Consider the following 69,115-nt stretch of genomic DNA (forward strand, 5'->3'; position numbering starts at 1 on the left):
AGGCAGGGGCATGAGTTAAATGGGTAATGGGTTAAGGAGGACTCATGTAGTGATGAATCACTAAATTCTAAAATTGAAACTAATATTACTGTATGTTAACTACTGTAACTTAAATAAGAACTTGAAGAAAAATAAATAAAACCCTAAAGAATATGTATCACACTAGAGGGGTTAACATGAGGACTATAAGGAAAATAATAGCCAAGAACTGAATAGTTCTCCAGAGTGGAGATTCCCTGGAGTCAAGATTTAACCAATTAAATAAGTCAAATACACCATAATCAGATTCAGGTTTTCCCTTATGTCAACCAAGAAAAGGAGGGGGACATGAAAAGTACAAAGGCCTTTATTTGGGGTTTCAGAGTTGCGGTTCAGCGAGTACAGATTTTGGCAGCAACCAGAAAAGTGTTCTGCTTGTGGGGTGAAAGGAAGGGGTTTTTATGAGAAAGAAAGACAATTACATGACTTGGATAAAAGAGGAAAAGAAATTGTGGATTGGTACTACCAGGTGACCTACTTCTAGTTACAAATTGATCAACTGTTCTATTGATATTAACAAAGGAAACTATTCATGGTATGCATTAGTTAACTTCTGTCTTCAGAAAGTCCATACCATCTTATGGTCTGGATGCCAGTTGTCTTGTTGATTTTAAAAACAATAACTTTAAAAACAATTGTAAAATAACTGCCTCTTCTGACCTAGTCCAAGGATCTTTTTGCCCAGTTTCAGAGTTCATTAGCCATTTTGTTTAGAGAGCAAAATGGCGCTTTTTTCAAAATGGAGTCTCTCAAGTGCAGAGGTTTTATACAATCCTACACTCTCTAAATCAATCTGCATTTTTTTTTGGTAATATGTAGTTGGGTTTTAATTTTTTCTGACTTATTTACATAGACACAACATGATGTATTAGCAAACACACATCCTTATGATTATTTAGCACAGGATGAATATGAGGATGTTTTATTTCAGAAGGCAGTATTGCACGTAAGCTTCTACCTAAATTAGGCCTCTATATAATGTGAACAATCAGGTAATTTAATGAGAGGCATTTCTGTGGAAACAAAAGAAAAACAAAGGTTAATAGTTCAAGGAAATTATAAATTCAGTTTCTGAGTTTGGAGAGCACCCAGTTGAAAAAATTTCTAGGTATCAGGTTCTAAGTATCTTCAGACAGAGTAAGGGCAGGCAGTGACAATCTGACAGATGTTCTTGGTTTTCAGTCTGAATGTTTCTTGTGATCCTTCTGGTCACATAGTGACATAGAGTGGTCACATAGCAACAGGCATGAAGATATCCACATGTGAGCTGTGATGATTTCTCAGAAGTTTATATCAAGTTGTCCAGCTTCAGCTTGCAAGTCTTGGGAAAAAGGTAGTTTTAGTTTCATAGTGACTCCAGCTCAATATAGTGGGAGAAATTTAGAAATATTAGTTTGGAGAGTTCTAGCCAATTGTAGGAGGAAACTAAAGGAATTCAAGATCCAGCTCAGTTTACACGGAGAAAACGGAACCTAAAAGACAATTAATAGCACTAAATTCTGATGTCCACAAAGGTATATCCTGAAACATAAGTTTTCCGTCTATAATCATCCCCATTTCTATCAAAGATAACCACAATAAGACTAATTTGTTTGCAAATTAAGATTAGTTTCAATAAACTTGCCCTGATTATTTACAGAACTGCAAGAATGGAGATTGACCATATGGGCTCTTTTAAATCTGCTTTGCCAAACTTCTCATAGGGAATCTCATATTGGACTTTCAAAAGTTTCTGGAGGCTAGGAAGGACATGTTCAGTTGTGCCTTGTTACAAGGAGAATAGATTCTTAATGAACTTATGCAAATACAAAAATTGTCATGAAAAACGATACTATTTAATCAGAGTTTCTGAATTCTGGATGATCAGGTAGGAAGAAAGAAATAAAGGTTTCACCCTTTGTTGTAAAGAATTTACCAAATTTACCAAATTGCTATTACATTATAGATAGCTTCAAAGAGAGGAGAAAAGGGGGTCCTTTAAATCTGGAAAACAAAACATTAAAAAACCAGCAATGTTTTAAATAAAATATTAAAATTATAATCATCTTCATTGGTTCATTCAGTGTTATAGAATTAATTCTTATATAACTTGATCTTGGGTTAACAGCTTTATGAATCAGTTTTCCGTTAGTTTTATTAATTTTACCTCGTTCAGTGTTATGATCTTAAAGTTATCAGAAACCTCCTTTTTAGAGTATTATTTGTCAGGGTCTTTTCCATGAATCTCTTTGAAGATGAAGCGTGGCAGGAACACTTTTGTAAAAGACTCGAAGTAAAACAATAACTGTTTGCAAACGACAAAAGACTTGAAAATCCCGAGGAAAGATATGAGTTCATTATAATGCAGTTGACAAGGGAATTTAGTTATTTCTGTCATATAAAATTTAAAATTATAACTGATATCATTACACTAGGATATACTACATTTTAAGGAATTTCTTATAAACAAACTCTATAGAAAGCTTTCTTATTTGACATCCTTTATTTTCTTATTTGAAATCCTTTTATTCTTTATTTTTTTAAATTTTATTTTATTATTTTGACATCTTTTCTTTTTTGACAGTGCTGCCAATGAAATTTAACATACATAAAATAGTTCTTTTAATAGGGAAGACAAGATTTTCTTAAGTAATCAAAACCTGATAAAGACAAAACACATAGTCTTTGTTTTCTAGATGGGTTACATTAAAGAACCTTTGTTGGGGCGCCTGGGTGGCTCAGTTGGTTAAGCGGCCGACTTCAGCTCAGGTCATGATCTTGCGGTCCGTGAGTTCGAGCCCCGCATTGGGCCCTGTGCTGACAGCTCAGAGCCTGGAGGCTGTTTCAGATTCTGTGTCTCCCTCTCTCTGACCCTCCCCCGTTCATGCTTTGTCTCTCTCTGTCTCAAAAATAAAAAAAAAAACGTTAAAAAATAAAAAATAAAAAGGTAACACTTAAAAAAAAAAAAAAAAAGAACCTTTGTTTACAGTGTCCTATTAAGAGCAGACCAATAATTTAAGAAATCTGCCCTTTTAACATAGAGGAGATCAAATTGTAATTCTGCATCAGTATACTTTAGATACTAAAATTCTCTCTTTTTTTGTAACTTACTTAAATCCATTCCAATCTTAGCTTGGCCACTCATAAAAGCCCTTTCTTAAGATTTCTTTTCCACAAACCTAGAACTTTCTATATCCATTCAGCTTATTTTTTTTCTTTCTTATTTTTGAACAATCATTTTACTTTAGAACAAAATTACTTTTTTATTTCCCTCTTGCAAAAAAAAAAAACAAAAAAAAAACCTGAAACAAAAAACAAACAAAAAACATATCCTTCATACCTTTCCTTATCTAAAAAAAACATGTTACACCAAATACTCAGCACACAGGAAGAGACAAGTGACATGCACTAGGAGAATCAGGAAAGACTGTTTGTTCTGCACCCGTGCTGGCCCAGTGGAGTCATCCCCAGAGGCCGAGCCCCCAGCCCTGGCGCTGGCCTACTTTTCTGCCTGGCCAGCTTCTGGGTACTTGGAAACTTTCTATCAGCTGCACAGGTGGGCGGAATTGCCGAAGCTCAAGGAAAAAAAAAGTGGGGGAGAGCGCTTATTGGTTGTGCTATGTGAGCAGTCAGCTGATCAAGAGGCAAGCAAGATTATAGAAGCCAAAAGCATGCAAGGGGAGTATCCAGCCTTGGACATCTGGCTGGCTCCTTTTGTTATCTGCTTTCGCTGGCTTTCCTTCTCAAACATGTTCTATTTTCTTTACCCTAATTTTAATATACAGTAATTTTCTTTTACCCTTATTTCTAGTTTTATTTTTACATAAAATGTTGTAAATGTTAACTATTAGTAATCTTTGCTTATAGTGAAAATTAGGAAGCAGGCAATTGTGAACTGTCATATACTAACATCCTGTAGTAGGTGAGCAACTGTATAAATATATTTCATAATTTCTAGAAGTATATTCTTTCTCATAGTTAATTTTCAGTGTGGCGCAAAACATATTTATTAACACACCCAAATATTTTTTGTCTCTTTGTAAAAAAATTAAAAAGCCAAAAATAGATGAACTTAGTTTTATGTTTAACAGTTAATATTTATCTTACTTGGAAATGATTTAGATATTTAATGAATATCCCTCATATAGTTTAATGTAACATAAACTTTTATTTACATTTATTTCAATTACTTGCTTTTAACAGTTATGCTTATATTAGACATCAAACATCTGTACATCTTCTTATTTTTCTTGGCAATTTTGAAGATATGCCTGCTTTTATTAAACCAACAAACTTGACTAGCTTTTATTTATCAAAGATTATCCCTGATTTTGTGAATTTGAAAACCATTTTGGTTAGCTTCTGTATTACTGAGACTAAACTTGATTTACATAAGTGCTTGATTTTCTTTAAGCAATTAAATAGAGCTCTTTATAAAATAATTATGGCAGTGCCACCAGGAGGTAGAAAAATGTTACATATCTATGATATACATACATAAACTCACATAAATATACAGACAGAGGTAAACAGATCTGATAGCTGTTGTTTTAAACATTTTAGCCATGTCTCAGTTATAAAACTGAAAAGAATGGTTGGATCTAAATTGTGTTTCTGGCAGATGTACTAAATTAAGATTACCTGCTCAGATGGCCGGAGAGTTTTACTCAAGACTTTTTTGTTTGTTTTTATCTGCGTGCTGTAAAGATCCTTTTAGAGCTATTTTTGGAGTCATTTTGTCTTTTTGAAGCTTCGTCATAACAATCAAAGAATGCATTCCATTGTTTCTGAGTTGTTTAGAATCCTCTTTTTTAAGGGTGCCCCTTAAGGTGTATTTATTTAAGCTAATGGGTTCTCCAGAGTGGCTAGTATAATTCCAAAAGTTCATTTTACAAAAAGGCACAAGATCTTAATCAGAAGCAGGAGTTTTTGAGAGAAGTGGAGAGAGTTTTGACCAGGTCCAATATATCTTTGCCTTTAGATTCCTTAAGATGTCTTAACTATGAGGGAACATGTTTTTCAACAGGTGTTCCACAATACAGGGAATTACATGTTTCCTCCTTCTCTTTTGCACTGAGTAGAGTGACTTACTGGGAAGCCTTAACAAACGAATACGGATATGCACAATAAAGTCACAGAGTTCAAACTGAAAAGAGCTGAGCTGGGATCGAAGAGTCTTGCTCTCAAACTCCATGTTTGATGAGATGAGAAAGAAGTGAGCTCAGTGGGTGCTTGTGGGTACCAGCTCATGGAGATCTTTGGATCCCACCTCTTTTTTTTTTCAAGTTTATTTATTTATTTTGAGAGAGAGCAAGAAAGTGAGAGAGAGAGACTGTATGAGGAGAAGGGACAGAGAGAGGGAGAGAGACAATCCTAATGTCAATGCAGAGCCTAATACAGGGCCCGAACTCATGAACCTTGAGATCATGACCTGGGCCAAAACCAAGGGTCATTCATTTGCTTAACCAACTGAGCCACCCAGGCATCCCTGAATCCCACTTCTGATGCCAGTAAATGTCAAAAGTTCAGCAATAACAGAAGTAAAACCAGTTAATCACTGAAGTAGTAATTCATACAGGCTGATTGTGCACATGCCAAAAGGACTGTAAATCAGGAGCACTAAAAACATGGAATGGCTTTGTCTTCTCAGGGAAGTTTCAAATCTGGTCCCTGTATGTTTTTTTATTTTAATAATATAATTCTGGTTGAAGAGGCATTTTGGTGCTTTTTTATTTTTGCATAGCACTTGATAATGATATTTAACTTTATTTTGAATGTTTACATGTCTTATTTTCTCATGACTGAAATTTTAAAAACCAGATTCTGGCATGTCTTCTGTTTCTCCATCATAGTAACAAAATAATGATGCAAAGTAGATTCTAAAAGAAATGTATTTAATTGAGTTGAAAATACTAGTAATAAATAATGCTTTAAAATACATGATTTTTGTAAAGAACAGTGCTTGGTAAATTAATGTATTTCTGTGATCTCCTAAAGGCATAAATTTAATGAGATAGAAGGGTCCAAGAAAGTATAATGGGACCAGGGATGCTTTATACAAGGGTCAATGAAGTAAAAAAAAAAAAAAAATCTCTGGCTCAGGATTCATTTTCTGCTTTTTGTATCTTAAATGAAAAAGCTCAGTACCAAAATAAGCAACCGAGTTATATTACTGCTTTAGAGATCCAAATAGCAATGTATAATGCTTGCCTTCATTGTTCACTCATAAAACTGTTATTTAACAGTCATCCTAGCCAGAACTGAACATCAGTTAATATTAAGATCTTATTGTGCATATGGCACTGTGCTAGGCATTTAGAAGGAGGCTGGAGGTACTTATTTTTACTTAATCTCTGCTCTTACTAAGCTTATAGTTAAGATAAATGCATGAAAGGGGGCCTACATATCCATACATGTATTAATGAGAGGTCTAAATGATAGGATACAGAATATGGGGGAAGAGAAGTACAAAACATTTGAAAGTGTTCCCTTGGTATTCTGTGTTTTGATGCCACTTTGAATAGATTTGTAGAGGGGAGAGAAGATGAGTGGGACTGGAAGTGCTGAAAAGAGAATAAAATGTAAATGTCCTTAGTGGGAGGGCTCAGATCTTGAACTGTTCTTGTATTTTCTTGCATTACTGGCATATAACTGGAAAGATCAGTAGGTGCTTCATAATCCTCTTGTAACTTTCCTTACAGTAAACCCATGACTCCCCAAAAACTACTTACCTTATTTCACTGACCCTATCACCTCTTCAGACTTGGCTATCTTTTCATTTTTCTCTCCCTCTTCTGTAGAGACTTAATCTTCTGCAAGTTTCCTCATTTCTCTTTCTAGGAACACTCTGATGACCTCACTAAACTGTTGAGATTTCATGCTCTTCCTGACTCTTTTTGGCCTCTGAAAACCTAGTTGCATTTTCTCAGCCTATAAAGAGGCACATAAAATCCAGCCAAGAGTCAACAAGCCAAGATTCCCAATCTGTCTTCCTGGCTGACCTGGGCTGACTTCCCCAGAATGCTAGGGCCCTGCTCAATGATCTATGGGATTTGGCACAGGCAGTGAAGATTTCCAAACCAACACAAAGGAAAATCAATTCTGTTGGGAATTCCGTATCAAGACTCAAAGGTTTTATTTCTTCAACATATAAAATACTGTTGCATTTGTTTAGACTTGAAGCAAGAAGGCTAATCAAAAGTCATGGAATTGGTGATTGAATTCAAATAGTAACTGTTAAGAAGTGGGGAATTAAATGCTGTGGTGAAGTAACCTTAGAGAGTTCACCAAGAGGTGAGAAGGCAAAGTTCAGGGACAAACTTCACATGTATATTTTTGATATCAGTCCGTGTCTTCAGTTAAATCCTCTTACATTTAAATTATTGCTCTTTCTCACTCTTTGTATCAGATGAATAACAAAACCTGTTACTTTTATCTTAGAAATTACTATGATATTAATATCCTTCTCATCCGTGTTGACTTGGTTCACTTTGCTTAATTATTCACTTAATAAATGCTCATTCAAACTGACTTTACCAGAGTCCATTTACCTCATTTTCTTCTGCGTTCCACATCCCTACAGGAGTTACTGTTAAGGACTTCATTGTGTTGTTTCCCCCCATCTACCCAATTCATTTGGACAAGCCCTGACTCCCCTTTCGAGATGGGGCCTTTGGGAGGTGATTTCATTATGAAGTCATGAGGGTAGGGCTTTTTATGATGGGATTATCATGCTTGGAGACATCAGAAAGCATGCTTGCTCTCTCTTTCTCTCCCTGTCTTTCTCTTTCTCTCATGTGAGGACACAGCAAGAAGGTGACACTGTGCAAGCCAGGAAGAAACCTCTCATCAGAACCCAACCAGGCTGGCACCATGACTGGGACTTCTAGCCTCCAGACGTGGGAGGACATAAATTTCTGTTGTTTAAGCCACTCAGTCTATGGTGTTTTGTTTTGGCAGCCTGAGCAGACTAAGAGTTACATTACTAAAAAATAAATATTAGGGGTATAAGTAATAAATCTCATGGTTTGTGAGTTTGAGCCCTGCATCGGGCTCTGTGTTGACAGCTCAGAGCCTGGAGCCTGCTTCAGATTCTGTGTCTCCCTCTCTCTGCCCCTCCCCTGCTTGCACTCTGTCATCTCTCTCTCTCTCTCTCTCTCTCTCTCTCTCTCTCTCTCTCTCTCCCCCCTCTCTCTCTCAAAAATAAATAAACATTAAAAAATAATAACAATTAAAAAAAATAAATTTTATTATGTTGCTTACTTGCTTATAAACCTTTGCTTGTTGGGGTATGGTTCATATTCCTAGACATTGAATATAAAGCTCATAACAATTCAGGTATTTACTCAGTGCTCCATTCACACTGAACTTTTTACTACTCCCCAAACAATTCTTGTCCTATTACTACTCTAGGCATTTGCACATACTATACTATTAACTCTGGATTTCCCTGTGTCTTAGTTAAAAACAAAAAAACAAAAAAAACAAAAAAAAAACTCCTTAAGATCAGATTTCATAACCTTAATGAAATATAATATGTGATCACTGTGTACCCACAGTGTTTTCTTCGCACCTCAATTGTAGCAGTCCTGGGTGCCTGGGTGGCTCATTTGGTTGAGCGTCTGACTTTGGGCCAGGTCATGATCTTGCAGTTCATGTGTTTGAGCCCCAAATCGAGCTTGCTGCTGTCAGTGTGGAGTCTGCTTGAGATCCTCTGTCTCTCTGTCTCTCTGCCCCTCTCCCATTCATGCTCTCTCTCAAAAATAAATAAACCTTAAAAAAATAATATCAATTGTAGCAGTCAGTCCTTAGACTGCTGGGGTACATCATTACTGTGTGTGGCCATAACTAATTGCTCTGTTGGACTCTGAGAGCTGGAAAGCAAAGTGCCCTTCCTTACTCATCTTCATGTTTATAATCCCCAGGAAAATTTCTGGTACATATTAGGTACTCAATAAATATTTACAGATGGCTGGATGGAAGGGAGAAAGGAAGAAAGGGGGAATGAGCAAAAGAAGGAAGGGAGGAAGGGGAAAGGAATGATTTGGGATTGGCAGGTCAAGTCAGTAAGCTACATTAATTGATTTTTTTCCTTTCTCTCTTAGGAAATTTCAGATTTCCCTTCCCTTCCCTTCCCTTCCCTTCCCTTCCCTTCCCTTCCCTTCCCTTCCCTTCCCTTCTCTCCCCTCCCCTCCCCTCCCCTCCCCTCCCCTTTAGAGAGAGAGCATGAGCAGGGGAGGGGCAGAGAGAGAGAGAGAGAGAGAGAGAGAGAGAGACTCCCAAGCAGGCTCTGTGCTGTTAGCACAGAGCCCAATGCAGGGATCAATCCCATAACCCTGGGATCATGACCTGAGCTGAAGTCAAAAGTTGGGTGCTCAACCGAGCCACCCGGGTGTGGCTTTTTCAGTTTCTAAATCAGCAATTTTACTTTCTAAATCAAAAGAGGAAAATAGTTTATTTCTTTAGTGGATAATTAAGATATATGTCTCCAAACCATTGTCATCCTCAGTCCCACCCTTCTAATTCCCTAATTTTGGATAGCTGTGGACAAGATGATTTTTCATTCCTACTGTTTTCTACATACCAAGAAAGTGCATAGGAAACACACATTTTTAGGTGGAAACAAGTCCAGTGAACAATTATCAGAGGAAAGATACAATAATGCATAGTAATCATTCGCTCACCTTGGCCTTTTGGGGCTCTTTAGTCAGAACAGATCTTGGATATTGTTGTGAACAAAAGAGCCAAATCTCTGTGTTGGGAAAAGATGAAGGAGGGATTGATTGGCATTTTTCTTTTAATGTATTTTGACAAACCTCTTCCCACATCATATATAATAAGGCTGTCTCTAAGATTTTCCATTTAGTATAAGATAAAATGTAAGAGGAAGGAAGTGATATTTAAAACTCAAACCACCTGTACCTGTGTCTGCCCTCTAATAGAGATGGTGTAACTTGTACCATTGGGGATGGAACACTTTCTCTCCTTAGCAGAAACTGGTGAGGGAGGTAGGCAATGTGAGAATGGTGTATAAGTCTCATTGAAATTTACAGGAGAATTCTGTCTTTAGAAATGCAAACAAAGGCCCAGGGCTCTGGATAGGGGCTAAACAAAGCACAATTTGTTGACACAGAAAAGAAAGATGCTGGCTGGCTTCCTTCTTTCCTTTTTCTTTCTTCTTTTCTTTTCTTTTTATTTTCGCTTTTCTGTTCTTTTCCTTTCCTTTTTTCTTTTTTATTTTTCTTTTCCCTCTCTTTTTAAAATCTTATTTCCTTTTTTTTTTTTTTTTTTGATGATAATCAGTGAATAGAAAAAGAGTTTAGGGGGAGAGGTCGAAGAACCCAATCTGTGGAAATATACAGAACATTTCAAGAACAGAAGGTCAGGTATGAAATGACAAATTGAACATTTGGGTCTACTATCTGTCCCCCAAGTTCCAACAGAATGAAAGAAATACACATACACATATGATTGATACCACAAAAGTGCTGGAAAAAGAGAAAACAGACAGTACTTGAGGATTTCAAGGAAATCTTCACAGACTAAAGGAGAATGATGAAGGAAAGTGAGAAGAGTCATTCATTGGCCCAAAATAGCAGAATAAGATCAATTCTAAAAGAAGGACATCCAGAGGGGCACCTGTGTGACTTAGTCGGTTAAGTGTCCGGCTTTGGCTCAGGTCATGATTTCGCAGTTCATGGGTTCGAGTCAGGCTCTGTGCTGACAGCTCGGAGCCTGGAGCCTGCTTTGGATTTTGTCTCCCTCTTTCTCTGCCCCTCCCCCACCCATGCTCTCTCTGTCTGTCTGTCTCTCTCTCTCTTGAAAATAATAAACATTTTTAAAGAAAATTTGTTTTAAAAATGACTCCCAGAGAAGCTTAAAGTTAAATCAGGAAGAGCCTGAGTAGGCTGGGGGTGGTTGGCAGTCAGAAAGGTTGGGCCCAGATGGCATCATCATCTCTGTCCTGGACATTCACAATCATCATAATCTTTTTGCAGAAAATTTCACCAAGTGGAAAGGATTCTGTGTAGTGTAAGAAAGGAAGAAGTCAAGTCAGGATGGAAGTAATATTGCATTCCCGAGTAAACACGGAGTAAAGTATGAAGGAAAGGCAGTTCTCCCTATATAGCAGAGAAATATACTAAAATTCTCCATTGCCAGAGAACCCTGAGCCTTCCTGTGGACTTTGTGCTCATGTACCTGCAAGTCTACACAGAGCTTCCCTTCTGCCATTTCATTTAAGTGAGAATGCTGTTAGGATAAAAGGCCTGAAACAACTGCAGAGGAAAACTGAATAAAATAAAATAAGAATATTAGCAGCTACACTAATCAACTCCGTAACCATCAACTAATAAGCAAGCATTCTAATTATGGAATAAAGCCAATAATAGGAAAGAGAAGACAACAATAAAAAATGGGATAACTGATACCCGAGGAAACAGATAATTGAAGACATAAAAGAGAATTCTGTGAATGCCAGTGGAAAAGTACTGGAGGACATTGGGGAGGAAGTTGGTCAATGTGATTAGGGCATCTGTGTTGCTAATTGGTGTTTATGGAAGTTAGGTTCCTACTCTTGCATAGAGACTGGTAGATAGGGGCACTATTTCCTTTGGTGTTGGTGATTGCAATTCAAAAGGGTAGCTGTTAGGTGTTTGAAAAAGACATTTTTGTGTTATAAACCTGGTAAGAGGCTGGGAGAAGATTTACATGTCAAAGCGGCAGAGAAAGTGTTTACAGTTGCAAATTGTCTAAAGTAAATGCTCTTAAAAAAGGGAGATCAAGAAGAAACATATCTAAAGAGCTGAGTGGAACAGTAAGTCCAGTTGGTCACCACTGTGTATAGAAAGTGGGCACTGGGTAAAGGTTTCTTGATAGAATATAAGCTGCCTCTCTTTAAATTGCCATAAAACATCTGTACAAATTTCCACAAATTTATCTATAATTCTGAAGATCAGATGATTCACTAGTGAGATGTCAGCATGACTGATTCTTTCTGAAGGCTCTTGTGACGAATCACTTCTTTGCCTTTTCCCAATTCTAGAGACAACATACACATTCCTTGGCTTGTGATTCCTTCTTCCATTTTCAGAGTTACTGGTATAACATCTTCTCTCTCTTGTTTCCACTTTCACATCTCCTCTGACTCTGACCCTCCGGCCCCCTTTTAGGGACCTATTTATTGGGCCCAGCCAGAGAATCCAGGATAATCTCTCCATCTTAATTATATTTGCAAAGTCCTTTTTGCCACTTAAGGTAACATATTCACAGTTTTTAGAAACTAGGACATGGATGTCTATAGAGTGCCATTATTCGGCCTCCTACAACTTTGTAGCATGCTCCTTGCTTGCTGCTGTCAATTCAGGACCATTGATCTCACACTCTGCATCTGTTTCTACCCAACCTGTAGGTCTAGGAAAAAGGCTTGGGAAAAAGGATCTACACATACATATGTAGACATGAGCACACACCACAGAATCACTAACATAGTCCCTTTGACCTGAACTGACAGTTCTCTTCATTATATATCCGAGTCCATGTCTGAAACCCCAGAAAGCGTGACTTCCCTAATGCTGGGGACTTCCTGGCCTCCCTAGTTGGAGTGTTATCTAATAGTCTTACCTATCCAGATGTGTTCCTGATGATGATGCTGGTTTCACTTGCAAATTCCCATGTAATGCTGAGCCCTCTGGTTTGGGATTTTAATTTCACTGGATAATGATCTTGGTGATTTTAAACATTTCCTGTTGCTTGTTAAACTGCCTGCCCGATTCAGCTCCAAATAACAGCTTTAAGTACACAAGTGAAAATTTAGCTCCTAGTATTTTACAACTACTATAATTTTAAAATCTGCTTTCAATTAAGTAACCTTGTAATTCTAAAAAGTGGTTGTGTTCCAAAGAAGTGCTGAAATGCCAACTGAATACAAGTCCACTTTATGTCTGGCAGAAACTGTATAGTTGTCATGTGGCTTAGCATTGAAAAGCTCATTCAGTAGTGGTTCTGACATGACTGGTATAGTGGGACATTTAATATTTGTCTTTATACATCTCCCCATGATGTCAGAACAATCTTCAGTAATCAAAAGAAATGAAAAGAGCTAGAATAAAGTATTTGTTAAATCTAAATATACAGAATTGACATTTTCAAGAAAATGTGCATAAGGAATGTATTGATTTAGGAAATGAAGATCATTTATGATTCTGGAAGCAGGGTAGCTTTGAGAATATGACAGTAATCTCTTTTATGTTGCCAAAACTCCATTTAAATGGAATCAGTTTTTCAATAATCTTGAAGGCAGTACCCCTTTTAGGGATATAGCCTAATAGGACTCAGTCATTAAAGAATCAAGTCCAAGCTTCATATAAAATTTCCTTCATATTAAAAAAAATTAAAGTTAAAATTAATGCAGATAGTTGACCTTAGAAGTGAGATGTAAACTTACACAGAGTACTTGGAGATGCTATTTACTGCAAAATATGCCTGAAATCTATCAGTTGATCACTTACTGGACTCCAGATGTGTGCAGTCATAAGAAAAAGCAGAATTGCTTTATAAAGAATAGAATCTGTCACAGTTTTATATATAAATTGTGAAGCCATATCTATGTTTTAAAATGAAATAAAGAGCAATTTATCATGAATGCTATAGCTTTTGTTCCCTTGGAATTGTTTATCCCATAATTGAGTCTTTCTTTTCTTTTTCTTTCTTTTTTTAAATAAACATCATTGAAACATTTTATCAGAGTTTCATATTTTTTGTTTATTTGTAAGACATTATATTTCAACAGATGTAGGTCAAAAATGTGCAAGCTTGGATTTTTTCTCTTTGTTATTTTATCTTAGTTTTTTTCCCCCCAGACCATCATTCAGCCTTGGAGAATTGTTTTGATTAGAGAGAGGTCTTTGAGAGGGTTTTCAGTGCTTCATGGCTTGTGAAGGCAGGCAGGCAGTTTTCTTTTTGTCTTTTTATCTGGCCAAGGACATCTACATATTATGTCAATAGGCATACAGAAATTTGTAGGCTGGGGTTGAGCATAAATTTCTTTTTCTCCGTAGACACAGAACTAAAAGTATCAAATTGAACACATTTATACATGAGAGGCCTCAGGATTTGTCCTTAGACTGCATTGGTGTATATTCTCCTTTTCAATATGTACTTTTTTAAACACCAGGAGAAGTTTGAACAACGTTAAAGCAAATGCATTGATGACATCCACAGGTTTTATTTCAGTCCCTGGAGTTCTAGCTGTGGTTTACATCTAGCCCATGAAGCCTGATTTACTCACTAACCTTTCTGTTAGATACCTGGTGATTTTATTTTTCAGCAGTGTAATGGTTCTATTGTCCCCACTAAAAGATACATGTTTAATTGAAACTTTTAAAGAGGATGTGAAAACATATATTTAAATATGTTTATCAGATATTGCAAAGAACTTTTGAGGTAGTCAAAAAATGTTTCAAGTGAAAAGAAAAAAGCCTTTATTTATTTATTATTTTTATTTTTTTCACTGTTTGTAGTGATACTGAATGGCATTGTTTTGATTGATGTAAAATAGTGTGATAAAGGCTGTTAGATGACTAGCTGGGATCTATCAACTTGAATTTATATGTGGAATAATTAACTTGATACTAAGCAAGAGCAATCCTCCAAATTCCAACATAAAGTTGTAACACCAAGCCTGGTATGAGGGCGTTCAATCAAACTCATTGTAGCAAATAGGTTTCTGAATGTGGCTTCTCCTTTCTTGCAGAGAATGGACTGATTATTTTCCCAAACAATAAACATGTTTGGTTTTTGAAACTGATTACTGTGTTGTCTCTATTACTCACAGATCAGCTGGCTCTATTCGGTAACAGAGGTAGGAGCTAAACTCATCTTAGTTGTTGCCCACAATTTATGAAGAGATAATCCAGTTCATAGGAAATGAGGTACTTCAAGTATTCGGCGAATAGAAAGTATTTCTCTGTCAGCATGGATTCAGGTTCAAATATGTCTCATACTGATCTCTGGACTGTTGCTGTATGCCACGTTGATCCATGCAGGAATAATTGTAAAGAGTTTCCAGGATTTCTTTTACTATCAGAAAAAAACACCCTCGAATCACTTTGCCCAAGGTATATAGTGAAAAACATGAGTCCGAGCATTTTGAGCTTATAGCCACGGATAAGGTGTGTAATTTGTTTGGTGCTGAGTTCTGTGACACGAAAAGTAAATTACTATTGGGAAGGATATGGCGGGGGAGATTCTATTATAAAAAAAAAGATTTTTTTTTTTTTAGCAGCAAGGGTTTTTAAGGTTTAAATTTTTATTTCAAATGTGCTAGCTTGAATTTACTGATCAGTCCATTGTCATCCCTTAAAAGCATGTGGTTTTTAAATTGATGAAATTGGTGAATACAGGTTATGCCTTTTTCTTCTGTCAATGTTACGAAAATATCCTGGTGGACTAGAAGAATTGCCAACAAATTAAAATAAATAGAATGTCGTAATTTTTATTCAAATTGAATAGCAAATGCGTATAAAACATCCCTAAGATTGTACATATCCTTTGACCCAAAGAAGTTAAGAATGTGGAAAATAATCATGTGTCTGAGCCAAGATTTTGCTGCATAACCTTGGTAGATTAAAATGGGTAAAGTTAGGTAAAACAACTTGACTGTCTGTCTGGTTATGGTCTGAGTATATATATTGAGACATATATATTCTAGCAAAGATTTAGGTAAGGTAGATACTTTACAGCAATGATAAACTGTTATATTCAGTAAAAATGTATCAAGCACCTACTATATGTCAGACACAACTCTGGGTACTGATGATAAAGCAATAAAGAAGACAAACAGGGTTGTGATCTTACTGAATTTCCATTATATATAGAAGGATTGACAATGATAGAAAAGCATATTTAACATATATCTTAAGGGGGAAATGAAGTGTCTTAACTTGGTTCCCTGGAAGCAAATCCAACAGCAGATGATTTATGTGCTATTATTTTATTAGGGAGTGCAATCCCAGAAAGCAGAAATGAGGCACAGAGAGAGTGAGGCCAGGGAAGAAGGGAGAGTCAATAGTTAGAGAAGGCATTACTGATATGGTCCCCACTAAGTGAAACCAATGATTGGACCAGTGAGACTGAATCCTTCTCAAGAAGCCATATAAACTATATACCCAGACTCTGGAGGATGAGGGTTGGAAATAGAAAAGGGGCTGAATGTATCTACTGGCATCTCGGTTGATCCATTTTCCCCTGTAGGAAGTTAACTCCTCCATACTTCCTGGTTACTCATTAGTGAGGGTGGACACTAAGTGGGTTCATCCGTAAGGATCCCCAAGGCATGTCAAGTGTGCCTATGTGAAGCAGGTCCGAAACCACCCAGGAGAGGCCTGAGCATCTAGGCATGTAGAACACTGGCTGAATACCTTACAGAGTAGTATGACTACTATGATCCTATCTTTGATATAGAAATTCTTATAGTATTAACAATGATTATGGTTGGGTTGAGAATATGGTTTGTATTTATTTTATTTTATCTGTTTTTTTCTATTTTTTCCTGTAGTATGATTGATTTTATAATAAGAAAAATTAAAAATTCATTTTCAAAGTGTGATTTTATTATTCTCCATATTTAACAAATTCTCATTTTCTCCAGTAGTTGGTTATTTACTTAGATTTGGCTTAATTTACCCAAATTTATTTTGGTAAATAAGATAAAAAAGGATTATCAGCTCCAGCAAGCTGCCAAATTAATTAATAATTCCCTGTAATCTGTATGTATAAAAAATGCTAATGATCCCACTGTCACAGGATATGATCCTGAACACTAGGAGCTTACAAGTGATAAGTAAGATAGGAAATACATGTCAACAAATATATAAAACATATAAAATATTTAGCATGTTAAATGGTAATGAAACATTTTCTATGGAGATAGATGAAGTACTGAGTGGAGAAGGGGAAAGTGCGTGCAATTTTAGACCAGCTGACCAAAGAATGTCTTACTGTGAAGTCGACATTGGAGAAAGTGAGGAAAGTGAGAGAATGATCCTAGAGATAATTTAGGATTGGAAGAACTTTCCCAGGGAGGAAACGAGTGCAAAGCTTTGAGATGGGAGGGTGCCTGGCATGTTCAAGGAACAGCAAGGAGGCTGGACTGGGGAAACTGAGTGAGAAGAAAAATAGAACTACAGTGTTTAATACAGTAAGTGCTCAATAAACTTTAGTTGAATTGCAATAAATCTAGTTTTGAAATTGTGTATATATAATATATAGTTCTAGGTCTTAGTATAATGTGTGTCAGAGAGTAAATTGACAGAATTAATGAATTCTCTTATTCTTGCATTTTCTAAGAATCTAATTTATATTTTGGAAATATTTCATAATTTCACAGTTTTATGTATTGATGCTTGCTGTACTTTGTTTGACTCCTTGTTAGATGATAAATTTTATGAGAGCAGGACTATGTGTGTTTTTATTCATTAGTGTAGTTCCAACCTGGCACACTTTTAAAAGAATAACTTGCTACCTTTTCAGTGGGAATTTCAGGGACAAGTAAGTTCAAGGTGTACATAATGTAATTAGTTGGATTTAAATTCACTGTAAGGACACCTGGTTGGCTCAGTCTGTTAAGTGACTGACTCTTGATTTTGGCTCAGGTCATGATCTCCCATTTTGTAAGATCAAGCCCCATGTCAGACTCTGTGCTGACAGCACGGAGCCTGCTTGGGATTCTCTTTCTCTCTCCCACTCTCTGCCCCTCCCCCACTTTTGAGTGTGTGTGTGTGTGTGTGTGTGTGTGTGTACCTACGTGTGCACATTCTGCCTCTCTCTCTCAAATAATAAATAAATTAAATAAATAATAATATTTATTAAATTATTTAATAAATAATTAAATAAATTCACTTTAAAAAATTTTTAAAAAGAGCCATCGTTGGTCTTCTAAGCAGAAATATTCTGAGATAAATTGTGGGGAGGATAGGGAAAACCATGTAAAAACGGGCAAAATGGCAGCATGATGAAGGCTCTCCAGATCAGATACATTGATCTGGCAACAGTGACCAATTTAGAGGAAGGTGAACAATGCTCCTTCTTCATAGCTTCCTTCACTCTGGTGTATTTTATTCAGATATGTAGACTGAAAATAAACCCATTTTTATTGATTTTTTATTTTTTTAATATGAAATTTATTGTCAAATTGGTTTCCATACAACACCCAGTGCTCATCCCAAAAGGTGCCCTCCTCAATACCCATCACCCACCCTTCCCTCCCTCCCACCCCCCATCAACCCTCAGTTTGTTCTCAGTTTAAACCCATTTTTAAAGGAACACAGAGTGCCAGCACGATCTTATTCCATATTCATACTTGGTGCCTCAAGGCTTTCAAGTAGAATTGTCCTTCTACTCTGAATGTTTTCCTCATTACCCCTCCTTTTGCCAGCTAGCCTACTCAGTTTTCAGGTTTCAGGACAAATACCATTTCCTCTGAGAAACCTTACCTGTCTCCAAGACTAGTTCAGATCTGCCTTTTTATATGCTCTCTTGGCACCAGGTTTTCTCCAGGATACCTTTCAACTGTGCTGCAATTAAATAACCACTAGGAAATTAAAGGTTCAGCTTGGTCTTCCCCATAGAGATATGTAAGGTCTGAAGCATAGGGACCATCTCTGTCTTGGTCATCTCTTTGTCTCCAATGCTTGGCACATCTTTGAAACATAGATATTCTACAGTTAAGAGAGGTAAAAAATTAATTGTTCAGATAAGCATAATTTTAACAAAGGTCACAGAAAAGATCCAGTCGCAGTTACTTTTCTAAAGAGTCTTAATTTAAGAATATAAACTGAATCAGGTTATACAGAAATAAAGTGCCTATAAATGGGAAGAAAACAAGTTAAAGCTCTGACTGCTGGAGGTACTTCCAGTTACACTAAAAATATCATCTAGTATCTTATAAATACTCTGTCATGCAGATATGATCGAGTTAACTTACCTCACAGAAATAATGAAAATCTGTCATATATCAGCTTCTGCTTCTAGTAATACTCTGATGCCAACTATGTGTCTCTTTTTAAAGATTGTAATGCTTTATTTTTGATATTGGTTCAGCATGAAGTTATAGCAAACTACAGAATTCTGTTACAATTACCAAACACTGCATAATTTCTGTCTAATTATACAGAACTAATGTGCAACCTCTCTGTATTAATAATAAAGCAATTAACCTAAAATACCAAATTGGTGTGAGTTCCTTGACTATTTTCTTATTACCACAGTCTGTTCCTGGTTTTGAACAATTGTACATTGTACTTTATAAATGTTAACTGCAGATAAAGTTTATCTTTATATCTATTACAATAGCCTTCACACTCATCACCTCCAATGTTCTCACCTTTCCCATTCCCTAAATTTGTGTGTATGAAAAAGCTGACGTCTGCAACAGGAGTTCATTATAAATCAGATGAATTTATGGACAATTAGAAATGTTAAGAGATATAATATTATACTACCATAATCTTTTGCATTTATTTTTCTCCTTTTTTTTAAATACCAATAGATCTTATAGGAGACACTTCCATTGTGTCTGACACTTCTGATGTTATGGTGTCAATGTAAGTATGTGTGAAAACCATTACCTTGTCAATTCTGTGATGTCAATGGCAACTAGATGTCAATGAAAATGTATAAGGTTCTTCCATTATCATCGTAACAGCTTCTGTAGTCTTTTAAATATATCAAAAGACACTAGTCTGTAAGAAAGACTAACTACCGAAAATTGCTGCCTGAATTTCTTAAATTTAAAGCTGGGGTATTGCATTATGATTTCTCTTTGCAGCCAGCAGTAGAAAAAATATGTAGAATCACAAATAAATAAAATAATAAGTAGGTTATTTTGTGGCTAAGGTTGTAAAATGACTTACTGTTTTGAATTTTTAGAATTCAAATGGCTGGTGCACATAACAGGGAAAATTCTTATTTATAAGTGGAAATAATGAAGAGAACTTCAGCTGTAGACAATGCTATGTTGAAAATATATTATGAAATACACAAAAAAGTAGGAAGGTCACTGGAAGCAATTACCTTACCTAAAATTATGCCCATCAAAATCAGCAATGTCCCTGTTGTGGTATTGAACTGTTCATGTAGTGATTTCCTAGGCAGAGAGTAATCACGGCATATCACTAATCTTAGGTAAATAACACTTAGGTCCTTGTGTAATAAAATAAGTATGGATTGCTTTGTACTTTCACACCATTTATGTTTCTTTCCCATATGTATCGTGTTGTTTAGCAAGGCTCACTCACTTTTTAAATGACTCTTTAAGCATAAATTTTGCCGCACTTTGCTTTGGCAGATGTTGAGTACTTCTAAAAGTACTTGAATGGGTACTTTTGCCATACAAAATGCACATGCACATGCACACAAATAGTGGCATCATTTGCTTTAGGTTCTAATCATTGGAGATGATAGGATTTGGGAACTTATAAAATATTAGGAATTTGTTTAATTATTTTTAGCAGTTTGCCTATTAGATCTTTGGCATATAAAATTCTTAGAATGAGAATAAATTTATAAAATTTTAGGAATATGTATTGTGTATATATACCCTGTCCTTCAAAAACCTGACATTGTGAAGGGGGACAGAAATTAAGTATATAGGTTGATTACAATTCCAAGAGGTACTTTTTTTTTTCTAGGTTTTTCATCCTGAAGTCTTGGAGACTTTGCAAAAGATAGCTATGTTAGTCGAGCTGTCTTAATGTAAGTGTAGGGTTTTCTAGGTAAAGAGTGTATGGAATGACATTATTAGAAGACGAAGTGAACTGATACATAACAAAAATTCTATCAAAATAGGTGTATAGGGGCGCCTGGGTGGCTCAGTCCATTAAGCATCCAGCTTTGCCTCAGGTCATGATCTCATGGTTCATGGGTTCGAGCCCTGTGTTGGGCTCTGTGCTGATACCTCAGAGCTTGGATCCTGCTTCACATTCTGTGTCTCACTCTCTCTTGGCCTCCCCCTCCCCTGGTCATGCTCTGTCTCTATCTCTCAAAAATAAATTAAAAAAAAAAAGTTAAAAAAAAAAGGTGTTAGTGTAAATGATGTGTGTTTGTGTATGTATATATATAATCATATAGCCATGTTATAAGTTGATTCATAACCATAAAAATACATTTTTAATTTAACTTTTGGAAATTTTATACCTTTATTTGATAATCAGCTGTTAGTTCTCATCTACATTAACTGTAGATTTTTGAAAATGGTGACAGGTACATAGGTAACCAGTGTATAGAGCTTCATCCTTGTTAGGTTTTCTGGACCACCACACATGGGTACGGTGTGGAACATCCCTTATTCCTCTGGCCCAGGCAGCTTTGTTGCGCTTGGTGTCAGTGCACATTTGGAGTTCCCATCTCCTTCATGGCAAATTTCCTCTGAGTGCCCATGGGGCATGCTTCTTGAAACCCACTCTGTGGATGCGATTGTGAATGTTGATGGTATTTTCTCTGGTCAGTACCTCATGGTTGGCAGAACAGCCCTTCTTCTCACTACCCTTCCTTGAAGAAGCCATTCTGCCAGGCCCTGATTGGAAAAGCACATCTCATTTTTAATTTGGGGTCAAAATCTGTTGTCTTTATTATCTGGGTCTAAATTTAGCATACCCCCTGCAAATCTTTACTGATTATTTGGGGGGGGGCATTTCAGAATTTGTAAAAAGGACAGAAAATAATCAAAGCTTTTAGATTTCAAATGAATTAATTTGCTATTTGTGAGCAACTTGATGAAAATTTGAGAGGAAAATTAAAGTGATTGAATTAGATAAGACTTTTAAAGATTATCTATGGATTTCAATGAATGTGTTGAAATATATAATGTGTATATTCCATGATTTCCCATTTGCAGAATAATCAGGAGTTGGCTACATCTTAAAGCAGGTGTGTGTGTGTGTGTGTGTGTGTGTGTGTGTGTGTGTTGCAGACTATGGAAACTTTTCTGAAAATGCCATTTTCTATCTTATGGCATGTACCAAAAGAAGATACCATTAAAAAGGAAACCATCAAGCTTAATAGTGTCTTTCAAAGATGAAAGCCCTGTAGATTAATTCTGGTGGATATATAATGTACTTCTTTATCTTCACCCATATACAGGATTGGGGTTGAGAGTGAGAGTGAGAGAAAGAGAGAGGATGAGAATGTGTGTGTATCATCTATCTATCTATCTATCTATCTATCTATCTATCTATCTATCTATATATCATCTATCATCTATCTAAAGACGAAGGAAGCAATAAAAAAACAATTAATGGAAAAGAGAACAAGAAACTGTTGCTACCTGGAAGAAATAATAAATATTCGGCTGAAAAGCTCTGCTCTCAACCATGGGATTTGGCATCTCTCCAACTGGAGAAGACCCTTTTAGAAAACATATTCTCCTCATCACGGTGCTCTGTTTTCCCATTTGTGAGAGTGAAAGAGAAGGCATCACTAAGAAATATGTTCTCCAAACTTTTTAAAAACAATTTTCCAATTCTGAATCAGATACATCCTTACACAGCTTGAATCACATGCCAGCAGCATAGTTCATATCCCAAATCTAAGACATTGTAGGAAATTCAAACTGAATTTTCATTCTAAAGACAATAGTGACACTGAAAAGAAACCAGAGCTGCTTACCTCAAAATGTGAATCAAACTGTGCAAGTGGGTGGTGGTTAAAAATATTCACTAAGCCTGACTTGATTTTCTTTAGGATGGGTGATTGTAATTCTTCCCTAGCATGAACACTTTAAGTAAATTTGGGTACCTTTGTTTGCATTAACTCATTGTATGCTTTCCTGAACTTTCTGTTTTATTGTTGTCAAAAGGCAAAGATGCTGAAAGACAACACACTCCAAACTAAAAGTTGGCTTCCTCAGCTAGGGCAAGTGTTATCCCTGAGGTCAAGGACTGTCTGAATCAATAACACACCATTCTATATAGTTGAATTTAAATGGTGAGTCAGTTCACATAATCTAAATTCTTGTCAGCTGCAGAAGAACTCTTTAAAAATACCTTGCTGTCATCTATTTCTTAAAACTGATTAGCAGCAAATTACTAGAGACCATTCTATCAATGCATCAATATATCTTGATGCACTAGCGATTTGGGCAAGGTGGTGTTTTTCTTCATATTTAGCTGCTTATCAAGTACTTTTTGATACATACATATTTATTTTCAAGCACCATTTAGAAAATATTAACTAAAGTTGCTGCATCCACAGAAATTTTAAGCCACTTATTTTGTTTCCAATTAACAAATGTATTTCAAAGGCGGTGAAAGCTGATTAAAAAACCTGCCACACATCCACTTTATAATACAAAATAATTTATCTCAAATGAAATTCAAAATTTAAAAATAGACTCCCTTTGCCAAGCATATAACAGTTAATAATGCCTTGATTTTTCTTTTTTTTTAAAAAGCATTTGCTTAAACTTTGACATATTTAGCACGCTAAATTCCAACTTAAAAATAATTTTGTATATAGTAAGTAATTCCATTGAGCTGAGTATATCTGGTCATTATTTCCCACCATTTATGAAGAACTTATAGTATCTCAGGGACTATTTTGTGTTATTTTATTCAGTTATTGTTTTATTTTTATTCACAAAAATCCTGTGAAGTGGGTATTATCTCCACTCTGTGGATGAGAAGACTGTTGTGAGGTTGAATAACTTGTCTTAAAATCTGCCTGGCTATTAAACTTTTAATTGGAATTCACACCCAGTTCTGTATAATTACACAGCCAGTGTATGTTTAACCATGCCATTCTTTCTTAGAAAAATTATAGAATCAAATACTTCTTGCGGTATTTTATAAGTGTGATTCATCCCATGTCAAATTATGTTTTTTTAAATTTTTAATGTAAACAGAGTAGTAAAAATGTGGAAATCTAGGAGAAGTGGGAAAGAGAATTAGAGAAGCAGGTCAGTTGATGGTGTAAGTAGGGTTGTATAGATGGTATTCCTGGTCCTTCTTTCTCAAATTATGGTCTAGGACTTCTAGTTAGAAATGCAGAATCCCATCACTCTGTCAGGCCCACCCAATGAGAATGTGTGCTTTAAACAGATCACCAGGTGATTCATCACATTACATTTTCAGCAGCACTGGTCTGGGTCACTGATTTGACAGAGTAGAAACTGAGTTGGTATTTTCACTCACTTTGGAGAGCTTGAGTTGACCTGCAGTACTGTCTGTAAACCTGGGTTCAGTACTCTAATGAAGAGGGAGAATGCTCAGGAGGGGTTACCATGGGATTTAGATTGGCTAAGCCACCAGCAGTCTTTCTAGCCAGGCTCAGGGGAAATCATATCAAAATAGTAGAGACTTGGCAAGCTGCCAGCCTTATCACACTAGCTTCTTTTTCTTTTTTTCTGTCCAGACCCATGTCTTATGTCCATATATGTTTTCACTTCAGCTCCTGTCTGAGCATGAAGAGAACACAGTTGGATGATGTCAAAAGAGTAAAAGTGAAAAGATAAATAACTGGTGAGGGAAATTTGCCCCCCTTGGTGAAGCAGTGAACAAGTGTTTCAGAGAGGAAGAAAGGGAATGAAAGTGCATGGGTGGGGACCCCTGGAAGGCTCAGTCAGTTAAGCGTCCGATTTAAGCTCAGGTCCTGATCTCATGGCTCGTGGGTTTGAGCCCCATGTCAGGCTCTGTGCTGATACCTCAGAGCCTGGATCCTGCTCAGGACTCTGGGTCTCCCTCTCTCTCTGCCCCTTCCCTGATCACACTCTCTGTGTCTGTCTGTCTCTCAAAAATAAATAAACATTAAAAAATTTAAAAAAAAAGAAAATGCATAGGTGAAAATGTAAAGGATTTACTCAAGACCTCTCAGAATTAATATCTGTTTGGAATCTAAATTTAATACCTAGTTTGTCACTCAAGCCATGGGGTTATTTTTTATCTGAGCGTATAATTTTCATATCATCAAGAGAAAGGGAATCTTGGCTAGATGTAAACCTTTACTAGCAAAAGATTTTTAAAGTATTAATAACTTTTATTGAATTAAAAGGGTGTAACATTAAATTATAACCTTAACTGTCATAATAATATGGCATAATAGCATAATTATGATTAAATTATTATCACTATTACATCTGTCACAGATGAATCTCCTAGATAGATGAAAAAAATCTCACTTGTTCATTATTTTATCTTCCCAGCAAGTGTCCTACTGTCATGTCACAAATTCACATAATGTCCTTGAGAGCTGGATTTTCTGTTAGAAATTCAGAGTTAACACTGAAGTATGTGAAAATCACAGATGGCAGAGTGAAATTCCTACTGAATATACATTTGATGAGATTATGTGTCTCATTTATTCCAGCCACAAAAGAAATATTTTGTCCTTATGAACTGTGCTGCAGTTAAACTTGTTTTGGTGATAGTATGTGAATAAGGATGAACTGGGTTGAAAACTTTAAAGCTTAGGGAAGTCTTGTCTTTTTTACTCTGGAAACATAGATATTCTACTGCCCCTTGAAGCACACTGCTCTTGATGAGGTGCTGTCTCATTTCCTTTTTACTTTTAAGTTTAGAGAATACATGTTGTGATCAAATATATACCAAGGTTATCATTAATGATTTAAAGAAACAAAAAAAAAAAGCTTACCTTTATATAGCATATACACAGAAAAACTTACTTCTATGTGTATTACTCTCTTTATAATCTTTATAGTAGATTTTTGAACTGTGTATTATTATGATTTGCAAATGAGGAAGTCAGAGTGGTTAAATGATTTGCTGAAGGTCACATAGCTAGTAAGTGGCAGACCTATGTAAGACTTACCTAGATGTTGGATGTTTAGACTATTTTTAATTTGTTCATTCATTCATAAAATATTTATGGAACACCTATTATATTCTAAGTATTGTACTGCATACTGGTGTACAATAACAAGGAAAGAGAAAACCTGTCATTTCTTGAAGTTTGCAGTCTAATGGCAGAGGAGAAAGGCATGTAGGGACAGACAATTAAGTATGGAAAACTGAGTAAGTTCTCTAAAGGAGAGATTAGGCAGAGGATCTCAATGTACTGAGAGTCATCAATATCTATCCCCAAACCAAGTCCTTGAGCTGGGGATTGAAAGAAGAAAAAGGAGATACTTTCATGAAGCAGAAGGTGTGTGTGTAAAAGGGATGTGGTAACTGGGATAGGGTAATATTTTGAAACAACAGGAGCAGCATATATTCAAAGCCCCAGTGTAGCTGGGAGTTTGGTATTTTCCAATTACTACATGGTCAGTGTGGCTGAAGCGTAGATGGCAAGGGAAAGAGTGGAGTGGTAAGTGATGAGAGGCAAGAACTTGACTATGCATGACCTTCCAACACCCTGTGAAAGATTTGAGTCTAAGGCAATGGGAACCCCCTGGAGAACTCTGTATGTTTTAGGAGTTGGGTAAAAATGGCAAGATGTACATTTTGAAAACTCACAAGAGCTGACATGAGTGGATTAAAAGGGAAATAAGCAGTGGTGAAAATCAAGAAGAGTGAAATTTGAGGCAGCTGGATTATGACTACTAGATACCTCAACTCTTTTTTTTTATTTTTTAATTTATTGCTATATTTATAAATAATATACATATCTCATTATTTCCTGATTTATCAATTTCAGGCATTGACTTCCTGCTAAGATTGGTGAGCCTTTTATACTTCCCATTTTATTTCCCAGTATTTGCACATTTATATTTTTACTTATTATTGTTACTATTATTTTAGTTTTGAATATAGTTGACACACAGTGTTATATTATTTTCAGGTGTACAGCATAGTGATTTGATAAGTTAATACATTGTGATACAGTCACCACAAGTGTAGCTACCATCTGTTACCATATAACATTATTATAGTATAATCGACTCTATTCGTTATGCTGTGCCTTTTATTCCCATGGTGTATTCCTTCCATAACTGGAAGCCTGAATCTCTCACTCTTCTTAACCCATTTTTCCCATTCTTCCACTCCCCTCCCTTCAGACAGCCATCAGTTTGTTCTGTATATTTATAGGTCTGATTTTGTTTTGTCTGTTTATTCATTTGGGTTTTTTTGTTTTTGTTTTTGATTAAATTCCACTTATGAATGAAATCATATGGTACTGTCTCAATCTGACTTATTTCACTTAGCACAATACCCTCTGGGTTCATCCATGTTGTCTGAAATGTCATGATATCATCTTTTTATGGCTATATATACATATATATACATATATATGAATTATTGCATCATATAGTATTTCTATTTTACATTTTTTGAGGAGTCTGCATATTGTTTTTCATGGTGGTTGCACCAGTTTACATTCCCAACAACAGTGTATGAGGGTTCCTTTTTCTCCACATCCTTACCAACACTTGTTATTTCTTGTGTTTTTGATTTTAGCCATTCTGACAGGTATAAGGTGATATTTCATTGGGGTTTTCATTTACATGTCCCTGATGATTAGTGATGCTGAGCAACTTTTCACATGTCTGTTAGCCATCTTTATGTCTTTTTTGGGAAGATGTCTATTTAAGTCCTCTGCCCATTTATTAACCAGATTGGTGTGTGTGTGTGTGTGTGTGTGTGTGTGTGTGTGTGTGTGTGTTGATTATGTACATTCTTTATATGTTTTGGATTTAACCTCTTATTAGATACATCATTTGAAAATATTTTCTTTCATTTAGTAGATTTCCTTTTTGTTTGTTTAATGGTTTCCATCGTGGTATGAAAACTTTTTATTTGATGTAGTCCCAATAGTTTATTTTTGCTTTTGTTTCCCTGACTATAGGAGATTTATCTAGGAAAATGTTGCTATGGCTGATATCAGGGAAATTACTGTGCTCTCTCCTAGGATTTTTATGGTTTCAAGTGTCACATTTAGGTCTTTAGTGCATTTTGAATTTATTTTGTGTACAGCATTAGAAAGTGGCCCAGTTTTATTCCTTTGCATGAAGCTGTCCAGTTTTCCCAACACCATTTATTAAAGAGAATGTATTTTCCTCATTGTGTATTCTTGCCTCCCCTTTGTCAGAGATTAATTGACCATATACTTGTGGGGTTTTTCTTTGGGTTCTCTATTGTGTTCCACTGATCTATGTGGCTGTTTTGTGCCAGTACCATACTGTTTTGATTACCTCAGCTTTGCAATATATCTTGAAATCTGGAATTGTGATACCTCAACTTTTGTTTTTTTGTTTTTCCTTCAATATTCCTTTGTTTCTTTGGGGTCTTTTGTGGTCCCATACAAATTTTAGTATTATCTGTTCTAGTTTTATGAAAAAATACTGTTGATATTTTGGTAGGGATTACACTGAATCTGTAGACTGCTTTGGGTAATAGGGATATTTTAACAATATTAATTCTTTCAGCTCATGAGCATGAAATTTCATTGTTTGTATCATCTTCAATACTTTCATCAACATTTTAAAGTTTTCACCTCTTTGGTTAAGTTTATTTCTAGGCATTTTATTCTTTTTAGTGCAATTATTTTCTGAATTTCTTTCTGTTACTTCATTATTAGTGTGTAGAAACACTACTAATTTCTGGGTAGTAATTTTGTGTCATACAATTTTACTGAATTTATTACTTCCAGTAGTTTCTTGGTGGAGTCTAGGATTTTCTATGTTTTCTATGTATAGTATCATGCCATCTGCAAATACTGATAGTTTAAATTCTACTTTACCAGTATGGGTGCCTCTTCCTTTTCTTGTGTGATTGCTGTGGTTAGGATTTCCATTAATATGCTGAGTAAAGTGATGAGAGTGGACATCATTGTCTTGTTCCTGATCATAGGGGAAAGCTCTCAGTTTTTGCACCAATGAGTATGATCTTAGTTGTCGATTTTTCATATATGGACTTTATTATGTTGAGGTATGTTCCCTCTAAACATACTTTTTTGAGTTTCATCATGAATAGATGTTGACTTTTGTCAAATGCTTTTTCTGCATCTGCTGAGATGATTTTATGATTTTTATCCTTTTTGTTAATGTGGTGTATCATGTTGATTGATTTGTGAATTGGACTATCCTTGCATCCCTGGAATAATTCTCACTTGATCATTGTAAATGACATTTTAATGTATGGTTGTATGCAGTTTGGTGACATTTTGTTGAAGATTTTTGCATCTATGTTCTTCAGGGACATTGGCTTGTAGTTTTTTTCTTTTTTGTGGTGTGTTTGGTTTTGGTATGAGGATAATGCTGGCCTGGTAGAAAATGTTTGGAAGCTTTTCTTCCTTTTCTATTTTTTGGAGTAGTTTGAGAAGGATAGGTACTAACTCTTCTTTAAATGTTCAGTAAAATTCACTTGTAAATACATCAGATCTTAGACTTTTATTTTTTGGTAGTTTTCTGATTACTGATTCATTGTTGTTACCAGTAATTGGTCTGTTCAGATTTTTTATTTATTTTTGCTGATTCAGTTTTGGAAGATTGTATGTTTCTAGAAATTTATCCATTTTTTTTAGGTTGTCTGATTTGTTGGCATATAATGTTCTGTCATATTCTCTTATAATCCTTTGTATTTCTGTGGTGTCACTTGTTACTTCTCTCTCATTTCTGATTTCATTACTTGGGTCCTTTCTCTATTTTTCTTGATGAGTCTGGCTGAGGGTTTATCAATTCTGTTTATCTTTTCAAAGAACCAGCTCTTGGTTTCATTGAGTTTTTTCTGTTGCCTTTTTTTGTTCTCCATGTCATTTATTTCTGTTCTTTTAAAAAAAAAAAAACTTTTTTAAGTTTATCTATTTTTGACAGAGACAGAGTGCAAGCATGAGCTGGGGAGGAGCAGAGAGAGAGGGAGACACAGAATCCGAAGCAGGCTCCAGGCTCCAAGCTGTCAGCACAGAGCCTGATGTGGGGCTTGAACTCGAACTGTGAGATCATGACCTGGGCCATAGTCAGAGGCTCAACTGACTGAGCCACCCAGGCGCCCCCATTTATTTCTGTTCTAATCTTTGTTATTACCTTCCTTATACTCACTTTGGGCTGTGTTCTTTTTTCCTTTAAGTATTGAATTTTATTTTTATTTGAGCTTTTTCTTATTTCTTGAGATAGGCCTATAACACTGTATATTTCCCTTTTTTGCTTTATTGACCTATTCGTTGTTTAGTATTATATTGTTTAGCCTCCATCTGTTTGTGTTTTTTCCAGTTTTTTCCTGTGATTTATTTCTAGTTTTATACTATTGTGATCAGAAAAAGATGCATGGTATGATTTTCAGTATTATTAAATTTATTGAGGTATGTTTTGTGGCCTGACATGTGATCTATCCCAGAGAATGTTCCCTGTGCACTTGAAAAGAATGTGTATTCAGTTGTTTGTGGATGGATCTTAAGTCCATCTGATCTAGTGTGTCATTCACAGATACTGTTTCCTTGTTGATTTTGTGCCTGGATTATCTATCCATTCATGAAAGTGGAGTGTTAAGGTCTTGTACTATTATTATATTACCATCAATTTCTCATTTTATGTCCATTAATATTTGCTTTATATATTTATGTGCTCCAGTGTTGGGTGCATAGATATTTATATACCTTTGTGGGATTAATCCCATTATCATTATGTGATGCCCATCTTTGTGTCTTGTTACACTGTTTGTTTTAAAGTCTATTTTGTCTTATATAAATAGTGCTATGCCTGCTATTTTTCCCTTCCATCTATATAGTAAATGCTTTTTTTTTTATCCCTTCACTTTCAGTTGGTATGTGTCTTTTCATTTTTATTAAGTAATCTCTGTGCCAACGTGGAGCTTGAACTCATGACCCCAAGATCAAGACATGCATGTTCCAGAGACTGAGTCAGCCAGTCACCTCATCAATTTGTATGTGTCTTTAGGTCTGAGGTGAGTCTCTTGTAGGCAGCATATAGATGGGCTTTGTTTGTTTCTATCCATTCCACCACCCTAGGTGTATTGATTGGAGCATTTAGGCCATTTACATTTAAAGTAATTATTGATAGGTATGTGCTTATTGCCATTTTGTTATTTGCTTGCTGGGTGTTTTTTTAGTTCTTGTGTACTAACTTTTTTTTTTTTTTTCCCCTTGCTGTCTTTTGTGTGTGTGTGTGTGTGACTGATGAGTTTTAGTGTTATGTTTGACTTTTTTACTCTTTATTTTTTTGTGTGTATCTAGTATAGATTTTTGGTTTGTACTTACTATGAGGTTTATATAAAATGTCCTAAATAAATAGCAGTTTATATTAATCTGATGCTCATTTAAGTTCAAACACATTCCCAAAAAAAAGAAGACGGGAAAAGAAAAGAAAAAAACACTTTGCTTTTCTTTTTCATTTTTTTACTTTTTATTCCCTCTTCCACATCTTATATGTATGCTGACATATTTGACATCTTTTTATTCATAATTTTCTTACATTAAATGTGCCCATTTCTTTTCCACTTAAAGAAGTCCCTGCAACATTTCTTGTAAGGCTGGTCTATTGGTGATAAATTCCTTCATCTTTTGTTTGAGAAACTCTTTATCTCTCCTTCAAGTCTGAATAATAATATTGCCAGGTACTCTTGCTTATAGTTTTTCTTTTTTTTTTCTTTCAGCACTTTGAATATATCATACCACTCCCTTCTGGCCTTCAAAGTTTCTGCTGAACAATCAGCTGATAGTCTTATAGGTTTTTTCTTGTAGGTAACTTCTTGCTTTTCTGTTGCTGCATTTACAATTCTTTATCTTTAACATCTGACATTTTTTAATGTTTATTTATTTATTTTGAGAGAGAGAGGATTAGCAGGAGAGGGGAAGAGAGAGAGGGAGAGAAAGAATCCCAAGAAGGCTCTGTACTGTCAGCACAGAGCCAACGCAGGGTCTGTCTCATGAACCCATGAGATCATGACCTGAGCCGAAATCAAGAGTTGACCACTTACTGACTGATCCACTCAGGCGCCCCAGTATTTGATATTTTAATTATTATGTGTCATGATATGGACTTCCTTGGGTTCATCTTGTTTGGAACTCTTTCTTCGACTTGGATTGGATGTCTGTTTCCTTCGCTGTGTCACAGAAGTTTGAACTACTGTTTCTTTAAATATGTTGTCTATGACTTCTCTCTTCTTCTGGGAACCCTATAATGTAAATGTTTGTTAACTGAATGTTATTCTAGAGATCCCTTAACCTGTCCTCATTTTATTTTTTTTCATTCTTTTCTCATTTTGTTGTTGAGCTTGGGTGCTTCCCAGTTTCCTGTCATCCAGATCACTGATATGTTCTTCTGCATCTGCTAGTCAACTGTTGATTCTCTTTAGTGTGTTTTTTATTTAAATTATTGTATTCTTCAACTCTGATAGATTCTTTTTAATATTTTCTATCTCTTTAGTGAAGGTCTTACTGAGTTCTTCATTCTTGTCTCCAGCCTGATGTATCTTTACAGATCATTGCTTTTAAAATCTTTATGAGGCATATTATTTATCTCCGTTTTATTTAGTTCTTTTCTGAGGTTTTTTGCTTGTGCTTTCTTTTGGACCACATTCCTCTGTCTCCCCATTTTACTTGACTTTCTGTGTTTATTTCTATGGATTAAGTGGAACAGGTACTTCTCCTGAGCTTGAAGGAATGGTCTTGTATATCATCTTCCTGTATGAAGACTGTGTGTGCTTAGTGACTTTTGCTGACTGGTTGGAGCTGTGCCTGGCATGGGCTTTTGGTCGTGGTGATTTCCACATAGTGGGTGTCCTGTTAGGACAGCTAAAGCTCAATTAGATGCAGGCCAGGTGTCCTGAGATTCTATGCACTGAGGCCACCCTGGAAAGACATGTGAAGCTGATATGGGAGCAAGCTGGAGCACTCTGTGCAGGGAGTGCCTTGGCAAGGTGGCTGGAGAAGATATGGCATGCAACCCTGGAGGTTCCTGAGCTCTCTGCACAGAGGGTGCCCTGGAAGTATAGCTGGAACTAAAGTGGGTACAAGCCAGGGGGACATTGGCTCTACACACAGAGGGCATTTGGGCAGGATAGCTGAAGTTGAAGTGTATGTAAATGCGGATGTTCCAGGACTCTCTGTACAGAAAGTGCTCTAAAGGAGCAGCTGTTGCTGAGGCAGGATACAAGCTGGGGGGATCATATGGTACTCTGTACAGAGGATGCCCTGGCAGCACAGCTAATGCTGAAACGGGCATGGGTCAGTATGGTCCCTGGGCTTTCTGCAAAAAATGTGCCCTGACAAGATAGCTAAAGCTGAAGTGGTTGCATGCCATGTTGTTTTGGGGCTCTGTACACTGAGGGTGACCTGGCAAGACAGCTGATGCTGAATAAGGTACAGGTTGGGGTGTTTCATGGTGTTCAGCACAGAGGGTACTCTGGCTGGAGGATTGGAGCTGAGGCTGATTCTGGCAGGAATGTTCTTGGGTGCCCCTCACAGGGGGCACTCTGGCTGGGTGGCTGGATCTGAAGCAGATGTCAGCTGAGAAGTTCTGGAGCTCTGCACTAACAAGCCGTCTGAAGCCAAAATGGTGTAGGCTTGAAGTGTTCTGGAATGTTTTGTGTCTGTATCACCTTGGTGCAAAGGCTAGAACTATAGTTAGCGCTAACCAGGGGTGTGCTGGTGTATACCACCCTGTAGCCACCTTAGTGGGATGGCTGGGGCTGATTTGGGGTAGGGGCCAGGGCTCACTGAGGTGGCAAGCTGGTTAGCACTTGCAGACTGTGCATGTGTCTATGCTTTCAAGGTGGAGGGGGAGTGTAGACCATGTGTGTTACCCCTTCCTACTGAGAGAGCTTTCCAGCAGCTACCCCCACTGCTTGGTAGAGGTCTAGGGCTGGCTCTTTTATGTGCTAGTTGCTGTTTTAAACTGCGGCTTTTTAAAGAAGAATTTAAAAAAGAAAGCAAAAGAAATGGAGGGGCACCTGGGTGGTTCAGTTGGTTAAGTGTCTGATTTTGGCTCAGGTCATGATCTCACGGTTCATGGGTTCAGGCCCTGCATCCGGCTTTATGCTGATGGCTCGGAGCCTGGAGCCTGCTTTGGATTCTGTGTCTCTCTCTGTCCCTCCTCTGTTCATGTTCTCTGTCTCTCTCTCAAGATAGATAAATAAAAACATTAAAGTTTAAAAAAAAAAAAAGAAAGAAAGAAATGGAAAAAAGAAAGTAAAAGAAAAGGGAAAAGGAAGGAAGAAAAAAAGAAAAAAAAAAGGGAAGGGAAAAGAAAAAGGGAAATGGGTTAGGAAAGGAAAAGAAAGAAAAACCTGGGCCTTATTTTCTGTGCCCCAGAATGACCAGGGCTGGTATCAGCTTCGGGACCTGGGACTCGTTATAGGGACCAAATCTTGCTCCCATCTGTACTTTTAAGGAAGAGGGGGTGCATAAGCAGTGTCATTCTCCGGTCCCTCTGACCTGGAAAGCATTGCTGCAGCTTCCCTGCTGTTTGGCATAATTCTAGTGCTGTCAGTTTTATGTTAGTTGCTCTTTTAAACTGTAGTTTTGTTGTTGTTGTTGTTGTTTGTTTGTTTTTTGTTTTTTGTTTTTTTCCCTGTGCCCACTGACAGAGGAATCCACTACAGTACCTCAGTACTGTCCCTTTCCACTGAAGTTCACAGCGTCAGGGGTGAAGTTTCCCATTGTTACCATGTCTCCATCTCTCTTGCTGTTGTCTTTTGCTCTTCTGTCTTTTATTGTGCCCTCAGTTCAGTCAGCCCTTAGTTCTTGAGGAGGGGTTGTTCTATATGTAGGTATGGTTTAGTCTGTTCCATGGGGGTGAGTTCACAGTCTCCAACATTGCCATCTTAGACCAGAATCCACGATTTACCCATTATACTAATAATACAATGTTAGTTAAGTCAGTGTTTGCATTATTACATTATGATGACAATGTAAACATTATTGGCTGATCATGTAAATTAATTATGATTATAATTTTTGTTTCATACAACTTTTTGTTTTCCTGAGGTCAGTAATTGTCTTCACTTTTCACTTGCTTAGATTTCTGTAGATCTCCTTAGGTAGTTTGCCAAATGTTTAAATGCATATCTTTATGTTTTTCCAAATTCACAAATGTATCAAGTGGATTCATTAGTTTCATTTTTCTCGCACACACCTTCCTTTGATGTACCGCTGTCTCTTCTTCCCACCTGTATTGGTTGTTCTCTGTGCCGGCTGCTTAACTACACCTGCAGTCTCCCTTTACTCTTGTCATAGATTTACTTTCTTTACTCTCCTCTGGGAAATTCCATGCCACTCTGACTTCACCAGATCATTTGTACTAATTTTTTTCCTTCTCTTTGGAATTCAATTCATCTGATTTTTGGTAATTCAAAACTCTGTGGGGCTAGGTATATTAAAAGTATTACTATATATTGTTTTGAATAAACTGTGGATACTTTGAATGTGCAGATTCAGTTTTCTATAGTATTTTTCTAATATTATTTTTTAAGAACTTATCCCTCTGCACCCTCTGACCTCTACTTTTAGACTTTATTAGTTGGGCATTGGTCTTTGTGGCCTCTACACTAAGCCTCCATTTTTGTTATATTAGTCTCTTGTTTTCTTATCATTTCTATTTTCTATAATTGTTATTTTTCATTGAGGTAAAATTGGTATATAACATTGATATATAACATTATCTTAGTTTCATATATACAACATAATAATTAGATTTTTCTATACACTAAAGTGATCACCACAATGTCTAGTTACAATCTAGCACTATACAACTAACCAACGCCCTGTACCCATTTTGTCCATTCTTCCCTTCTGATAACCACAAGCTTGTTCTTCATATATGAGATTGGTTTTGTTTGTTTTGTTTTCTCATTTCTTTTGTTTTTTGAATTCCATATATAAGAGAGATCATATGTTATTTGTCTTTTTCTGTCTGACTTATTTCATGCAGCATAATACCCTTAAGTTCCATCCATGTTGTCTCAAGTGGAAAGATTTCAGTCTCTTTTTATAGCTTTTTATTCCATTGTATTTCTATACTTCATCTTCTTTATCCATTCATCCATTGATGGACACTTAGGTCGTTTCTGAATCTTGGCTATTTTATTTGAGAGAGAGAGAGAGAGAGAGAGAGAGAGAGAGAGTGAGCAGGGGAACGGAGCAGAAGAGGAGAGAATCTTACGTAGGCTCCAAACTCAGTGCAGAGCCAGATGTGAGGCTGGATTCTACAACCCTGGAATCATGACCTGACTGAAAATCAGAGTCAGATGCTGAACTGACTGAGCCACCCTCCATATCTTGGCTATTTTAAATAATGCTGCAGTGAACATTGGACTGCATATATCTTTTTAAATTAGAGTTCTTCTTTTTTTTTTTCCCTTGGATGCACAATAGTGGAATTGCTAGATCATTTGGTAGTTCTACTTTTGATATTTTGAGGAAATCCATACTGTTTGCCAGAGTGGCTGCACCAATGTACATTGCTACCAACAGTGCACAAGGGTTCTCTTTTCTCTACATCTTTGTCAACACTTGTTACTTTTGGATAATAGGCATTCTGACAAGTGTGAGGTGATATCTCTTTGTGGTTTTGATTTACATTTCCCTGATGTTTAGTGATGTTGAACATCTTTTCATGTGCCTATTGGCCATCTGTATGTCTTCCTTGAAAAATATTTATTTAGCGCCTCAGCTTATTTTTTAACTGGATTTCTTGTTTTTCTTTTTTTTTTCTTTCTTTTTTTTTTTTTTTTTTTTTTTTTTTGCTATTGAATTGTTTGAGTTCTTTCTATATTTTGGATGTTAGCCCCTTGTTGTGTACATGATTGGCAGATATTTTCTCCCATTGGTAGGTTGCCTTTTCATTTTGTTGATGGTTTCCTTTGCTGTGCAGAAGCTTTTTTGAGTTTGATGTAGTACCACTTTTTTATGTTTGCTTTTGTTGCCTTTTTTTTTTTTTTTTTTTTTTTGGTCAGATCCAAAAATTTGATGCTAAGACTGATGTCAAGGTGCTTACAGCCCATGTTTTCTTCTTGGAGTTTTATGATTTCAGGTCTTACATTCAAATCGTTAATCCATTTTGAGTTCATCTTTGCATATAGTGTAAATAAGTGGTCAAGTTTCATTGTTTTGCATGTAGCTGTCCAGTTTTCCCAACACCATTCATTGAAGAGACTGTCCTCTCTCCATTGTATATTCTTGGCTCTTTTGTTAATTGACTATTATGTGTGTATTTATTTCTGGGCTCACTATTCTGTTTCATTGATCTGGGTATCTGTTTTATTTCAATACCAGGCTGTTTTTATTACCATATGTTTTTATTTTAGTATAGTTTCGAATCAGGAAGTGTTATAGCTCCAAATTTGTTTTTTGTTCTCAAGATATCTTTGGCTATTTGGGGTCTTTTGTGGATTCATACAAATTTTAGAATTATTTGTTCTCATTCTATGAAAAATGCCATTGGAATTTTAATAGGGATTACATTGAATCTATAGATTGCTTTAGGTATTATAGATACTTAATGATACTAATTCTTACATTCCATGGGCATGGAATATGTTCCCATTTTATTTGTATCTTCTTCAGTTTCTTTCATCAGTCTTATACTTTTTTGTGTACAGGTCTTTTACCTTCTTGGTTAAATTTATTCCTAGGTATTTTTTTTTCATTTTGATGAAATTGTAAATAGGACTGTTTTTTAAGTTTTTCCTTCTGATAGTTATCAGTATATAGAAACACAGCAGATTTTGTATCCTATTTTAATTGGATTTATTTATTAGTTCTAATAGTTTTTTGGTAGATGTTAGGGTTTTCTATATATAGTATCATGTCATCTGCAAATAGTGAGTTTTATGTCTTCTTTTTCAATTTGGATGGCTTTCATTTCTTTTTCTTCCCTAATTGTTGTGGCTAGGACTCCTAATACTATGTTGAATACAAGTAGCCAGAGTGGACATCATTTTCTTGTTCCTGATCTTACAAAGGAAAAGCTTTCAGCCTTTCACCATTGAGTATAATGTTAGTTCTTGGTTTGTCATATATGGCTTTTATTATGTTAAGATCTTTTCTTCTATACCCACTTTGTTGAGATTTTTTGGATCATAAATAGACTGAATTTTGTCAGATACTTTTTCTGCATCTATTGAGATGACTGTATGATTTTCATTCCTCATTTTGTAAATGTGGTGTATGACATTGATTTGCAGATGTTGAACCATCCTTGCGTGTGTGGACTAAATCCCTCTTGATCATATGTATGATCATATGTATAATCTTTTAAATGTATTTTTAAATTCAGTTTGCTAGTATTTTGTATAGAAATTTTGCACCAGTGTTCACCAGGGTATTGGCCTATGATGATTTTTTTTTTTTTTTTTGGTGTTTCTGTCTGGTTTTGATATGAATGTAATACTGTCTATGTCAAATGAGTTTGGATGTGTTCCATTAATATTTTGGGAGAGTTTGAGAAGGAGAGATATTAAATCCTTGAATATTTGGTAGAATTTACTCGTGATCCCATTTGACTTGTTTCTTGTGAAGTTTTTGATTGCCAACTCAATCTCCTTACTGGCAGTTGGTCTATTCAGATTCTCTTTTTCTTGTTGATTGTCTTAGAAGATTGTTTCTAGGATTTTATCCATTTCTTTTAGGTTGTCCAATTCATTGGTGTATATTTGTTCATAGTAGTCTCATGATCCTTTGTATTTCTGTGGTATCATTTATAGCATCTGTTTTCTCTCAAATTTTATTTATTTGAACTCTGTTACTTGCTCTCTGTCTCTGTCTCTTTGTTTAATTTGGAAGTCTGTCTAGAAGTTTGCCAATTTTATTTATCTTTTTAAAGGATCAGCTCGTAGTTTCATTGATCTTGTTATTTATTTATTTTTTTTATTTTTTTGTCTTTATTTATGCTCTGATCTATATTATTTTCTGCCTTCTACTGACTTTAGACTTCATTTGTTCTTTTTCTAGCTTCTTAGATTTAAAGTTCATTTGAGATTTTTCTTGTTTCTTGTGGTAAGAATATCTTTATGAACTCCACTCTTAGAACTGCTTTTGATGCCTCCTATCACTATTATAATATTGTATTTACATTTCATTTGTCTTAAAGTATTTTTTGATTTCCTCTTTGATTTTTCAGTTGAGCCATTTTTTTTAGTAGCATGTTGTTTAATCTCCACATTTTTGGGGGAATTTTTCCAGGTTTTTTTCTTATAATTGTTTTATACGTTCACACCATTATGGTTAGACTATATCCTTGGTATAATTTGAGTCTGCTTAAATTTATTGAGACTGTTATGTGGCCTAACATGTGATCTATCTTGGGGAATATTCTATGTGTAATCAAGAAGAATGTGTATTCTGTTGTATTTGAATCTGGTGTTCTGTACCTATGTATTATGTTCATCTGGTCTAAGGTGTCATTTAAAGCCCATGTTCCTTATCAGCTTCTGCCTGGATGATCTGTCCATTGGTGTAAGTGTGGTATTTAGATCTCTATTATTATTGCATTGATGTTGATTTCTCTCTTTAAATCTGTGCGTGTTTGCTTTATAAATTTAGATACTCTATGTTAGGTGCATAAATATTTACAAGTGTTATATTCTCTTCTTGCATTGACCTCTTTATCATTATGTGCCCTTCTTTCTCTTTTCTTAGAGTCTTTGTCTTAAATTGTGTTTTGTCTAAGTATAGCTATATCAGCCTTCTTTTCATTTCCATTTGTATGGAGTATGTTTTTTTCCCATCTCTTCACTTTCAACTTGTGTTTGTTCTCAGATCTGAAGTGAGCCTTTTTTAATCCATATACAGATGGGTCTTTTTTTTTTTTTTTACCCCATTGATCCATTCTGTGTCTTTTGATTGAAGAATTTAGTCCATTTGCATTTAGAGTAACTATTGATAGGCATGTACTTACTGTCATTTTCTTAATTGTTTTCTGGATGTTTTTGTAGTTCTTCTCTGTTCCTTTCTTCTTTCCTTGCTCTCTCCTGCTGTGGTTTGTTGACTTTCTTTAATGTTATGTTTGGATTCTTTTCTCATTATCTTTTGTGTATTTTCTATAAGGTTTTGCTTTGTGCTACGAGGCTCACATATAATACCCTCTATATATAATAGTCTACTTTAAGTTAATAGTAATTTAAGTTTGAACACATTCTAAAAACTATGTGTTCATTCTTCCCCTATGTTTTATGTTTTTAATGAGTTTTTAATATTTTTTACATTAAAATTTTTTTTAACATTTATTCATTCTTGAAAGGCAGAGAGAGACAGAGCATGAATGGGGGAGGGGCAGAGAGGGACGGAGACACAGAAACAGAAGCAGGCTCCAGGCTCTGAGCTTTCAGCACAGAGCCCAACATGGAGCTGGAACTCACGGACCATGAGATCATGACCTGAGCCAAAGTCGGCCACTTAACCGACTGAGCCACCCAGGCACCCCTGCATTTTTAAATTTTGTGTAATTATCCTTTAACTAATTATTGTAGTTATAGTTAATTTTACTACTTTTGTCTTTTAACCTTCATACTACCTTTATAAGTGGCTACCTTTATTATATATTTATACTTTCCAATGATATATTTTTAGTTTCGTATGTTTCTTTGTTACCAACTAGTATCTTTTATTTTCAGCTTGAAATCCCTTTAACATTTCTTGTAAGACTGGTTTAATGGTGATGAACTCCTTTAGCTTTTGCTTGTCAGGAGAATTCTTTATCTCTCCTTCAATTCTGAATGATAGTCATTCAGGTAGAGTATTCTTGGTTGGATTTTTTTTTCCATTTTAGCACATTGAGTATGTTGTGCCACTCCCTTCTGGTCTTCATAGTTTCTGTTGAAAAATCAGCTTGTAGTGTTATGGGGATTCCTTTGTATGTGACAAGTTTGTTTTTTTTTTTTCTCTTGCTGCTTTTAAGATTCTTTAACTTTTGACATTTTAATTATGATGTTTTTTTGGTATGGTTCTTTTTGGGTTCAATTTATTTAGACGTCTCTGGGCTTCCTGGCCCTGGATGTCTGTTTTTGTCCACAAGGTAGAGACGTTTTCAGCTGTTAGTTCTCATACACAGTTTTTGTCCCTGTCTTTCTTTTCCTATCTGGGACCTCTATAACGTAAATGTTATTCTACTTCATTTTGTATAATAGGTCTCTTAAGCTTTCTCCCCACTTTTTAAAATTCTGTTTTTCCCTGGTCTGTTTGAGTTCTACTGCTCTTTCTTCTCAATTGCTTATTTTTCTTTCTTTATTTCTTTCTTTCTTTCTTTCTTTCTTTCCTTCTTTCTTTTCTTCTTCTTCTTCTTCTTCTTCTTCTTCTTCTTCTTCTTCTTCTTTCTTGCTTCATTTAGTGTGCTGTTGAACTGCTGTAGTTATTTTTCATTTCAGTTATGGTATGCTTCATTTCTGTGACTTTTGTTTGGTACTCTTACATTTTCTTTTTGTTGAAATCATTACTTGTTCATCTATTCTTCTCCTGAGTTTGGTGAGCATCCTTATGACTATTACTTTGAACTCTCTATCAGGTCAATTACCTAACTCTATTTCATTAAGATGTCCCCAGCCCCCGGTTTTCTTTTTCTCTTTTTTTCATCTGAAACCTATTCCTCTGTTTCCTAACTTTGTTTTCTCTCTGTTTATTTCTAAGTATTAGGTGTACCAGTCACCTGTTCCAGTCTTGAAGGAGTGCCCTTGTGTAGGCAATGAACCTTATTATTCAACATTGCCCTAGTTTTTGGTCCCTTGAACTGTTGTGATTGTCTAGGCAGTCTGATTTATTCTTGATAGTTTCCAGTTGTTTAGTTTGTGCCAAGCTCTGTCAGTGTTTGCAAAGGAGGATCTTAGATCATAGTTTAAGGCTGACTTGAAGCCAGACCATCAGGCAACAGCTTCCAAAATATACAAATATATAAAATCCTGTGGGACTCTAGTACTGACCCCTGCTGGGCTCCAGACCTGGTGATTTGAAGATGTCCCCTTGAAACATTTGCAAGACATTTGCAAAAATTGGGACTCCAGATAAGTGTATAAGCTTCTTTCAGCAAAGGAACAGGCAATGTGTATCGACGCCAAGGGAGAACACAAAGCTGGTATTTCTGGTCTACATTCTCTGAGTGCTCTCCCATAGTCTCTAGTAATCCTGAAGTGTGCCTCTCAGGCTAAAGCTCTAGTTTGAGTAAATAGACTGTTTTCACAGGATGACTGGGAGTTTGTTTTGTCTGCTGTCTGTGCTGTGCCATGGGGTTGGTAGCCTGCCAATGCTAGCAAACTAGAAGGAATGCAAAATGGTGCCTGCTGTCACCTCCTTCCCTAGAGAAAGTCCTAATAGACACCTGCATCTCTGGCGGATGATCCTAGCCAGATCTGTGTAATGAATCTCTTAAACATGGTGAAGGTGGTTTTCAAATTACTTCTTTTGTACTGTGTCCTGGTGTGAGTGAGATTGTATGTGAGACTTTTAAGAGCAAACTTTCCATTCCCTACAGTCTTTTGGGTCTCCTGGATATAATCTTTGTTGGTTATCAGAGCCAGACATTTTGGAGGCTTGTCTCTTCAAGGTCCCAAGGGTTGGGGTGTTGATGTGAAGTATGAACCCTTCACTCCTCAGTGAAATACTCTGTATTTGTGAGATCCCTCTCAGTTGTGGGACACCATGTGTGTCACACACCATGGGAGTGTTTTGTTTTTTTTTTGGCAAGACCATTTTCAACCTCTCCTACCTATCTGGATGCGGTCTTTTTATCCTTGTTGTGGAGGAGCTTTTCATGTAGTTATCAGGTCTTTTTCAGGGAGAACTGATTCATATGTAGGTATAGATTTGGTGTATCCATGAGAGGAGGTGAGCTCAGGAATATTTCTATGCTGCTATCTTGAACCACTTGTATATGTTTTCTTTTTTGTCCTCTTTGTAAGAGTTCCTGATTTTTTTTCCAGTTCCATTCTTTGTATTAATTTGATTGCCATGTTCCTGATTTTAGAGATCAAAGATCATTTTCTTTTTCTCCTATTTTCTTTGATTTATGTTTTCTTCTGTTTTATTTGGGCACAATATCTCCTTATCTATGTCACAGAGAAAATAGATTATAGAGATTTAATAAAAGAATTTTCCATTTTCTTTGTCCCCTTCCCCACTTTTGATTATTTTTACCTCTAAATCTCAATCAAGAAGCTTTACTTAAGTGTCTTTTGATCTGGGCACCTGGGTGGCTCAGTTGGTTTAGCATTCAACTTCAGCTCAGGTCATGATCTCACAGTTTGTGGGTTTGAGCCCCGTGTCCAGCTCTGTGCTGACAACTCAGAGCCTGGAGCCTGCTTTGGATTCTGTGTCTCCCTCTGTCTGTGCACCTCCCCCACTCACACTTCGTCTCTCTCTCTCAAAAATAAATAAACATTTAAAAAATCTTTTAAAAAAAGTATCTTTTGCTCTGTGGACACCCATTAACATTTCAGTGGTTCTATACATGTAATGGCAGCATATGTGATTTGAATCAACCTTCATATTGAGAACAGCTGTAAGGAGGGATATTTCAAAGTAATAAAATTTCAACTGCACGGAATTAGAGTAACTTTGAACTTATATCACATAATTATATTGCCTCAAAATAATTCAAGGAAAATTAAAATAAAATAATTATAATTAGTCCATACAGTGAAAAAAATTCACACCTCTTTCAGTAATTAACAGGAAAAGTAGATTAAAAAAATCAAATGTTGATTATAGAATATTTTTTAGTGGTATGTAGAATATGATTTCACTAATATGATTAAAAAATGGACACTATATATCATCAATAGTGACATAAGTAAATTTTATGTATGTTTAAATTTTATATAAACTATATATATATGTATATAATTGTACTCAAGGGCTGCAAAATATATTATTTAGAAGTACACATAGAATATTTACAGAAACTAACAACATACTGAGACATAATTATAGTTTTAAAATTGAAGCAGAGTGTATAATGTTAGTATAATGAAATTATGGTAGAAATAAATAGGAGGAAATTATTAGAAAACTCCCCATCAAGAGATTAAGAAAATGAAAAAATAAAAGTAGCATGAGTAGAATGATAGTGAATATTCTAAATATCAAATTTTAGGAAATTCACCTGAAGTCATGGTTAAATAAATGTTTACAGCCTTAAATTTATAAAATAGAAAAGAAGAAAGAGTAAAATGCAATATGGGTGTGAAGTTCATGAAGTTGTCAATAGAATAGCAAATCTAACAAAGAATTTTAAGAAAGAAAAAACAAATGAGCAGATTACAAAAATAGAAACAAATATGTAATAGTATGTCAATAAACTCAAAGAGAGTTGCAAATAGGTTTTCTCAAGTATTTGCCTGAGTACTGATTGGCACATGTGTGAGAGAAAACTATCTGAGGCTGTGGGGAAGATCTGCTAAAGGAAGAGAGAGAATAATTTATTAGCTCATTTTAGATTGAGAGTGGTTTGTATTCCCACTAACCAAAGTGGAAAAACTCATAAACAGAATTTCATAGAGATTTGGTTAAATATTCAGAAGGATATTGCTTTAATAATGAGTCTAATCCTAAATAACTAGTTTTTCAGATCTTGAAAGACTCCAACTGATTCTAAGTAACTAAATGGATGCCAGGAAGAAATATGATATCATTTAGAGAAATACAGCAAAATCCAGAAACTAAAAAGGTAAAATTGACAATCTTTGTGATCCAATAAAAATTACCAGGAATGGAAAGAAGCCTGAAAATAAAACCCATAATCAAGAGAAGAAACAACAATAAAAACAGACTTACAGATTTCAGAGACAATAGAACTACTAGAAGAGAACATTAATACAGGTATCATAAATGTTCTTCATTGTTCAAGAGGTAGAGGGAAATATAAGCATGGTGTCATGAAAATTAGAAGATTTTTTAAAAAGTAAAATTAAATATCTAAAATAAAAATACACTGAATGGAATCAAAGTATATTAGACACTGAAGAAGAAAGGTCAGTAAATATGAAGGCATACTAATAAAAAGTAACTAAGATGAAGGGTAGAGAGAAAAAAGAATGAAAAAGGAGATGAACATAGCATCAATAACCCCTGGAATAACATCAAGTTATCTGATAGATCTAATTACAGTCACAAGAGGAGAGGTAAGAGTGGGAGAGAAAAAATATGTGAAAAAGAAATGTCCCCAGGTTTTCTAAATTTGAGGACAATTATAAACTTACATGAATTAGTTTCCTATTGTTTCTGTAACAAAATAACACAGAATTAGTGGCTTTAAATAATAATAATAATGATAATTTATTACAGTTTTGCATGTCAGAAGTCTGAAATGGGTCACACTGGGTTAAAATCAAGGTGAAGGTAGGGCTACGTTCCTTTCTAAAGAATCTAGAGGAGAATTCATGTCTTTTTCAGAATCTGTAAATTTTCTGTATTGCAGTATCTGGTTGAATCTTACAAGGCATCACTCTGACACTGACTCTTTGCTTCCCTCTTTCACTTACAAGGACCCTTGTGATTACATTGGACTCACTCAGAAAACCATAATCTCTTCATCCCAAGGTGACCTGACTAGCAAATTTAATTCTATCTGCTATGTTAATTCCTACTTGCTATATTATGTAACATATTCACATGTATTGGGGGTGGACATGGATATATTTAAGGAACAACTATTCTGCCCACAAAACACGTATCCAGTAAGCTTAATCAATCAACAGCAGAATAAACATAAAGAAACATAAACATAACATCATAAGACAATTATTAGATGCAATCTGTGAAGGAAAAAATATTACAAACAACTATAGAAGACACATGCAGAAGAACAAAGATGTGAATGAAAGAACACTTGTTTTCAGAAATTATGCAAGTGAGAAGATTATGGAGAGACATCTCTAAGATAATGAAAAAACAACTGTCCACCTAAAATTCTATATCCAGCAAAATTATCTTTCAAAATGAAGACAAAACAAGACTCAAAAATTAAACCTGATATTTTCAGTAGCAGATTTGTATTACATAAATAAATAAATAAATAAATACATACATACATACAAAATTATTTAAAGAGAAGGAAAATGATACACGTTAAAGATTTGAATCTATACACAATAATGAATAGCACCACAATTTACCAATATAAAGTATATATATTTTTTATTTTAAAAAGTTTTTTAGGGGCACCTGATTAGCTCAGTTAAGTGTCCGACTTTGGCTCAGATTATGATTTTGTGGTTCACAGGTTCAAGCCCCCCATTGGGCTCTGTGCTTATAGTTCAGAGTGGAGCCTGCTTTGGATTCTGTGCCACCCTCTCTCCCTGACCCTCCCCTGATCATGCTCTCTCTCTCTCTCAAAAATAAGTAAACATTTAAAAAAATTTTTTTTAAACAGTAACTATTTAGACAAAATAAAAACAATATATTTCCAGGTTTATGGCATAAATAGGTGTAAAATGTGTAGTGATAAAAACCCAATGGGAAGATGTAGAGGAATGGAAATATATGGTAGGGTTCTGATGCTATATTTGTACTGCTGTAAGTACCATTTGAAGGTAAACTGTAATAAATTAAAAATATATTATGTGATTCTTAGAGGAACCACAAAAGTAAAGGAGAGGTATAGAAAATAAGACAATATTGGAGATAAACGAAAATTATTTAAAAAATATAGAAAATGATAAAAATGAACAAAAAACACATGGTACAGCTAGAAAACAAATAATAAGACAATAGATTTGAGTATAACAGATTAAAAGGCAGAAGTTGCCAATTTTAATAAAAAAAGCAGTAACCAACTCTTGTTTACAAGAATCCCACTATACATAAAAATACATAGCTAAGTTAAAAACAAAAGAATATAAGAAGGTATACTTTGACATACTAACCACAATATCTGTAGTGGCTATCACTACAGATACTTTGTTAATATCAAACAAAGTATACTTCAGAACAAAGAATATTACGAGACATTTCATATTGATAAAAGAGTGAATTCACCAAGAGAACATAAACTCTAACCCTAACTCTAACCCTAATGCTAACCTAAGTAGTTTTGGGAAATTCAGATAGCAACATGCAAAAGAATGAATTTGCACCCTACTCACTAATTAACTCAAAATGGATTAAAGAGTGGACTTCTGGACCTGAAACCGTAAAACTCCTATAAGAAGACATAGGCAGTAAGGTTTTTGACATCATCTTGATGATGTTTTAGGTTTAACATCAAAAACAGAGGCAGGAAAATAAAAAATAAACAAGTAGGACTACCAATCTTAAAAGCTTCTACACAGGAAACCATCAATAAAATGAAAAATCAACTATTGAGTAGGAGAAAATATTTGCAAATCATATATCTGATGAAGGGTTAATATCCAAAATAAATGAAGAATTCATACAACTCATCATCATCAACAACAACAAAAGAAAAACAATCTAATTAAAAAATGGGGTGGGGGGCACCTGGGTTGCTCAGTTTGTTAAGTGTCCGACTTCAGCTCAGGTCATGATCTCTCATTCTGTGGGTTGAAGCCCTGTGTCGGGCTCTGTGTTGACAGCTCAGAGCCTGGATCCTGCTTCAGATTCTATGTCTCCCTCTCTCTCTGCCCCTCCCCTGCTCATGCTCTGTCTCTCTCTCTCTGCCTCAAAAATAAATAAAAACATTAAAAAATTTTTAAAAATGGGTAGGGGAATTGAGTTGAGATGTTTACAAGGTAAACATCCAGATGGCCAAAAGTTACATGAAAAGATGCTCAATATCACAGGGAAATACAAATCAAAACCACAGTGTAATATCACCTTACAGCTGGTAGAATGGCCATTATGAAAAGATAAGGGGTAACAGGTGTTGAGGATGTGGATAAAAGGGGACCCTTGTTCACTGTTGGGGTGGAAATGTATATTGGTACAGGCACTATGGAAAACAGTATGGGCATTTCTCAAAAACTTAAAAATAGATCTACCATATGATCCAACAATTCCACTTCTGGTTACGTATCCAAAGAAAACCAAATTTCTAACTTGAAAAGGTATTTCCACCCCAGTGTTCATTGAAGCACGTTGATAATAGCCAAGATACAAAAAGAACTTAAGCATCGTCAATGGATGAATGGATAAAGGCTGGTATTTTATTTATTTTTATTTTTTATTTTTTTTAACGTTTATTCATTTTTGAGAGACAGAGAGAGACAGAGCATGAGTGGGGAAGGGGCAGAGAGAGGGAGACACAGAATCTGAAGCAGGCTCTAGGCTCTGAGCTGTCAGCATACAGCCCGACGCGGGGCTTGGACGCATGAACTGCGAGATCATGACCTGAGCCGAAGTCAGATGCTCAACCGACTGAGCCACCCAGGCGCCCCTGTTTTTATTTTGTTTTATTATTTTTTTGAGAGCGAGAAAGAGAGAGGGTGGAAGGGAACGAGGGGCAGAGAGAGAGAGAGAGAGAGAGAGAATCCCAGGAGGGGCAGAGAGAGAGAGAGGGAGAGAGAAACAGGCAGAGAGAGAAGTGAGGCTTACCTGAAGCAGGGCTCATGCTTACCCCAGGTGGGTTCAAGCTCACCAGATGTGCAACTTGAACTCGTGAACTGTGAGATCATGACCTGAGCTGAAGTCAGATGCTTAACAACTGAACCACCCAGGTGCCCAAGAATGGTATTTTATATACATATAATAGAATATTATTCAGCTATTAAAAAAATGAAGTATTGTCATTTGCAACAACATGAATGATGTTTTTGGTATTATATTAAGTGAAATATGTCTTACAAATACTGTATAATCTAACTTATATGTGGAATCTTAAAAAAAAAACAAGCTTATAGATTCAGAGAACAGATTGATGGTTGCTGGAAGTAGGAGTTAAGGGTGAGTGAAATGAGTAAAGGGAGTTAGAAAGTACGAACTTCTTGGGGCACCTGGGTGCCTTAGTCAGGTAAGTGTCTGACTCTTAATTTCTGCTCAGGTCATGATCTCAGCTTCTGAGATCAAGCTCCGTGTTGGGCTCAGTGCTGACAGCATGGAGCCTGCTTGGGATTCTTTCTCTCTTCTCTCTGCCCCTTCCCTGCTCATGCATGCTCTCTCTTTCTCTCAAAATAAATGAATAAACATTAAAAAAAAAGAAAGTACAAACATCTTGTTATAAAATAAGTAAGTTATCAGTAAGTAGTGTATACCATGGCCACTATAGTTAATATACTGTATTGCATATTTGGAAGTTGCTAAATCTTAAAAGTTCTCATCCCAAGAATAAAAAATTCTATAAGAATGTATGATGATGGATGTTAACTCCATTTATTATGGTTATCATTTCACAATACAAACTTCAATCAATATGGTGTACAACTGAACAAATATAAAGTTGCGTGTCACTTATATCTCAGAAACAAAAGCAAAAACAAGTAATGTATGATTCAGCAATTCACCACTGCCTCTAACCCTAAAAAAGTGAAATCAGGGGCTCAAGCAAGTGTTCATAGCAGAATTTTCACAAAGCCAAAAGATGGAAACAGACCAAACATTTGTCCATGAATAAATGGATAAACAAATATGGTATGTACATGTAATAGAATATAACTCAGCCTTTAAAAAGGAAGGAAAATTTGACATGCTACAATATGGATGAAACTTGCAGACACTGCATGTTAAGAGAATTATGCCAAACATAAAAAGGACAAATATTTTATGACTACTTTTATATGAGGTAATTGGAATAATAAAATTCATAGAGACAGAGAATAAAATGGTGCGTGCCATGGTAACTAGAGGGAAAATGGGGAACTATTAATGAGTACAAGAGTTTCAGTTTGGGAAGATGAAAAAGTTCTGGAGATGGTTGGTGGTGATGGTGTAGCCCAACAATGTGAATGTGCTTAATGTCACTGAATTGTACACCCAAAAATGGTCAAAATGGTAAATTTTGTTATGTATATTTTTCCACAATGAAAAATATGATGTTACCTAACATTAAAATAGCTCTAATTTACAACCATAATTATAAATGAGGTTGGTATTTATTATTTGGTATTATTATTCACCATTGCTTGAATGCAATTGAATATGAGCATCAAATTTATGAAAAAATATTACAAAATGTGTATATTATCTATACATGCCAGAGTTCCTTAGAAGGAACTACGAATAGAACAGACAGTAAGATTTCTTGTTACATTTACAATTTGCATGTATTTGTTTCTTCACATATATAACCAAATTCAAAGACATAACCTGAAGATCAATTAAGCAAAAGAAAGTTAAATTTATTCTAACTTACTACTTATTGATTAATCAGACATACGTAAGATGATAGTGCTACAGCTCAAAATATTTATTTTTTCTATATCAGAAAATAGAGCATCCCCCCGTTCATGCTCTGTCTCTCTCTGTCTCAAAAATAAATAAACGTTAAAAAAAATTAAAAAAAAGAAAATAGAGCTTCAATCAAAGAGAATAGAACCCACTATTCCTTTGTAAGTATATTGCAGAGTTTAATATTGCAAAGGCCAGGAACTATTTTCCTTATGTCTGCATTGGGCACTCCTGTTTCGAATTAGACATCCTTAGTATTAAGCATTAATTTTTATTAAGTGGGATGTTATTTGGGGTGCTTCTGTTAGTAGTTCACTACCCTCTGCATTTGATTAGGTAATTTATTTGCCATCAGTTGCATCTGTAACACTTCCCAGTCAGCTTCATCAATGAGTTACATTAGGAACTTGTTTAACCCTCTTTTCAAATCATTAATAAAGTTGTTAAATAAAATCAAGCTAAAAGAAATAACTCCTTGGCAGCCTATGAGGAGCTAAACCTGAACTGAAAATAGAACTGTTTATGATTTCTCTACACACAGACTTTCATCCAGTATTCAATCCATTTGATGATACTTTTATGTAGGACAATTGGAATTAATTTTGTTAGTTGCATTTCATGATGTTTTAAACTCCCATTGCATTTAATACAATATTTTTTTGAGGGTAGGGCTCTGGAAAGTAGCAGTGCAGTTGGAACAGAAAATGATCCATTTTAGAAAGACTATTATGTTTTAGTATTAACTAAATCTATTATGGATAGGAGAAATGAAGGAGTAGAGACATCTTACACAGACACTTGAGTTCCTCAAGCCAAATGTCACTATGAACAATTTGAGGTGAAAATAAGGACATTGTAGAGGTAGGAATAGGGAGAGGAGTAAAACTGGACGAAGAGTATCATTATTTTAGGTAGGTACTTTTAGATGGGAAGTTATTGATTCTAGATGAGTGCTGACCATTAGAGCCTTTTGTGATGGAAATATTCCACAATCTGCACTCTCCAATAGAGTAGACACTAGTATTTGTGGCCTTTGAGCACTAACAGAGTTAGTGCATCTGAAAAAGTAAATGTTTTAATTTTATTTAACTGTAATTTAAATTTAGATAGCCACCTATGGCTACTGCCTACCATATTGGACAGCACACTTCTAGAGCATTAAGGGAGCTGTACTGGAAGCCAAAGAAATAGGAACTTTATACTCAGGGATAGTTCTAATTTATATCTTACAATAAGGGGAGCTAGGTAAAGAGTTCTTTAGTTTTCTTCTTGCATGGTCACCAAATGAGATAAAAACAAGCTTTACTCACTTTGTCCACAGCGTAATTAACTGCAACTTGCTTTGTCTCAAACCCATCAGAAACTGGAACATGGTAAATGGAACATAAGAGAATTAGGATTTCTCCTCAAGTAGTATTTTATTTTTATTTTTTAATAGTTTATTTATTTATTTTTGAGAGAGAGAGAGTGAGCAGGGGAAGGGCAGAGAAAGAAGGAGACAGAGAATCTCAAGGAGGCTCCACACTGTCAGCACAGAGCCCAACGCTGAGCTCGAACTCGCGAACTGTGAAATCATGACCTGAGACTAAATCAACAGTTGGACACTCAACCAACTGAGCCACCCAGGAACCCTTCAAGTAGTATTTTAAAATATACTTGGGGTCCCTGGGTGGTTCAGTTGGTTGAGCATCAGACATCAGCTCAGGTCATGATCTCACGGCTCATGAGTTTAAGCCCCACATTAGACTCTGTGCTGACAGCTCAGGGCCTGGAGCCTGCTTAGGATTGTGTGTCTCCCTCTCTCTCTGCCTTGCCCCCACTTGCTCTCTGCCCCCCCCCCCCAGTATAAACAAACATTAAAGAAACAAAAAATTTAAAAAACGTTTAAAATATACTCAACTTGGGAGTTCATTGTAATGTTTTTCACACACCTACTAACACTTTAATATATTTGAAAAAAAATTTGCTCACTAATTCCATTCATCTAGATAGCATTCATTCATGAGTATTTATTGAAAAATTGTTATATAGTAGACATTAAATTGGTTGTGATTATCACTTTTAAGAAGTGTTCAGTTTTTATCACTAATGAGTATCTGCTACTTACTTTCTAATAAATTAGATTTTTGTTTCTTTTCTCTGATGAAGTTTCTTTCCTGTTGAACATATTCCTAATGCTGTTCTGATACCATCTACAGCTTCTTAAAAATAGCAAGTGCTTTATGTTTTTTATTTATTAATGGATTACAATAGGTGTAGTATGCATGAATTATGAAAGACTTTTCATCAACTAAAAGTTTTATGAAAAAACTTATGACAAATGGTTGCTATTGTTGTATTGGAGAGAATCAGTCTCTTTCCATAAGAGATAATCTCAGACTCAATATTCTTAGTATTTTTATTTCTAGCTAGAAAAATAGAACTTACAACGCATTGATTGACAGTGAACAGTAATGCTATGTAAGGTTTATGACTTTATGATTTTATAAACCTGTTCATTCAGGTTTTTGTATGTTCATAAGTTGTCTTTTCTTTTGGATAAATAATTAGGAGTAGAATTGCTGAGTCATTTGGTAAGTGTATATTTAAATATATAAGAAATACAAAACGGTTTTTCCAGAATGGCTATATTATATTTTCATTCCCATGAGCAATGTATGAGATTTTCAGTTGTTCTACATTCATGGCAGTACTTAGGGTTGTCAGCTTTTTATTTTAGCTAATAAATATATTCTGGTACCTCATTTTGGATTTAATTTGCATTTTCATGTGGTTAATGATGTTGAGCATCTTTCCTGTTGTTATATGCCATCAGAATCTCTTTAATTAACTGTTAAAATCCTTTACTATTTTTTTTTTTATAAATAGGGTTGTTTTCTTATTATTAGGTTATGGGAGTTTTTCATGGACAAGTTATTTTTCAAATATGTGTTTTGCAAATATTTCCTTTTAGTCTGTGGTTTGCCTTTATGTTTGTTTGTTTATTTTTGGAGAGAGAGGGAGAGAGCATGTACAAGTTGGAGGGAGGCAGAGAGAGATGAAGAGAGAGAATCTTAAGTAGTCTCCACAACACAGGGGTCAATCTCATGACACTGAGATCAAGACATGAGCTGAAACTGAGTCTAGAGTTGGATGCTTAACCAACAGAGCCCCCCAGGTACCCCACTTTTTGTTGTCTTAAAGGTATCTTTTGAAAAGAAGAAATTTTAATTTTAAAGATGTCCAGTTTATCAAATTGTTATGGATTTTTATTTTTCTATCTTATCTAAAATGTTTTTGTCTAATCCAAAATCACAGAGATTTTCTCCTGTGTCACCTTTGAAAAGTTTTAGGTTTTACAACAGGGTCTATGATCCATTTTAAGTTAATTTGTAAATATGTTATGAAGACCTAGGTTCTTTATTTTTTAAATGTATGTCCAGTTGTTTCAATTAAAAAGACTATTCTCTATCTGTTGAGGTACCTTGGCAACTTTGTTCAAAAATCAATGGCATATATGTAAGAGTTTATTTCTGTACTCTCCATTCTGTTCCATTGTTCTGTGTGCCAGTACTTTACAGTTGTATAGTAAATCTAGAAGTTCAGAAATATAGTATAAAACTTATAATACATTTCCTGCAGTGCAGTTTTGCTGGAAAAGAATTATCTCCAGTTTTATGTGACTGGGAAAAACTATCTATTTTTCTTTAATTTTTGTAAAATATTTTTCCTGGATGCAGAATGATGGGTTGACTTTTTTTTTTCTTTCAGTACTTTAAAGATGTCACTCCAATTACTTCTAACTTGAATAATAGAAATATAGATCCTCCTTGTGTTTCTCTGGGATCTTGTACCTGTGGGTTGATGTCTTTAAACATTTTAAGGAAATATGTGGCCATATCTCTTTTCCTTTGGACTCCAATTTCACTTAGACTGTTAGAATATTCAGTATTTCCCCACAGTTCTTGAATTCTACACCACCACCCAGTCCCAACCCTTAGTTTTTTCTCTGAGTTTTCTGACCACAATAATTGTATAACTCTCCATTTATTTAGGTCTTTCATATTCTTCATTAATATTTTGTAGTTTTCAGTATACATATCTTACACTTCATTTATCAGATTTATTTTTAGATTATCTCATTAAGTCCCTGGGTATTTAATACTTTTGATGCTGTTATATATGTGCTCTCATTCTCTTCCCTCTCCTAATTCTCTACATCTCTATGTATCTCTCAACTATTTCCTGTCTTTAAGTTTGATCATTTTTATTGACCTATCTTTAAGTTTATGGATTCATTCCTCGTCTTTGTTAGATCTAGTGATGAACCCATCACTAGGAATACATTATATCTGATATTATGTTCTTTATGTATAGCATTTTCATTTGATCTTTAACATATTTTCCATTTCTATGCTGGAATTCTTCCATTAGTCATTTGTGGTGTTCTCCTTTTCATTATATACTTCAATTTATAATCATCGTTATTATAAAGTCTCTTTTCCACAGTTTTGACATCTGAGTCTGGTTCTCTTGATTGCTTCATTTCTTGACAATGATTTTGCTTTCTGTGTCTCACAATTTTTATTGAATTCCAGACATCCTGGGTATAACAGAAGATACAGAGGGAAATGGTAGTTATTGTAGGCAATAACAGTGGGTACATCTTTTTGGCCTTTTCATTTGGGGGGTGGGTTGAATCAGTCTAGTCAGGAATTGGATGAGATTTGAGTTGTTTGTTCTATCATTACATTCAGTTCAACACAGGCTCCAAATCAATTGCTACTTACCACCTTGTACATAGAGAGAGTGCCGTAATGGTGGTGGTATTTCTGTGTTTGTGTTCCATGTGCAGCCTTCAGATATTTATCAGATATAAATATATATGCTTTTGCTCTTCCCCTACCAGCAGATGGTTGTTGCTTGTTAGTAAATGCCCCAGTCCACCCTCAGGCTTAGATAGGCACTTTGTATTGGGGCATTGGGAGTCGCATTCTCTTAACATTCCTGACCCTTAAACCCACCTTTTAGCAGCCAGACTCTGCCTTGCGTCTGTGATTGGTCTTGGGCGGAAGTTTCACACTCTCCTTTAGAACTAGAAGATTTCTGCTTGTGTCATTATAGGAACTTCGGACCAATCTTTGAATTTACTCCAGGATGAGAGTATTTTTATTCTGACCCCTGGTTGTTCCAGAATGAAATGTTAGCCTGAACTTGGCTTTTAACAACTTGTTAAAGTTTAGGTGCTTCTTTTGTATGTGTTTGTATTGTGGTTGCCTCCTCCTCCTGTTCTCTGCGGTAGGTACGACATTTCTTTTGCCTTGTCTCCCTTTGAAGAGGATTGTCTTTCTTTGGAATTCAGGTTTCTTATATGTGGATAAATGGGACTTCTTACAGTGGGATTCTAAGTTAATGCATAGCCTATAAAACCTCAACTCTTTAATGGGCTCAAAAAGAGTTATGATATTGTAGTTTTCTGGCTGTTTTCCTGTTGTTAGTGTGAGAGTGATATTGTTTGCAATTTCCATATTCTAAATACAAGTAAATTCTGTATGATTCGAGATAGCTGAGTTTTTAGTTGAAACTGTTCAAGGCACATGAGAATCAAAAGGGATCTGGTGGCAAAAGTAATAAAAGTAAAAATAATAACAATAACAATAATAATAATAATAATTCATGTAAACTTATCTTTTAAAAATTCTTTATCCTTCATTGATAAGTAGAAATTTACTTAGCAAATCTCTTCACATTTCCACTCTATATAGGGATTCTTAGTCTTAATGATAAATATAATTTTTCTTTTTAAGGAAATGATGATTCAGTGAAATAAAATTCTTTACATTCCACTTCCCCTACAGTGGTACCTATGTATGTGTACCTGGCATTTTGGAGGGTATGTCTGCCTCACTGCCACTTCTGGTGTTTTCTATAATTGACTGCGGTAAACTTTTCTTATGCTGGCATGTGCTGTTCACCATCCTGCCATGACCTTCAGCCGTCAGATTCTGACTCCTTCTCCCTACTTTGGTCTCTGCATGTCTGCCAGTCCCATCTAAGCATTATCGTGTTCCCCTGCTTACCATGTACGGTGGTGAGGCTCAGGCACATTATCCAAGGCCTCTTATTCAGCCATTTGCCGGTCTGTTGTTCTGGCATCACAGGAGGGCTGGGGCTTTTTACAATAATTGCTCTGTCCTTCTGGCTAGGAAGGAAAGAAAAGCACATGTTCTTTCTTCCATGGCATAGGAAGAAAAGCACATGTTCTTTCTCTTCTAGATCATAAAACTAAACTGAGAGTCCTATTTCCCTGTCTCTGCCTCATCTTTACCAAGGATAAGAAGGCCACAGTTTGAGATCATCAGAGGACTTCTCCTATGTTTCATGTAATTGTTCTCTATCTATTTCTTATGTGCCCTCACCTCCTGTTGATTCTGTGCTTCCTTTTGAACAGAAAACTAGCTTTTAGCTCTTTCCTTTACGTCTGGTGGTAGCCATCAGCTGAAAGGGTGAGCTGGTAGCAGTACCACCAACTCTCCACTCTCCACAGGGCCACTGGCCCATCCCAGCCTGATAAAGCACACAGATGGGGGTAAAAGCCAAAGAAAAGTTTTGTCATTTAATGGATTCCTGTGCAATGTGGTGGCCACAAACGCCCAGTTCCTAAGGGTGCTACCTATGGCAAGCCTGTCCACCATGGTGCTAACCAGCTAAAGTTTACCTGAAGCCTTCAGTATGTTGCAGAGAAGTGAGCTGGATGCCACTGTGGGCTCTGAGAGCTCGGGATTGATGAAGATTACACATACATATTCTTTGAGTTTACGCTCATTGATTCATTCCACAAAGCTATCAGAAGAAATCCTGACACCCAGTGGATCAGCAAAGCAGTCCACAAGCACAGGAAAGTACTAGGGCTAACGTCTGCGGGCCACAAGAGCCATGGCCTTGGAAAGGGTCACAAGTTCCATCACACTATTGGTGATTCTCACCATGCAGCATGGAGAAGACATAATATTTTCCAGCTTCACCATTAGCAGCAATACAAGTAATGTTTGTAAAATTCTTACCTAATAAATAATTTAGGACAGTCATGTCTGCTTAAAAGTGTTCTTTAATTTGTCTGTTAAAATGAGTTGTCTGCAGATCGTTCCATGAATTCACTGTCAAATCATGAAATTTAAAGTGCAATAATGTTTGAAGACTGTAAGTGATTGTGTATCTTGTGTCTAATAAGATAAATCCTTTTGCCCTTGCTTTATCATATTAGGGAATTTATATGCCAGTGTTTAAAATGCTGTTTGGTATAATGGTGTAAAATAAAATCTATAAAAGTGGAATGCAGAAACTAGCCATGTAGATTTGTTGGTGTATGTAATGCAACCTATAGCTTCATTGGGACGATGTAATGCTCTGCTGATTTACTCTCAAATGGCTATTTCTAGAGGTTTGGTAAGAACAAGCTTTTAAATTTGGATTTTGCTTGGAAATGTGAAGAATATCCTAATCTTTTATCAGGATCATATGCAGAATAATGTTAACTAAGCCCATATTTTTAGGTTGAATCTGATGTTCCATTTATGTAACCACTGCTTCTGAGAGAATAGTTTGAAAGAATGCCACCATTTTTCGGAGAATTAAATAAACCTGTTCGAGAGGTTTCTCTTACAAAGGAAACTAAATCCTGCTTAACCTAAGCAAAATTGCCTTGGTCTCCACAGGACCATTGAAGTTCACATAAAAGATGGAGACTCCTAGTTCTATCCCATGACTTCATGGGATCTGTAAAATACTGAATTTCATGCAAAGTAGTCAGTAATGGTATTTACACTGGTCTATATTAAAACTGATGGAAATTGAACATTAGGTAAATGAGAAAAATTTACCTTAAGATTGGTAAGCTAGTAACGATGCTAGGATTGAGAAACCATCAGATAACCTTTTAAGTGTGAGGATAAAAAAATTAAAGTTAGCTTTGATTAGAATTTTAAAAAAGAAGAAGATTTACATTTTCATGTATTCTTGTGTGTGTGTGTGTGCGCGCGTGTGTGTGTGTGCGTGCATGTGATTTTGGGAATTCAAAATTAGGAGAGGGGGATAGTAATGGATATATGACAGTACACAGAATGCATTTGGAGGGAGACAAGTATCCCAAATATTTAGTATCAATCCTGCTAATAATTTCTAAGTATCAGATACTATTCCTTGTATCTTATAAAGATGTTTTCAGTTTTACAAAAAAACTCATTAAGCAATTTGTACTATTTTAGAAACAGAATTAAGCAGTTTACCTAAGGGAGAAGTACACCAACATTGCTATTGACAGACGACAACACTGAGAATTGGAGTATGAGATTAATTTGAATAAGAATCTGTTGCGTGTTAGTGACAGAACCAGGATGAGAGCCTGTAATTCCAGATGCTCTCTCTGCTGTATATTGATCAGATAGTTTAGTTCAGGTAGATCTACTTTAATTTGAATAAAGTTGTTAGTCACTTGGAGATAGGCATATGATTCAAGGTGATTTTCACAAATTAGCTATGTGATCCCCAAAAGATAGAAATAAATGCTCTGTACTAAATAATGTGATAAAAGTAAGTTATACATATGGGAACTAAATTGCTAGGCATTATTGCTTTGACTGCATGCTTAAAATGAGTCAGCAAGAGTACTCCTATTCAAACAACTCACTTGGTTTGGGGATATATTAACAGTAAAATAACAAGAAGCATTTAGAAAGTAATCCTCTCCGAATGTGCAACACCTACTTAAATGCAACTTCTATTTTTTATGGCTTATACTGTACGGAGAATGATAATAGGATGAGGTTGGTTCAGTGAAGAGCAGAAAAATGGAAGGTTACTGCAGGTAGATGACGCTGATCAATTTTGACTGCAGAAGTGATGCTGGGGAAAACAATCAGCGCTTTTGAATCTGAGTATCATTTTATTTTATTTTTTTTAATTTTTTAAAATGTTTTTTTTATTTTTGACTTGAAGAGAGAGATACACACACAGAGTGCAAGTGGGGGAAGGGCAGAGACAGAGGGAGACACAGAATCTGAAGCAGGCTCCAGGCTCCGAGCCATCGGCACAGCGGGGTTCGAACTCACAAACTGTGAGATCATGACCTGAGCCGAAGTTAGACACTCAACCGACTGAGCCACGAGGTGCCCCAAATCTGAATATCATTTTAAAATGAAGAGAGTAGATTTTAACAAGTTTTATTTTTAATATTTGAAATATATGAAAGAATGTATATAAAAACAGATGTAGGTTATGATGCAGATGTGAAAATATGTGAACACTACTTAAAAATTAGAATGGTACATTGTTTAGTTTGTTATGTGATATTAGGAGATTTGGTTAGTGTTTTCTTTGATTCATCCATGTTGTTACATGTAGCTGTAGTTTGTGATTTTTTTTTTTTGATTGTATGATATTCTAAGGCAGGAATATAGCAGTTTTTCTGTGCCTTCTGTGGATGAACATTTATTTGACTTGTTTCCAGCTTCACAAATATGAAAATTTTTGTACATGTATCCAAATGCACATGTATAAAAGTTCCTAGCAGTGGAATTTCTGGATTGTAAGTTATGTGAATATTGAGATAGTGACATAGCACTAAATTGTTTTATGGTGATTGCATTAACTTGGAATTTCACTGTGAGAAGTTTCCTTTATTTACACCCTTTCTTTAACAAGGCTTTTGCGAATCTATTTATTTTTTTACTTCTCAAATTTATTAATATTCTCATTTAATGCTTCTGCATCCTGCCAAAAATTTTGTCTTCAGTATTTAAGTTTTTAACCCATTGTGAATTGATTTTCTGTGTTTGATACAAAGCAGCAATTCTATTTCAGCCCTTTCTTATGATTATCCTATATTCCAGGCTTATTTATTTCCCTGTAATGTGCCATATCAGCTTTCTTATATATTAAGTTTGCTTATGTGTGTGGATCTGTTCCTGGACTCTATAAACTGTAGCAGTAGTGAAATTTTCTACTACTGCATTAACAATACTAGATCATTTTAATTACTATGGCTGTATAATAAGTTTATAAATGAAGAGGAAAGTTGTCTTCACCCTATTTGTTACTAGGACTCTCCTCATTATCCTGTTACTTTTTCCCTTCTATATAAATTTTAGTATCAGTTGGTCCAGTTCCTTGAAAAAAATCTACTTGGGTTTTGATTACAGTTTATTTGAAATAATTATTTGGGAAACCCTGAAATTTTGAAATACAGAATTATCCTTTTCATGTATCTCATATCTATTAGGCATTCTATAATGATTTTTCATAAATGTTATATTTTTTCTGGATAGCTTATATAAAATTTTTGTTATTCATTTATACTTCTTCCTATATATTTGTAAGTATTATTAAAAAAATCATTATCCTAAAATGTATGTTTGGTGTATATAAACACATTTTTATCTATTGATCATATATCGACACAACTTACTAAACTCTCAATATATTAATTGATAAATGCTCCATTTGTGCTTGAAAAAATATGTATTCTGCCATTATTAGACAGAGTTCTAGAAATACCAATTAGGCCAAGTGGGTTGATAGTCTTATTCAAATCTTATATATCCTTACAGATTTTTGGGCTTCTTTTTTCTATCAGATGTTGAGAGAAGAATATTGAAATCTTTGACTTTGATTGGATTTATCTACTTCTCCTTGGGTAGTTGCATCAGTTTGTACTTCAGGTACAACTGATGAAGCTTTGTTATTAGTTGCAGAAACTCGTAGAATTGCTATGCTGTCTTGAAGAATCGACCCTTTCCTGGTTATGAAATGATCCTTTTTTATCCCTAATTATATATTTTGCTTTGAAACCTATTTTTTTGGTATTAGTATAGTCACTCTATCTTTCTTTGGATTAGGGTTGTCAAAGTACATCTTTCCCATCATTTTACTTTTAATCTGTTTCTTTACTCTTACAGTGGTTTTTGTTGTTGTTGCTGTTTGTTTGTTTGTTTGTTTGTTTGTTTTTTGTAGGCACCATTAAGTTGAGTCTTTCCTTTGATCCAATCTGGCAAATTTTTATTTTAATTGGGTGTTTTGACCATTTATATTTAATGTTTTTTATAAATATGGTTGGGTTTAAATATGACATCTTAATTGTTTTTTTCTGTTTGTCACATTTGTCCTTTGTTCTTCTTTTCTCCTTGTTTGATTTCTTTTGAATTGAGTACTTTTTAAAAATGTTTTTATGACTGTTTGATCTCTTATATTTGCTTATTTGCTAGAAATATTTTTTAGTTCTTTTAATGGTATGTAGTATACATCTTTGAGTACATAACCTATCTTTACACATATCATATAAAACTACATGCTAAGTAGGCACTTTGTGATTATTTATCTACTCTCAGTTTTTGTTCTGTTGATGTTATCGGTTTTTCTTTTACAGACATTCTAAACCCTACAATTTATTGTTATTGTTTTTGTTTCAATATTCAATTATATTTTAAAGAGATTTTTATATTTAAAAATTTATGCACTTATTTCCATTTTGAGTGCTCTTCAGCTCTTGTGAAGATTCATATTTACATCTGGTATTATCTTTTCTTCTGCTTGCAGGATTCTTTTTGACATTTTTATATTAGAGGTTTGCTGGTGACTAGTTATTTTGGCTTTGTATATCTGATAGTGTTTTATTTTGCTTTAGTATTTGGAAGGTATTTTTGCTAATTTAACTTTTTTTTTCTTTCATTACTTTGAAGATGTTGACCCACAGTCTTCTGGTTTGCATTGTTTCCAAAAAGAAATCTGCTGTTTTTCCTGCTAGGATTGTACCTTTCACAGACATTAGTACTTGTCAAAGTAGAGGAGGTATATGAAGAGCAAGACATCATGTATGGAAATCAAAGACTTAAAAGACCAAGAAAACACCACACATATGTTAAAAACTTGACATATTATAATATCAAATACAGATTGAAATGATAAAGCTTGAGATTAAGAGTTATAGAAATCCATGTTTGAACATTCTGACAGAAAAAAAAACGTACTGTTAGGAAATGGAAACTATATAGACTAAAATAACAGACTTGAAAAAGACCCAAATAGAAATTCCAGAAATAAAAATACAATGACCAAAATGAAGAAATCAATGGATCAGCTCAGCAGTAGCATAGTACAGCCAGAGGACAGCATTACTCAACTGCGCAATCATTAGGAAGAAATTACGAAGAAGGTACGTACAATGACAAAAAAGATGGAAAATAGTAAAAAGTATAAAGGATAGTTTTCCCCCCAGAAAAGTGAAGTTTTAAAACATCAAGAATAAAAAAGAATAAGGAAAAAACCAAATCACATGTTAAGGAAATCACCACAGGGTGCATATAGGATTTTTTTTTTTCCAGTTAATTATCTAGGAGGAACCAACCCTCACAGATCTCAGTCTTTCCTCCCACCATCTCGTTTCTTAGGTGCAAGGATTAAAAGTTGATGACAGCTCTCTCCATGTTGTATGGGGTAACAATAAAGGAAAGGTTAAATTAGCCTATGCATGATGACAACCAAGAGATTCAGATTAAATTGAACAACGACAGATATGAAAACCAGTGAAATGGGTAGAGGTTGAACAAAGCTGAGTAGAGATGCTATTGAAGTAAGAATGTGTAAAAAAACCTACAATGTATCTATAAACATTGTTGGAATCTTTTTTTTTTTTAATGTTTATTTCTGAGAGAGAGAGAGCATGAATCAGGGAGAGGCGGAGAGAAAGGGAGACACAGAATCAGAAGCAGGCTCCAGGCTCTGAGCTGTCAGCACAGAGCCTGATGCGGGGCTCGAACTCACAGACTGCGAGATCATGACCTGAGCTGAAGTCGGACGCTCAACCGACTGAGCCACCCAGGCGCCCCCATTGTTGAAATCTTTGAGAGTGTTCACAGCTTACCTCTTTGCCTGGGGTGCCATGCATGGGTAAGTTAGGCAGTTTACTGATCAGAGAAGACATCTTTCAGGGAAATCATGAGCAAAACTGAGTAAGATGCTAGATAATACCAAAGTTGTAAGACAAGCATTTATAAATAATGTGTTGTGCCCACGCAAAAACACTCCCATTACTGCATCAGTCTGTAATAAGAAAGTCTTGCTCTGGAAGCTTTAAAACAGTGATTAAATGGGAGCCAGGCATTTGTTTGCAGTAACACCTGACATGTTTCTTAAATTTGGGGATTTTATAAAGAGACTAGAGATGTTTAATTGAGAATGGATGAAGCCCTGCTACAGAGAACTGTACATACTATTGTATGACAGTTTATAACAAATTTAAATCAATGGTTTGCTTTTAACTTTCACTTCTGATAAAATGATATAACCTTCAGGTAGATGTAGCTAAAGGAATTATTTCTATTAGGGTTTATCTTCTATATTTATCTTCTTTCTTCATGGCTGTACCTAAATTCTTCAATGCATACCTCATAGAGGTATGGTTGTTTCATTTTCTCTGATGGTTGTTTCATTTTAATGGAGCTATTATTAATAATATTTCTTTACTCAAACGTAGAGATTTCTTGATCCTTTATGATTGTGCAGAAGTTGTTTTCCAATTGTAATTATCATCTGAACATTCTCCATGCCCTTTATGGTGGCCTATAGTTGTGAAGCCCAAGAATGAAAAAATAAATGAGATAGTCCAAGTAATTAGTCTATTATTGTCTGACCCATATTAACTAGAACATTTAACCATTTGATTATCAGAAGAATGGATGCTGAGTGTTTCCTAGATCAAAACTCCTTGAATGCAGGAATCAGCTCCATCTCATTCTTTTGTATTTCTGGAACTAAGCACAGTATGGCATATATCAGAGCTACTCAATCAGTGTTGAATAAATGAGTAAATAAATGAAGTAGGGCCTTATCAACTTTAAAATGTATAATTAATATGCATACATATGCTGTTTAGCTATATATACCAGAGATGAAGCTTTAGTCAGTATTTCCAAAAGCTGTGTTTTTATGAATGTGCCCTAGATGAATGCTGAGATATTAAAATTCATACTATATATGTACACGATGGGTCAAAGGCATTTTAGAGAGTCATATCAGCTCATTTTTATATGTCTCACCATCTCTTATACTGTGAAGGCTATAATTTTCTAAAATCTCATATCTATTTTCATAGCCACACAGATATGATGTGGATGGTGTCAACCTCATTAGCTGCTGCTTTTTGAACCTAAGTAATTCTTTTCTTGGATTTAGTTCAAAAAGAATTTCAACAAAATAGAAAAATACTGATTTGAATTTACTTTTTGATTTAAGTTAAAACTACTCCAAATCAGACTTCTGTTTCGGGTTTGATTCAACTCCCGGCTCAAGAATAAGTATTAATTTTAGTTAGTAATTTTGAATTGAATCTCAGATAGAAACCAATTTCAAAGTATTTGTGTGAGGATTTTTTTTATAACTGTGCTTTTTCCCTTTTTCTTTCTTTTCCAGTAGGCATAAGTAAAAATTCTTTATAGTCTCCAACATGCCTGAGTATTTCCATGAATTTTCTTCTGCTTAGAATATGTATTGATTCCTTTGGAATACAATTCTCAGCTTTTGTGTGAGCAATAAAGGAGATTCAACATTATATTTGATAAAGGATATTTGGGGGCTGGTAGCAAGACCATATATTGAAGATATGTTCTGGCACTGTCATCTGGAGGGAATTGAATATACAGTCTTTGTAGATATTCCTTTTTACAAAGCACTATCTCTGAAATTTCTAAAAAAAATATTTTATAGAAATGGAATAAAATGACAATCTGCATTGCTGAATAACTTCTATAGTTCTCTAATACATTTTTTCCTGAGAAATTTTATAGAACATTTTGTTACTTATTCTGTGGCTGTGTTATTTTATTTTAATTTAGTTCTGTCATGTGAGTGATAAGCAGTCAAGACTGAAAATTTCCTGCTTTGCATTTCTCTGAATGTTAATAATTATACTAATTAGCAATTCACAACAAACAGGTCTCAGTCACATTGAATCATTTCTGCCACATTCGCCACAATTTTAGCATCATGAGTAAATTTCAGGCTACTGTTGTTGTCTTGGAAATGTTCTTCCATGAAAAAAAACTCCTCCCTGAATCCATTCAGGTCTAAAAGAAAGTGCAGATCACTGAGGATGTAAACAAAACCAAAAAATTACCTTCTTTTTAAGGAATACATTTCTATACTCAATTCATACCCTTTAATTATGTATCAAATGAGTTAAACCTCTCATCTTCAGTTGTAATGTAGATTATTCATTAATCTAAGTCAGTATGAAATAACTTTGCCGAAAAATTCAACAGCACATATTATTTTGGGGAGACAATTCCCATATGGCTGGAAAAGTGGAAGTGCCAAGGGATTTAGTCTTTATTATGGATGGCTGAAATTCTAAATAGCTGGGATGGATGCTGTTCTCTTGTTTGCATAGCTGGGTAATTCCTGCTGGTCCTACGCAGCATAGCAACTATCACCCCTTCTTGAAAAAACTGTCAGCTACCCACCCTGGACTTTGCTAACTGTCCTGCTTTTCTCCCCATTTCCAACTCACATAATAGGTTACAGTTACAGCTTTCTCAGCACTTATCTCACTGCTTTTGTTAATCTTGATTTTCCTTCTCTTAGGTACTGTTAGCTCTTTGTGATCTACCTGTGTATTCCAAGCACCCAGCAGAACTCCATGTACATAAAGATTTCAATGGATGCTGATGAATAAATGAATTGGAATAATTGAATATAACTTTAACAGTGTTTTCTGTTAATTCATTTATTACCATTCTTTGTACAAATACTTGAGTGTCTACTATGTGCCAGAAGAATATTGTGCTGTATGGAAATAATGACACAAATTGTGGGTTTAAAAAAACTTTTTTTTTTTAATATTTATTGTTGAGAGACAGAGTGCGAGCAGGGGAGGGGCAGAGAGAGAGGGAGATACAGAATCCAAAGAAGACTCCATGCTCTGAGCTGTCAGCACAGGGCCCGAAGCGGGGCTCGAAACACAGATCACGAGATCATGACCTGAGCTGAAGTCAGACGCTCAACTGACTGAGCCACTCAGGCGCCCCCAAAATTGTGGGTTTTGTTACCAGAAATGATATGTGAATTTAGAATGAGTCAATATTTCCACTTCTGCCCTTTCCCCTTCAGTTTAATGCCCACCCTCACCCCCAACATGCATACTGTATAGTCTTTTTTTTTTTCTTTTTCTTTCTTTTTCTTAATGAGCAGAGTAGAACTAATTGCATTGCACATATTTGAGTAGGGCTTCAATGTTGATTAAAAGTAACAGTGCAACGCCTCCCATCCTGACCTCTCAGCCAAGAAACACTGTTTACTTTATCCAGCAATTCATTGGCAGATGGTTGTTCTGTACCCACCATGGATCAAGCCCTCACTGTGCTTAGTGTTTGAGCTAGAGCAGAGAACAAGGCAGTGTGTTACAGTCTAATGGAAGAGGCAAGTATTTGACAAATAATTCTTTAATTACTCTTGTGATTAATGTTATAAAACAGAATAGAATGCAGAGAACATAAAATGTGGAGCTGGTCTTATAAAGGAGGTCAGGGTCTTTGCACTATTTCCTATACCTGGAAAGCTCTTCCCACTGTCATTTGTCCAGCTTAATTTTCAGGACTCAACAAAACCATCACTTTTCAGAAGACTTCCTAAAGTTCCTCCCCCAATTCTTTCCAGGCTCATATAAAATAGATCTTTCTTTAAAAAAATTTCCCTCTCATAGAGTTTCCCTCTTGTGTACCTTAAAACCAGTCGTAATTTGTGTTACATGTGATCATATGTAATTATCCATTGCTTTTCTTTCTCACTGGATTACAAGCTCCATGAAAGTGCAGACCTCATTTCTTATGCTCACATACATTTAACAGAGTTCCTCAACTTAGCATGTGTTCAGTACACCTATTGCTTGAATGAACAAATGAATGAATTTATGAATGAATGAACTGCTATTTAAACTAGGTTCTGGACAAAAATGTGTTGGAACTAGCCAGGTACAGAATGTGGCAGGGGCATCTGTCTTCCAGATAGATAGAACAGTAATGGAACAGTATGTATGGAAGTCCTTGAAATGCCAGAAAGAGGGCTGGCGATTTTTGAAGCGATTCCTAAAGATTGGAAGGCAAGGGGTAAAGAGGAAAGGGGTACAAGATGAGATAAGAGGAGTCAGAACATGCCCCATCTTTCAGAGCCTTTTAAGTCATGGCATGGTGTTCGTATTATGTATATTATATATGTAATGTGTAATTATATGTATATACGTATATGTGGTAATTATTATACCATATTGTAGTCCCACAGAAAAGGAAAAATTCATATTTCTATATCCCAAAGTAGCCAAGATGAGTACTGCTTTTTAAAAATTTATTTCTCTATTTTTGAGAGAGGGGGAGAGAGAGAGGGTCAGAGAGAGAGAGAGAGAGAGAGAGAGAATCCCAAGCAGGCTCCATGCTGTCAGCTCAGAACCTGACATGGGGCTCCAACCCAGCAACCGTAAGAACATGACCTGAGTTGAGACCAAGAGTCAGATGCTCAACGGACTGAGCTGGTGCTCCAAGATGAGTGCCCCAAGATGAGTACGTACTTCTTTTTTTTTTTTTTTTTTACGTTTATTTTTGAGACAGAGAGAGACAGAGCATGAACGGGGGAGGGGCAGACAGAGAGGGAGACACAGAATCGGAAGCAGGCTCCAGGCTCTGAGCCATCAGCCCAGAGCCTGACGCAGGGCTCGAACTCACAGTCTGTGAGATCATGACCTGAGCTGAAGTCGGAAGCTTAACCAACCGAGCCACCCAGGCGCCCCGAGTACTTACTTCTTAATTCAGCTATTTGGAATAGTGTTTTAAAAAGCAGATTGCTACTAGATATTATAGAATAGGCAAAATGATTTAGTGAAGAGAAACATGGTACACAGTGCATTCAAATTCTGTTATACCTTCTGTGGACCTGAAGAGCCTGTTGGGAAATAGCTGTGTAATGAGAGGCTGGCTGCTCCCACCCTTCCTCAAGTTTGCTAGAGAACTATGGCTTAGTGGTTTTTTGCGTGTGTGTTTTCCTCTATGCTTATTAAAAATCAGGAATGCTGTGAACAAATAGTGATGATAAACTGGAAATAAATTTTGTACCTAAGGCTTCACCTAACTAGTTAGCCTCTTTTTCCAAAGGCTTGAATATACAGTCACATGCGTGGTCTATACAATTACTTTCAAATACAAATGAGATTTGAGATTACATTTTATTTTGTCTAAACCCTGACTTTCAAACTCAGAAAATTATACTTTGGAGTCTGAGTGACTCTGTGAATCAATGTTTACAAACACAAACACATTGGAAGTTTGGCCTTAGGCAGGAAATATGCTGCATTTACACCAGCAGCTACAACTGTGAATGCAGAAGTAAACAAAAAAAGGTGATATAAAGAAAAAGATTGGCATTTTAGGTCTTCCTCTTTGTACAAGTCAGCTTCTGAGTGAGTTCTCATAGGTCATTTTGTTAAGCTGTGAACTTTGTGTTTTCTCCTTTTTAAGTCAGTAAGAAAACAGGAAGCTTTCTGTTTGGTGACCTCTTGCAAAGAAACAAACCCCTGGACATCTTGAACCATCTCTCATTTCATTAGATACAGTCAGACAAAGGTGTGTGCTCTCAGTGACCTCACTATCAAGACTTGTGCCTCCTGGAGCAGTGCTGAAGTACATTTCTTTCTAGTATGGGGTCTTGCAGATGACAGGCTCTCACACGCTCATTGAATATGTCAAAGAACCCAGATCTTTTTAGGGCATTATCTTCTTGGTTGTAAATAGATATGACCCCTGTGGGAGAGTATTGGTTGTTCTCAGTCCCTGGAAGACCCCCAATTTGTGGTATAATAGTAGCTGATACCAGCTAGCATTCATAAATACTTTTTACTCTACTAATAATTTATTTTTCATGAAAA

At 35.5% G+C, this 69,115-nt stretch overlaps 1 pseudogene; it reads left to right on the top strand.

The window, feature by feature from the left end:
• Positions 1-21,335: 21,335 nt before the first annotated feature.
• On the top strand, positions 21,336-57,191 carry LOC122225930 (annotated as a pseudogene).
• The last annotated feature ends 11,924 nt before the right edge of the window (positions 57,192-69,115 follow it).

The sequence above is a fragment of the Panthera leo genome, chromosome C1 (assembly GCF_018350215.1).
Source record: "Panthera leo isolate Ple1 chromosome C1, P.leo_Ple1_pat1.1, whole genome shotgun sequence".
NCBI classification, from domain to species: domain Eukaryota; kingdom Metazoa; phylum Chordata; class Mammalia; order Carnivora; family Felidae; genus Panthera; species Panthera leo.